Raw genomic sequence first — 72089 nt, forward strand, 5'->3', positions numbered from 1 at the left:
TCTAATTTCAGTCCATAAAATAGTGAGCCTTTGGCTACCCAGTTTTATTGACCAATGAAAGTGTCAACTTTAAATTTTGAGTAGAAGACCTTCAAAAAAGCTAGTTAAAAATGCCAAGAAAATGTTGTGAAAAGTTTCGAACATTTGATCATTTTGGATAATGTAGATAACTTGGTCTCCCATCGAGAAGGATAGGGTAGTTGGAGAGAAGACAAAGATCAAAGATATAGGGGTTGGATACATGAAATAGAATAGGTTCCTCATCTTACGCAGATATTAATGGCAATATTCAACATAGGTTCCTTGGGATTTCAAATAGAAGAAGCATAAGGAGTTCAACTATATGAAACTTTTTGGCTATAAAGAAGGTATAAATCATCAAAAGGGGGAAAATAAGTACACTAAATTGATCTAAAATTCCATTTGGGAAAAACCCAGAAACCATTTTCAAAACTGAGAACTTTGATTTTTTGGTGAATTGAGCTTCCGAGGTGCGCTAGTACATTTTTTCAATGGTGTTTTGGTATATTTTGAAGGGTTCAGAGGTGCATTGGTGCACTTCAAATTTTGAAGGAGTTTCTAGTGATGAGGATATTAGACATACATTTAGAATGAAAGAAGCTTTATTGGAGCTTGATGTAAAACTTAGAGATTATGTAGAAACTTGTATAGAAGTGGACAATTATAGGCAGAAAGTGAAGGACAAATATAATGCCTTAGATTTACTAGATGTAGTGTATGTCATTGAAATAATTGAGAAATTCAAGGGCAAAAACTAGACATAGCTCTGGTATAAAGGGGAACAAAACCCATAAGCTAGGATTTCATTTTTGACACTCGGTGAAATTTTGCATTTTTTTAGGCATTTGAGGTGTGCTGCTGTGCTGGTGCACTAGGTGCACTGCTAGGCCAGCTGTGCTATTGCACTTTTTGGCAACAACATATTGGAAGAATTTTGGATAAGTCTAAGGTGTGCTGCTATGTTGGTGCGCTAGGTATGCTAGTGCACTTTTTGCAACAATGTGTTGGAATTTTTTTGAAGAAGTGAGAGGTGTGTAGGTGCATTGATGCACTTCTTCTGAGGTGCATTTTTCTAGAGGTGCACTGACAGTTAACTGCTAGTTCCAAAATTTGAACTTTCCATGCACCAGAAATGCATTTTAACAATAGTTTAACTCTAACAGATGCCTAGTGAAGGATGAACTTCTATTTTTGACACTTCCAAACATTTATACATCATCTAAAGGATTTCTCTTTCTTATTATTTCATGCTTTCTTTTCTTTATGACATGTGAAGGCTCATGCATCCAATTAATGATACAAAATGGATGGAGTCCTACTTAGCACTAGTTAGATAGTCAATTTGTACATAAATAGATTTGTCTTATTAGTTTAGAAGTATATGTTTGAATCAAGAGATCTCTCACTCTCGACACAAATTGAGGAGACAATTTCTTATAAATTTAGGAATGTAATATGCATTCTAGGCTGCCATTTTTTTGCAATAATATTATGCTTTTGGTGCTTACATTTGGAGTGTAGTGATTCTTGCCTAAGTGTGTCATATTTTTGTGAATGTATGTTCATGGAATTGTGATTGAGCCAAAAGTTTATTGTGTTAGTTTTGGTTGTGCGATCTTTTAATTCTAGTGTTTGCTATGGTTTTACAAATTTTGCTAATGAATTTAGCTCGAGAAGAAATTACTAAATTGTGCCTGCATAACTTTTTGTCTCGCATGAGCACACTTTTTGTGTCCTTGCGATTTGATGAAGAGTGAAAAATAATATAGTTACTAAATTTCCCATCAATGATTGCATCAGTTGAATCGAGCAAGCACTGCTCCTACTTTCATTGGTTACCTACTAATTTATTGAAAAGCTTAACTCACAAATGTGTTGTTTTTGTAGCTTATGTTCATTAGGATTTTAATTTCACGTTATTTTCTTAAACTTATTTTTACCTTATCTTTGTTAGTGATAATCTTGAAAGGTACTCCATATCTACAGATAATATGATTCAAAATAAATAGAGAAACTATCTTGCCTGAGGCAATAGAAAGTGGGACAACTTCTACCCATTTAGTGAAATAATCAGTGGTAGTGATAATAAACTTGTGTCCACATGATGAGTTGGGATGAATCTTCCCAACAAGATCAAAGGCATGACACTAAAACAACTAATGAGAAATAGAAGGAATGAGCTCCTACCTAGAGCATGTATCAGGTTACCATGTTTTTGATACTTTCCACATGACTTTGCAAAAGCTACTACATTAGTCTACTTTGTGGTCTAATAGTACCCTGCCCTAAGAAAATTTAAAGCCATGGAAAGACTATTAGAATGTCTCTCATAGATACCCTCATGGATATCAATTAACACTTGATCAAATTCTTCCTTTTGTAAGCATCTAAGAAGTGTTCCACCTAGACCCTTCCTATACAAATCACTAGAGATAAGGGAATGACAAGAGGCATTTCAAATAAGGTTTCTATGTTTAGATCAATTAAAGGATTTAGTTATAATTCCATCACAAAGGTATGAGTAAATGACACCATAATAGGATGACTTAGGACCAAAAAGGGTACAAATAACATGAATTTCTTAGGAATCATAGATAGGGTGATGTAGCTCTTCCACCAGGAATTAAAATCTTGATTCATGCTGCTCTAATTGAAGAAGTGAAGCAAGTGTAGGCATAGAATCAACTACCTTATTTTTTTCTCAAGGGATTTTCTAAAATGAGACAAATGTGAAGTAGAGTCTCAAGGAATAAACCAATTTCTCATTTTTTGCTAGACAATCATCTAGCCATCTTAAGTCCATTTGTTAAAGCTTCATATTCAACAATGGTGTTTGTACATGGAAATAATAACTTGTCAGATTTAGGAATCTTGTTCCCATGAGGTGAAACAAACAACACACCAAACTACTTTACAAAAGGGACCCATCAAAGAATATCTTCCATGTTATTTCAGTCATATACATCAATTGCTCATCTAGGAAATCAATGTGAATAGGTGCATCATCTTGTAGTGGGAAATCAACCAATAGATATGCTATGTCTTTTCCTTTGATTGTTGTATGCTCAATGTACTCTATGTCAAACTCTGAAAGGATCATCATTTATTTAGCAAGTCTACCTATAAGGGCAACCTTACTTAGTAAGTATTTGAGTGGATCTATTTTTTCTATGAGGTGTATAGTGTGCACAAGCATTAATGTTGCAACGTTTGGAAAGAAAGCACAATTGTGACACAAGCTTTCTCAATACTGGTGTAATTAACCTTATATGAAACAAGAATACAAATAATATAATATAGTGCTCTTTCTTTCCTATGTTCATAAAGTTGAGTCAATAATGTCCCCAAGGTAGATTTTGTTGCCGAAATGTATAGGATAAGTGGTTTCCTTGGGATAGGAGGCATTAAAATAGGAGGATTTGCCAAATATTTTTTGATCTAATCCATGCTCTTTTGGCATTCATCATTCCATATACATTTGACTCATCATGTAAGTTCTTATTGAAAGGTTGAGCTCTATCTGCCAACTGTGAAATAAACCTCCTTATAGATTGAAGATGTCCTTGAAGACTCCTATTTTGACTAATTCTTTTAGGAGGTGGAATATCCATAATTTCTTGTACTTTTTTAGGGTCCACCTCTATTCCCTTTGCTAAAATAATAAATCCTAGTAATTTTCTAGAGGTGACCCCAAATACATACTTATTAGGATTTAACCTTAGTTGAAATTGTTCCATACGATCTAGAATGACTTCTAAATCATCTAAATGTGTATTTCTTTTCTTAGACTTTGCCAAGGTTTCATCCACATAATCTTCCATGTTTATCTACATCATATCACAAAAAATAGTTGTCATTGCTCATTGATAAGTAGCTCTTGCATTTTTTAATCCAAAAGGCATAATGTTCCAACAATAGGTACCCCATTAGTAAATGCAAATTTTTCTTGATCTTTAGGAGCTATTTTAATCTGATTATATCTAGAGAACCCATCCATTAAGGAACAAATATCATAACCCACAATCATATCCACTATCATGTCTGTATTAGGAAGTGGAAAATCATCCCTTGGGCATACTTTATTAACATCTCTAAAATATGTGCAAACTCAAATGCTTTTGTCATGTTTTGAAATTGGTACAATGTTTGATATCTATTCAGTATAGCCAATATCTCTTATGAATTTTGCACCAAGGAGTTTCTCTAATTTACCTTGACTAAGAAAGCTATGTGAGGATGCCTTTTTCTCAATTTTTGCTTCACTTTGAGCTATGGATGAATGATGAATAATAAGATTAGTGTCCAAAATTGGCACATATGAATAAGTCCATGCAAAATTATTCTTCTTTTCTTGTAAGAACTTAGTATAGGCTTCTTTTTCTTGTGGTGAAAAAGGCCAAGCCAGATGTACCATTTGCAAAGCTTCATCTATACCCAAATTGACTGCTTGTGTTGGTTCAATAAGCACTAAAGATCTATCTTAAAAATAACTAGGGAGATAATCAATTACCTTAGCCTCAGGCACCTTAGAGAGGTTTTCACCCTTGGATACATCCTTTCTTTTTACTTTTTTTGGTTCTAACATTGCCACATAGTGGTTTTCACTATTAGAACTCCTATTCTTTTTCTTTTCTTTTCTCTTTATTTTGTGAGCAAGGTACTTGATGTCTGGCTCTATCATACTAGCAGCTAGTTCACTAGTGGAAGAGATTACAAGTTTAATGGAATTCAAATAATAGGCTATTTCATATTCATTTTAAATGTTAAGAGCTCAAGTTCTTGATTGTGTTGTGACCAATCAATTAGGTCAAGATGAACAAGGGGTAAATCAATGATAGGTTCAAGGTTGTGACTATGAATGATATCTCTAGTGATTGAAGATTCAGAGTCCATCAAGTAACTTCCCAAACTACCAAAATTAGGATTCATCCTGACAAGTGAATAATCATCCACTAAGGCAACATGCAAGTTCAAATATTCTAGTCCTACGCAGGGCTTGTTGACTAACTTGGGTTGAGAACTATATATATGAACAACATCAACATCCATATCAATTGTGGAAGGTTTTGATAGAGAGTCCCATTCATACTCATGTGAATCTATTTTTGAATCTTGACTAGGATTCTTATAGCATGAAGGATTTGGATGTCTAGACATGGATGCCTCAATGTCATTAAGGTCCACGCTCTCATGTTCTAAAGTTGCAACTATCTCATGAGATACTAGACTATCTGAATCTCCCCAAAGGAGATCAGTAGAGATCTTCACACATATTTTGTTGATTTTTCAAATTAGATTTACATTCAGTCTCTTCTTCACTATCTAACTCATCAAGGATAGGAGCAACATTCTTACTATGATCTACATACCCTAGGCCAACCGACTTCTTAGACTTGCATCCAGAAAGACAGGAATTTGGCTCTAGCATCCAATTTGTTACTAAGAGGATCATGTCCAATATAGCCCATTTTCTTGACAAGAGTGTACCCTCTTCCATAAGAATTAGGAGAAGGAGTGAAATTCTCATTGTGCATATACTTCTCTTCTCTATAAATTCAATCTCTAACAACCACATCTTATTTATCATTTTGAATAGGTATTGGCAACTATACAAATGTGTCAAATAATTTCATAGCTAAAGAGGAAGATTTCATCTCTCATAAAGGTTTACCATATGACCTAGGTGAAACTGGTAATGTTGTAAGGGAGTTAAGTTGATATCTCCCCATGCCAAGGCCTATGGACTTAAAATTTTCTTTGCAATCAGCTAAAAGTGCATTAAAATCATCTACTTTTATATTGAGGGGAACATGAGTACTTGTTGAAATCAAGTTAATAGACAAAGTGTTATCCCTAGGAATACAAATCTCTATTCTATTGTAAGGAAACTTAACACACTAATGATAGGTAGATGACACTGGTTGCATATCATGAATCTATGGTCTACCAAGTAAAATGTTGTATGCAAGGGGTCCAACATCAACTATTTGGAATAAAACATCTTTTTCAATAGGGCCAATCCTAATAGGAAGGACGTCCAACCCCTTTGAAATTCTCTCTACCTCATCAAAGGCTTTGATAGTAATCTTTCTTTTGGTATCAATAACATGTTTAGAATAACCTAATGTATTTAAAAGACCCAAAGAACAAATATTAACCCTAGCACCCCCATCTATAAAAACATGCCTAACATGGGTCCTATGGCTCATGACTTCAATATGAAGGGCAAGATTATGCTCATCTTCCTCCAAAAAAGAAAGTAACGAGGGATAGTAATATGATTAACCATGTTATGGAATTAATCGACATCTAAATTATTGGGAATATTCACCATGTGCAAAGCATCCTCAAGGAATTGCTTGTGTCTCAGATACAACTCTAAAAGCTCAAATATTGAAATTTGAGTGGGGGTTTTTTGTAATTGATCAACAATATTATAATTTGACTTAGGATTAATCATTGGTTTTGAAGGAACATAATTGGATTGCACTTGTTTGGGCTTACTTGGTTGGTTTGAACTAGGTCCTTTGATGACAAGGCAACCTTGACTTCACATAACATCATTGAGACTTTGAGAAGACACTTGCTTAGGTTTAACTGACTAGTTTGAGTTAGGTCCTCTAATTAAAAGGGGACCTTAACATGAATTTCTAGAGTGAGAAGCCCTTAGCACCAAAATAGGTTTTTCACTAGGGATAATAGAGCTGAAATTTAAATCACAACGATTGGGATCTTTATCTTCCATCATGCTGACACTTTCTTCTACAACCTCAAGCATACTGACAACATTTTTTGCATTTTCATAAGTGTAATTAATTACAGCCTTGCCATTTTTAGGTTGGGAAGCTTCCCATTTCTCATACCTGGGAAAAGGCTCTTTGAATGTTGTGTGATTAGTATTGGTATTTAATCCATCTATTTCAAGTTTTCCATTCTCAATAAGATCTTGAACAATATGCTTAAATATCCTATGAATTTCAATATTATATCCAATGCCATTGTGAAGATTGCAATAGGCCTTCTCATCCCACCACCATGGCTTAACTTTAGGTATGTAGAACTTTGTGGCATCATAAAGGTGCAGAAGATTATGAACAAGAGCTTAGTGAATATCTCTTCATATGACTCACCCGATTGTGTAATTCTTGATATCTTGGCTTCTTACTTTTTTGATTAGTACTAGCCAAATGGAAAACAACTTGATCTTTAGGCTTAGAGGAATCCACAACTCCTATAAAAAATATAGACGGAGTAATTGAGAGGGAGGGGTGGGGATGAACCAGTTGCCAGGAAAAAAAATCCATAGATCCCTTACATGTCTTATAGAATTAGTTACTACTATCACTTGGTAGCCATATAGAAAAATGTTGTAACTTGGTAGATGTATGCTAATTTATTAATCATTTACAAAGATTTAACATGTATGCATAAAAGAAATAACATCAACACAAGAGACATCGTATTTAACATGGAAACCCAATATGAGAAAAACCACCAAGTAACTAGCTACCAATTTTCACTCTTTTGAAGTGAGCCCTGTTAGGAGCCAACCCTATTAAAGGTTACAAAACACACTGTAAGGTGTGACCCTATTAGAGGATTTAAACACCCTGCTAAGAGTAGCCTTTCTAGAGGACTTTAGAAAAATTCAATAGAACTATCCACCTTGTTAGAGGATTTACAAAAATGGCTATTAAACCAACTCTGTTAAGAGATTTAAGAATCACTACTACAATGATGAAAAAGTAACAATGAAGTGACTTGAATGAGATGCAACTAAACTTTGCTATTATAGATCTCTATTCTACTTCACTAGATCCTCTCTGATTGAATACACCTTTGCTGTTCCTTAAGGATATCTGATCCTTCTTCTAAATTTTCTCATACCTTCCTCTTCACACAATTAACTCACTTGCATGCTCGCTCACTAAAATTTAGATTTCACAACTTCACCTTTTATTTATACAATACAAATTTTCCAGTTAGCTCATTTACAAGTTACAATTACCAATAATCATTACATCAATCAACTAAAAACTTTACATGAAACAATTAAACTTTATTTCCCAAAACAATAAAATCCTTCATTGGTCAATCCTGCTTGATAAACACTACTCTAGAAATGATTTCTAGTGTTAACCAAGTAAAGCTTGGTAAAAACTGAGAATTTTGCAAAATCCTTTAGAGACGTAATAAATTCAATAGACACTAACTTTCCTTTGCTGACCTTGTGACCTTAGTAGAAACTAACTTCTGTCACAAAATCCTTCAATGCCCAAGTGAGCTTGGTAGAAACTATCTTCATAGTGTAACTTCTAGAAACACTCGGTAGACTTTGTAATTTGCTTTGCTGACCTTCTGAGCTCGGTAGACTCTATCTTTTTCTTTGATTACCAACTAAGCTTAGTAGACTCTATCTGGTAACTGATATGACATTTGTGTAACATCAAAGACAACACACAATTGAACAATTGTATCCAAGAATCTCCCTCTTTGGTGTTGATGGCAACACAACATGTCATAGAAGAATGAAATTTGAGAACAAGTCTTTTTTTGATAGAATATTTCTCCCTCTTAGATTTTATTGTACAAACTTCTCAAATATAGTAATCTCCCTCTATGAAGGAATTACATAGCTTCGTTTCAAATATCAAACTCTCCAAAAACAAATTCAAATTTCAGAAAGATATTACAATATGCTATCCCTCTTTCACAACACATGCCAAGGACAACACAAAACAAATGAGTAGTAATGTACCTTAAGTACTAATTCATACGCAATGTTCTCATTATTATGTTGCATCAATTGATAGATCTTCAACTTGATACCTGTGGATGCATCACTAAAACTTTATTTTAGTGAGCCTTAGATAGGGGAATGACCCCTAACTTACCTTTGAGATACAAGAATGGATCCTTAAGTAAAGGCTTTGTGAATATGTCACCAATTTGTTCTTTTGTATGGACATATTCTAATCTGATCTCCTTATCTTGCACCAATTCTCTGACAAAGTGATACTTTATTGCAATGTGCTTGGTTTTTGAATGCATCACTAGATTTTTAGATATGTTAATTGCACTTTTTTTGTCACAAAACATAACAGTAGGTTCTTTGATTTCCACCTTCATGCCTTCCAATAATTGTTTGAACCAAATAATATTAGAACAATTTACTACTATTGCAACATACTCTGCTTCTATTATAGATTGGGATATGCAATTTTTTTTTTTACTTGTCCAAGAAACCAACCTCTTTCCAAGAAAGAAAGCTCCTCCACTTGTACTCTTCCTATCATCAATGTTTCCTACCCAATCTGCATCAATAAACACTTTCAAATCCAGATTACCTCCAAATTTATATCATAATCCATAATCTTTAATGTCTTTCAAGTATCTCATGATCCTTTTGATTGCCATCATGTGATTTTCTCTTGGTTTTGCTGAAAATATTGCTACAATACCAACTACAAGAGCAATACCTAGCCTTGTATGAACTACATACTGCAACTTTCCAATCATTGATCTATATAATGTCTGATCTACCTCCTTTGATTCATCATCCTCGGTAATCTTTAGACTAGTGCACATAGGAGTTCCAACTGGTTTACAATCTTCCATTTCAAACTTTTTTAGTATCTCCTTGATGTATTTAGACTGAGTGATGTAGAAACATTCTCACTTTGCTAAATTTGAAGAACAACAAAAAATTTAATCTTACCAAACATTGACATCTCAAATTCCTTGTTCATTTGCTCTGAAAATTCTTTGCAAAGATTATCATTTCCTGTAAACAAAGTGTCATGCAGAAATATTTCTACCAAAACAATCTTGTTGTCTAGTCCTTCCTTGATATACAAGCTACTATTATCATTAGTACTCTGAAAACCAATCTAAAAAAGATAGTTATGCAATCTCTCATACCATGCTCTAGGGGCTTGTTTCAAACCATACAATGCTTTGTGTAATTTGTAGACCATGTCCTTCTTATCTAGATCAACAAAACATTTAGGCTATTCAATGTAGACTTCTTCATCTAGTATACCATTGAGAAATGTAGATTTGACATCCATTTGATATACCTTAAATCCTTTGTATATAGCATATGCAAGTAAAGTACTATAACATTCCAATCTTACAATAGGAGCTAATGCAGGAGCATCTTGGATTTACTTGGTGACTACTTTGAAGTTCATGGGATGAGGCTCAGTAGTTTCTTTGGAGGGTGTTTGGAATGGTACTCAGTCAAAGAAGGACTAGAGCTCAGAATGGTCTAGGGAGCTCGGCATGGTCTATGGAGCTTGGCATGGTCTAGGGAGCTCAGCATGGTCTATGCAGCTCGGCATGGTCTTGGGAGATCGACATGGTCTATGGAGCTTGGCATGGTCTAGGGAGCTCAACTTGGTCTATGCAGCTTGGCATGGTCTTGGGAGCTTGACATGGTCCTTGGTTGCTCGACATGGTCTTGGGAACTTGGCATGGCTATGGAGCTCGACATGGTCTTTGGTTGCTAGGCATGGTCTGAGAATTTGGCATCTATTTCAAGCTATATAACTAATTTTTCACAAGGAGTTAAAAGATGAAACTTTTAGATATTGAAGAGGGCCTAGAATTCTACCTACAGTTTAAAACTTTATTTCTAATTCATTTGGAGCTAGGAGATATCACAATTTAACTAGGACATCAATTTTGGGAATTTAATTGTTGTAGGAGGCCGACTTTGGTATTTAATTTATGTATTCGCATTTAATTTGTGTTTTGAGCTAACTTGAGGTTTAGATTGGTATAAGTAGGGGTTGTGGGGAAGTTTTTAGTCATTATTCATTCACTAAAAAGAGTAGTGGGTGTGGGAAGTAGCTAAAGAGCGAGTTTTCCTAAGTCTGTAAATAGAGTACCGAATGTGAGGCAGTTTACAATAGGATTATGATGGACTTGTGAATGTGTGGATAGAGCACTGAATGTGAGGTAGTTTACACTTGGATCTTGGATGAAGTTGGAGCAAAGCTAGTATCTGTGGATTGGAAAATAAGGAGATAGCGTGGTGGGCTTGCGAGCACAAGTTGTGATCTCCCTTGTGGGTTTCTACCAAAGTGTGGATCTAGAATAGCTAGGGTTTGGGATTGAATCTTGAGGGATCTTGTAGAACTATTACTTGCTTTGTATTTGGCCATAATTAGGAAGGCCTTATAACTTGACACATTACATGTAATTAGTTATATTTTATGAATATATTATTGTGATTTGGTATCAGATCTTATGTTAATTCTTCTTATTATTGTGTTTCCGCTACATGGTTTTATAGTAGGGGGCTAGGACATCTCCTTTGGGGATGCTCTTGCCTTGCACTACATCAGGTGGTATCAGAGAAAAGGTTGTTCTTGAGTGTGTAGATAGATTGCCGAAGCTGAGGCAGTTTACACTAGAACCTTGGGAGGACATGCAAATTGATTGATGGATAGCACCAAGTTCTTCTATATTTTCTCTATCTCTTCATTCATAGCCTTAATCAAACTTTCATTTTCTAATGTATCTTTGACATTTCTATGTTCAAAATCAGCAAGTAAACAAGTACCTTTTAGCTTACTTCTTATCATAGTACCTTTAGATTTGTCTCCAATGATCTAATTTGGAGTATGATGTCTCCTGACATACTTGGCTAATAAAGGTTCCTTGCCTTTTCAAGGAATTACATTATCATCCTCTTGCGCTTCAACTTCAAGTTCTAGCTATTCTAGTTGAACTGGCTATTGCTTGGGTCCTTTAGACTCGGTAGACATTGGCTCAATAGCATCTAAATGTGACTCAAATTTGGTTTGAACTTCTTGCAACTTGGTTACTAAAGACTTGGGAGTAGAAGATTCCTGATTGATAGATGTATTTGGCACTATATTAGGCTCAATGAAAACACATCTCCTATAATCTTATGGTTCTATTTTGCCTTCTTCTTTAGTTTTTTCTACAAACTCATCAACTTTCACATGTGCACTTTATACGACTTTGTGAGTAGACAAATTCAACCATCTATATGCTTTACTCTTGCAAGAATTTCCCAAAAATATTCCTTCATCACCCTTCACATCAAATTTACCTTTTCTAGATTCTTTCAAAATGTAACATTTTCTTCCAAATACTTTTAGGTGACTTACATTGTGTTTATAGCCATACCATAACTCATAAGGGGTTTTGAATGAGTCCTTCTTCAGTTGTACTCAGTTCAAGGTATGAAATGTAGTGCTGATAGCTTCCTTCCAATATTTGATAGCAATTTTCTTTTCAATAATTAAAGTTCTTGCATAGTCCATGATAGATCTATTCCTCCTTTCAGCTATTCCATTTTTCTCAAGAGTTCCATGGGCCAATACCTATCTTTTGATTCCCCTTTTAATGCAAAAGTTATTGAACTCATGGGAAATGAACTCACCACCTCTATCTGACCTCAAACATTTCAGTCTTTTCCTTGTTTTATTCTCTACTTTGGCCAAATACCATTTGAACTTCTCAAATTCTTTTGATTTCTCTCTCAAGTACATGACAATCATCATTCTAGAGTAATCATCAACAAAAAAAATGAAGAATTTTTCTCTAGTATAGCTTTCAATCCCAATAGGTCCAACACTTCTTTAGACTGATAGTTCTTACTATTGAAGCTAGTCTTTCCCATCTTACCAATCTAATAATTCTTGCATATACCAACCTCAAGTTTCTTTATACTAGGAATGCCTCTTACTTTCCTGAACTTGCTTATCTTCACTAGATTATCAAAGTTCACATGACATAATCTTCTGTGCCATAACCAACTTTCTTCAACTTGAGCAATAAAACATGAACATTCACTAAGTTCAAGATAGAACAAGTTACATTTTGTTTGTATGCGTGATCCAATCAACTTTCTTTTGTCATCTAGTAGTCTTGCTTTTCCATGCATGAATTCCACTTTGAATCCAATATTGAGTAGCTATGCCACACTCAAAAAATTCTGTTTTAGACCTTCAACCAAATATGTTTTATCACATACAAGTTCTTTGGTTAGTGAGATTATTCTTCTTCCTTTTATGCAACAAGGTTTGTTATTTCCAAACCTCACACTACCACCATCATAGTCTTCAAAATGTTCAAAATTTGTTTTATCACTAGTCATATGATGAGAGAAACCACTATCTATGATCCATGTATCATTTTTGCTCACATGAGAGATAAGTGCCATTCTATCTTCCTCATCATTATCAGATTAATCTTTTACAACAATATAAACAATTTCATCTTCACCATCATCAGAGTCATTAGAATCCTTAGCCGTGAAACATGTTTTCTTACCTTTGTCCTTGAATGATTTGAAGTCTTTCTTGCCATTGCACTTATGACCTTTCTTATCATCCTTATTTTTCTTGTTTGGGTACCTAGCAAAAATATGTCTGATTTTCTCACATGAAAAATAGATTAGAGGAACCTTACCTTTGTATTTTCCTCTACCTATAGAATATTTCCTTGCTAGTAGAGCTTCAACCACCTCAAGATCACTATCAAAACTTTGTTATGATTCTTCTTCACTTTCTAATTGAGATTCCTTTATCATCTTGCCTTTCTCTTTAAGTGAAAGCTTGGCTTCAAATGTTAATTCATTGTTCTTGGAAGCTGAAACATAGTTGTCATAGTTATCTAGCTCAAATGTAGTCAATCTTCCTACTATTACTTCTAAATTTATCTTATGATTTGCTTCACATCTTCTTTCCTGAATTTCAGAAACTCTAATTGCATAAATGGCAAGTAATGTTCTAAGAACTTTACTTACAACTATTTCTTCCTCAATGTCTCCTCCAAAAGCCTTGATTGCATTGACAACTACTTTGACTCTTTCAACATATTTGGAAATGTTTTCATCCTCTCTTATACTCATATGATCAAATTTTCCTCTTAGACTTTTGACTTTTTCTCTTCTCACATTATCATCACCTCCATAGATATCTTTTAGTTTGTTCCACATTTCAAAGATAGTTTTGTAGTCCTTGAGATCATCAAAATCTTCATAGCTTAGGGCAGATGCAATGTCTATCATCAAGGTGTTATGAGTCTTCTTCTCTACAATGTCATTAGTAGATAATGTGCTAGAAGGAGTTACATATGCTTCATCAAGATATTTCAATCCTATATCTCCAATGGAAACCAGATGGAGTCTCATGAGACCTTGCCATGCTAAAAAGTTATCCTTGTTAAGCCTTGGAATTTCTCTCTTTTAAGACATCCTGATCCTTAGCTTAGATCCTTGAAATTCTTCCTACAAGCACCAAAATCTATGATACCAATTGTTTGAAATATAGATGGAGTAACTCGGGGTTGGGGGGTGGGGGGTGAATTAGTTACCACAAAAATAAATCCACAGATCCCTTAGATGTCTTATAAACTTAGTTACTACTGTCACTAGGTAGCCACATAGAAAATTTTTGTAACTCAGTATATGTATGTTAATTTATACATCATTCACAAAGATTTAACATGCATGCATAAAAGAACTAACATCAACACAAGGGACACCAAATTTAACATGGAAACCCAATATGGGAAAAACCACCAAGTAACTAGCTACCAATTTTCATTCCTCTGAAGTGAGCCCTATTAGGAGCCAACCCTATTAAAGGTTACAGAGAAAACTATTAGGTGTGATCCTATTAGAGGATTTAAACACCCTACTAAGAGTGGCCTTTCTAGAGGACTTTAGAACAATTCAGTAGAACTATCCACCTTGTTAGAGGATTTGCAAAAATGGTTGTTAAACCAAATCTATTAAGAGATTTAGGAATCACTACTACAATGATGAAAATGTAACAATGAAGTGATCTGAATGAGATGCAATTAAACTTCTCTATTATAGATCTCTATTCTACTTCACTACATGCTCTCTAATCGAATACACCTTTGTTGCTCCTTAAGGATATCTAATCCTTCTTCCAAATTTGTTCACACCTTCTTCTTCACACAATTAACTCACTTGCATGCTCACTCATTATAATTTAGATTTCACAACTTCACCTTTTATTTATACCATACAAATTGTCCAGTCGGCTCATTTACAAGTTATAATTACAAATAATCATTACATCAATTAGCGACAAAATTTACATGAAACAATTAAACTTTATTTTCCAAAATAATAAAATCCTTCATTGGCCAACCCTGCTCAGTAAACACTTCTCTAGAAATGTTTTTTAGTGTTAACCAAGTGAAGCTTGGTAAATGCTAAGAATTATACAAAATCCTTTAGAGATAGATTAAACTCAGTAGACACTGACTTTCCATTGCTGACCTTGTGAGCTTGGTAGAAGCTAACTTCTATCACAAAATCCTTCAATGCCTGAGTGAGCTAGGTAGGAACAATCTTCATAGTGTAACTTCTAGAAAAGCTCAGTAGACTTTGTAATTTGATTTGCTGACCTTCTAAGCTCAGTAGAATCTGTCTTTTGCTTTGCTTACTAGTTGAGCTTGGTAGACTCTATCTGATAACTAATATGACATTTGTATAACATCAAAGAAAACACATAATTGAACAATTGTATCCAAGAGCTCCCTTATCAAATACTTGATTTTTCTTATTCTAATATGTGTTCTTTCCTTTTCCTTGTTATTATTGTTGCTATTCTAATCACTATTTTTGTTTCTATTCTTAGTCAAAATACCTTGCTCTTTCAAAATATCCTCAATTCTAAATGCAGTTTCAATCATGGCATCAAAAGACTCAAAGACCATCTTCTTAACTTCATACTTCATCTTAGGAACCATGTTACTAATGAGGATTTCAATCTTTTATTTATCATGGATAGTCCTAGAATAATAAGAGCACTGTCATCTCCATCTTTGTAAGAAAGTGACAAAGGATTCTCCTTGATTTTTCTTTGTGTGACATAAATCCATTAATGAGATAGATCATGAAAGATTGTAAGCAAAGTGTTAAAAATATCTCTAAATTAACTCAAGGAATGTCTTAACAGGGGGAGTGATATTGGTGAACCGTTCCATTGCCTAACCCCTAAGATTCATTGGAAATAATCTCATAAGGTATGAGTCTTCATGATGAAATTCAAAACTCATGGTGTAAAATTGACGCACGTGACCATTTGGATCCCCATTTCCATCATACTTGTCATATTGGGGGATCCCAATTTTCTGAGGAAACTCCTTCATGTCAACAGTCTTATCAAAAGGATTTGGACAAACTAAATCAAGGGAAAATTAACTCTTGGGTGCTTCCATTTGCTCCATTTTCTTTTTCATTTTCTCAAATTCTTCTTCCAGAGAAGGTGCATGCTTTTAAATCTTTTTGTCTATATCAAAGTTGTAAGGGACCTCAGAACCTTTGTTGGCTAAATGTTGAAAGCACTCATCTTTTTTTTGTTCCATATATGTGTAGGACCAGAAAATGGGTTAGAAGCATAACATACTATGAGAAAATCACAAAACTCAATAATCATACGTTAACACCCACTAGTCTACCATAAAAGCCAAACTAATCAAAAGAAAGCAAACATAATCAAAAACTCCCTTTTGCGTTTGTAGCTCCCATGTTCTTCTTTCTTCTCCAAATGATTGTAGCTCCAATTTGCCTATAGTGCATACAAGATTGAAGCAAAAGCCTATGATAGGGATAAAGCCATGAGAATACTTGAAGTGTGATTTTAGTGTGAGAGCAAGAATGCAACATGCAAATAAGTAGAGACTCAAAGACTCAAAGATTTGGAATTTCAAAACTTAAGCATTTAGATTCAAGGCCCCAAAATGAGAGAAAGAGTGTTCATTTTATAATTTTCATGGAGGGTGAGAGCATTGGATTTGTCACCCATAGATATGTAATGTGGAAAGAGATTCTTATGACACATATGACAGAATATGCCAATTGTGAGATTCAATGACACATGCAAGTCAAGCTTGGCTAAATGTGGAAGAGAATCTATGACGCATCATAAGACACCTCAACCCACTTAAAGCCAAGAATCTATGACAAAGAAGCCAAATAGAGACATGCATAAGAGGTAAGAATATTTGATTATGACAAATCTCAGCCAAGTGTCAAAGGAGAATCCATGAGGTGTCACATCCAAGTGTCATGAGGATGCAATATTTTATAGAATATTTGAATTAAAAATCCTTTTATTCCACAAAATAAGAATTAGTAGAAAATGGCATTAATGATGGAAAATGGAACTTAGGAAATTGTAAATTTCCATGGTTTGCAAATAATGAATCAATTAATTAATAAAATTAATTAGTTGAGGATTATAATTAGGAAGAATAATTAGAAAGAATAGGATTAAATTATGGGTTATTTAATCCTATAGAGAAAATTAGCAGATGATTGGCCAAATTGATTAAATGAAAGCGACCACACCCTTTGATGAAAGTGTGATGATGATATAGATTGAATAAGATGATGACCAATAGATCAAAGCCATGATTAGATTGACTGATTGAAGTTGATAACATGCCAAGGACACATGAATTGGTTGATATGTAATATTTAACCAACATTGTAAATGCTACAGGATTGAAATTGATTGATAAGGTTTGATCATAATAACATCGACGGACATTGTCAATGTTATTAAAATGGTTGATGATTCCATGATTTGATATTGAAAGCCTCAAAAATGTCAAATATTGAATGAAATGAATGATAGTTTGACCTAGCACTGAGAGCCACGACAGTACTAAGGTCAGATTGATAAGATTGATAGGTTGATAGGTTTCCAAGACACTGAAAGCCACACCAATGCCTAGGAGCGGATAAATGATGATTGATTTGGGATGTTTGATATGTTTTGGGTTGATTAGGACTAATTTCAAGTGATTTTAGGTTGATTTGGGGTGATTCCAAGTTGATTTGGGGTGATTTCGAGTTGATTTGATATGATTTCGAGTTGATATGAAATTGATGTGAAAGGGGATACAAATGACGAAATATGGTCAATCTGGCCAAAAGATCAAAGTTAGTAGAATGAGAAAATGGGAAAAATTAGTATGAATAAGTGATGAAGCCGTAGATGTGAACCATTTTTGAGTGTCTACATTTTTCCCCTCTTTGATACAATGTGATTTAGAGTGTTGTATCAAAGAATAACTGATGAGAAAGCTACAACATGCCCCAGTAGGGATGATATATATGGGTGCCCCCTTGAGAAATTGACTAAGATAAGAATATGATAATTCAATTTATCAACAAAAAGAAGACAAAACCATAGCAACTGACGGAATGAAAATCAGAGCTAAAATGTGAAAGTTATGAGGCCTAGAGTGCAAAACAGGGTCAATCAGGAGCCCAAGAGTGATTGCATGGGTTACCACTTAAGAAAAACACAAAATGATGAAAATGATATCTCATTTTGTCCACAATGAAGATATGAATCCAACAGAACTAATGGATTGCAAATCCAAGTTAAAACGCAAAAGTTATGGGCTCCAGAATGCAACATAGGGGCTTCGGGAGCAGTTCTAGGTATCCTAGGTCCCCAAATGCGCCCAAAACTCAACCAAGTGTGTCATTGACGCACTTGGTAAGCCCAAGTGTGCCATGAAAGTACCAAGTGCGTCAATGATGCACTTGGGAAACCCAAGTGGTCTCAAAAAGTGCCAAATGTGCCCGAGAAGGCTCCGGGGGCCAAAATCAACATGACAGGGGGGCAACTAGGAGCCCAAGAGTAATTGCAAGGATTAACACTCCATATAGTGACCAAAAAATGAAAATTATAGCTCATTTTTTTAAAAAGGAAGATATGAGTCCAACGGAACTGACAGTTCATAAATCAGAATTGAAATGCAAAAGTTATGGCCTCCGGAGTGCAACATAGGGGCTCCGGGAGTAGTTCTAGGTATCCTAGGTCCCCAACTACGCCCAAAACTCAACCAAGTGCATAATTGACGCACTTGGAAAGACCAAGTGTGCCATGATAGTACCAAGTGCATCAATGATTCACTTGGGAACCCCAAGTGGTCCTAGAAAGTGTAAAATGTGCCTGAGAAGGCTTTGGGGCCCATAAATAGCCTGATTGGACTCAGAATGCCCCGAAACTGTGCGTGTATGCCCAAAATGATGGAAAGATGGTAGAGCATGAGGGAAATAATCACAAAAATGGTTGTATTTGGTCAAAGATGATGAGACAAATGTCAGACTGAGGTTGAACCAAGTTGAAAGCCATAGAAAGTTGATTGACAATGTCGGATGATGCAAGAATGCATGAATGTGAGATGAAGATGATTTGGTGAATTAGAAGACATGATTATGGTGATAGAGCATGAGATGAAGAAGAAAGATGAGATGAGGAGATGTTAGTATGATGGAAAGAATTTTTCTTCTAGAAAGTGCACTATATGTCAAATAGAGCTTTATTTTGATATTGCAAATGGAGTGCAACGCATCATGGCATAAAGGGCCAGAGCGCAAATGCAAGCCTTTTGCGTAAAAAAGCACGATGCAAATAGAGAATGACCTTGTCCATCCTAAGGCATATGTACATGCCCTAGACTCTCAAAGGTACATTGTAACAAATAGAAATGGAAAAAAATGACCATGAATCATCCCGACCAGTCTCATAGATTAGTTTTATATCATCGAGTGGCATAGGAACATGATCAAAGAAAAACAAAGCAAAAAATAAATCACTCACTAAAAAGCATGAGCCAACAGCTATCCTTGTCCATTATTACTTGCTTTTTAGTGTGTTAGGTGTTTAAATGGTGTTCAATAGGTTGATAATGTGATAGCACTGTTTGTGGATTTAGTTGATAAGTTCATATTGACTAGTTGGATTGATTGTTGGTTCACATTGGTCAGATAGTGTGATTGTCTTGAAAGTGTAGTGCTTTGAGTTTCAATCTGCAAAGTGTAAGTGTGAACGCAAAAGGGATGGTTATCCACAGTGAATATGTACAAGGTTTATTGCAAATTTTTGAGGAGTTTTGCAATTTTTAGGGTTTTTGGGGATATTTGATTTTTAGTAATTTTTTCAGGATCATATTTGAATGTTTAGAATTTTTTCAAGACATTATGTGATTTTTAGTGATTTTTTCAGGATCATATTTGAATTTTTAGGATTTTTTTCAGGACATTATGTGATTTTTAGTGATTTTTTCAGGATCATATTTGAATTTTTAGGATTTTTTTTTTCAGGACATTATGTGATTTTTAGTGATTTTTTAAAGACATTTTATGATTTTTAGGGATTTTTTCAGGATCATATAAGCATATACAAGTGTTAGCTCCAATTCGTTATGCGATAGATCCAATGGATAAAAAGCACTTAGGGGTATGCCCCTAGTTCAAATTCAAACTTATGCACTATGTAGGTAATATGCCCCCAGACAAGACATAGACTATGTACAAAGGCCAATGACAGAGTGTGTACAGACTGGTAATGCTTGGTAAGATAACAAAGGACATTAACTAGTTCATGAGCCATGATAAGGAACCAAGGATGTCTTGCAATATGAAGGATATGATCAAGGAATGATAGAGGGGGAAAAGACCAGATGGAATCCTGATAGATGGAGGAGCAATAACTGATTACACATGGCACCTATTTGCCAGGTTTTCACCATGGTACTTGCCCAAAGCGCCTGTTTGCCAGGTTTTTACTTTTGGACATAATTTTTCTCTTGACTCAAATTTTCGTACCAAGATGCCTATTTGCCAGGTTTTCATCAAGCCATCCCTTTTTTCATGACTTTTTTCACTTTTTTCTTTGCTTTTTTCATGACTTTTTACTATTTTTTTGATATTTTTTCAAGACTTTTAGATGAAATCAAGAATGTCACTAACAAATGCTGAGAAGATATTTGTTGTTGGTGCTGCTAGCTGATGAGCTCTAGATCCATGACTAACCATAACTACATAGGAGTCATTCCGAGTTTATAGCTAAAATCAAACCACTAGAAAGGCCTCAAGATATACCATCATGTACCGTATGTAAGACAATGTTTGTCTCTTGCAAATCAAGGCATCTAAGGATAATTGGGTCAATAGAAATGTCATGTGGGATGTCACTGATGATGACATATGCAAAGGCTTGTTGGATAAAGGACTGATTTTGGTTATAGGACAAATTAGGTAGCTGGATTGGGGGATAAACAAAGGGATATAAGGGAGGGTTGGGAGGGTTGAGACCAATGACCTTCCGCATGAATGCTGATTGAGAGAGCTCCAAAAGACTTTGTGGCATGTTGAACATTGGAACATTGATATTCATGGTATGATATTTTTCATTTTGTATCATTGGGAGCTGCTTAGCTTTTGATTTTTTATGCTCTAATGGTTCCTTTCAATTTTCACCAAGAGACCTATGCTTGTTATTTCTTTCTCTTTTTTCTTTGTAACTAGAAGGTGGAGTTGGCTCCCCAAAATATGCCAATCTGTTCTCTTTAGGAGAAACTGCTTCTTTATGATCTTTAGTCATAATGCCTTCAAAGTTTATTATGAGAGTGTCATCATCGTCGAATTGATCAAAAATAGGTGGTCCACATTGGTCCCAATCCAAAGGTTCAGGATAACTTGAGGAGATGTCATCATCAGTGGTGAATGGGCTTTGGTTGAAGGTAGATATATGGGTAACTGATTCAACTAGGTCATTGGGGTTATGCTCAAAGGCTAGCGGATTGTTGGTTTCAAGTGGGATATCATCAGATGCCTTTTCATCATTCGAAACATCCATAGTCTTACATGTAGGTACCGTGGTACTAGGAGGACCTATTAGTAATGGTTTAAATCCAAGCCCCAAACTAGGAGGTTGTCCTTTTGTAGTGATAGGTTCAATGATTCCTTGTTTTTGAGATCCAAGACCACTATAGCCATCATAGCCTTGTTTCTGCATGATGGTAAAACCAAGTCCGTACTTGCTAGGAGATATCAAAGTGGGTTCTCATTCTGCTTTTGCTTTCTCAATACATATGGATGTATTCTCATTTATAGAAGTATCATTCTTTGTACTAATGGGAGAAAGTGGTGACTCCCTAATGTGAGAGACTTGAGACATAAAGTACTCTCCACACCCATTGTCTTTGATCTTCATCTTTTCCTTGGCTTTACTAAGTAGTATATCAACATCCACATACTTAGAGGAATTTGTGGGTTGTGCTTCATTGTTTGTTTGGGATTTGGAATGCACTAGCATCTCTTAGATTAGCACAAAACTAGAACGGATCTAGATCGCCAGGGATGGTAACCTCCATGTTATTATAGGAAAACTTCAAACATTGATGATATGTAGAAGGGACTGCTTTCATAGCATGAAGCCAAGGGCATCCTAGTATCATGTTGCAATTCATTTCTATATCTAGGACATGCAACAATGTATTTTCAATAGTTGGACCAACTCTAACAGGTAGTGTGATGATGCCCCTAGAGAAGTATTCACCATCATCATAAGCTTTTATTGTGATTCTTTGAGATGGATCCACATCATCTTCAGAATAACCCAAATTGTTGACAACCTTAAGAGTATAGATGTTTAGTCCTGCTTCTCCATCTATTAAGACACGTCTAACTTTGGCATTATGGATGAAGACTTTGAGATAAAGGGGATCATTATGGTTAGGTTTGTCCTTAGGAATATCCTGAGGGGAAAAAGTGATATGATGTGATGCAGATAGGTTCCCAACCATGGCTTGGAATTGGGCAACATCCATGTTATCTGGGACTATTGACTCTTTAAGGGCTTGCCCCAAGATCTTTTGGTGTTGGGGGGATGCACGCAGTAGGTCCAAAATGGATATTTGTGCAAGGGTTTTTCCAAGTTGTTCAACAAGGCTATAATCAAATGAAGTAGGAGTAGTAGGTCTACTTACGGTCTAGTAGAAGCAGTAGGTCTAGATGGGGCTCCAGGTAGGGTGATCTTGCTATGGCATGTAGTGATAGCACAACAAGGGTCTTCAGCCTTCAATGTGAATGTGGATAAGTGGAAGTCAGACTAATTAAAGCAATTGACAGTGTAGTCATAGTCGGTGTGTGTGTAATTCAAATTACCTTGTGAGTTTGAGTTTGAACTTGAGGGTTTCTCTTTGTCATGATTACCCAAAGGATCTTTGAAAATAGTGTGATCAGAGTTGGATGCTAATACTGATGGATCAACTCTAATGACACCATCATCAATAAGGTCTTGTATTGCATGTTTCAATTGGAAGCACGATAAAGTCTTGCATCCTTTGGTGCGATGGTAATCACAATACTTTTTTCCATCCCACCAATCTGCTTTAGTTAATGGTTCATCTTTGATTGGGGGTAACTATAGGAAGTTATTACTCAGTAACTATTGTAATGCAGTCTCAAGTAGTGTTCCCAATGGTGTGAATTTCCTATCTTTGGTTCTAGGATGTCTTTTGTCTTGTGTGCAAGTCTCAGTTTTCTATTGTTGAGGTGTTGTTTGACTAGGAGTTTGTGAATTTGTGGGGTTTGTACCTTTCAAAGTCAATTGAGGTTGTGTTGTGCTAATTTTTCGAGCATCCACAATGCCATCATTACTCACGTTCTTTTTTTTGGAGAAAATTTTTGGCTTGTCATTAGATGAGTTGGTATTGGTATTGTCCTTGTTTGTCTTGAGGATTCCCTTACAGATAAGAGCATCTTCAATACTAGCCCCTTTTTTCATCAGTTTAGAAATGGTGCTTGGGCTCTTGATTTTAAGTTCATACATTAAGTCGGGGACTAAGTTTTCAATGCACAAGTTTACTTGTTGTTCTTTAGGAATGTCTTGTGCGCATTGACTAACTAAGCTTCTCCAATGAAGTAAGAATGTGATGAATGGCTCTCCTGCCTTTTGTTTAGTTGAGCACAAATTAGAAAGTGTCAACTCATTTGTAATGTTAAAGGCAAAGTGGGAGATAAACTTGTCTGCTAGTTCTGACCAAGATTTGATATTACTAGGAAGTTTGGAGTACCATTCAAGTGCAGGCCCACCTAGGGAATGAGGGAACAATCTCATAATGTAAGTGGGCTCATCATTGTGTTTGGTACATGAACCACAAAATTCTCAGATGTGATCAATAGGGTTTCCTTTTCCTCGATATTTTTCAAACCTTGGAGCCTCAAAGTGTCTTGGGAATGGAGGCATATAAAGGCTTTTATCGAATGGGTTAGGACATTGGTCCCTTTCTGTATATAGAGCCTATTTCTTTTGGACTCCCAATGCCTCAACTTGTTTGGACAGTTGTTTGAATTGTTGTAATAGTTCTTTATTGGGGTTTTGCATGATGGTCTTTCCTTCAAGTCTTTTGTGTCTGTGAGTAGACCATTTGCTGTGGCGAGAACTATGTCTACTTGGTTCTAACATTTCTGTGTCTGATGAGTCTAATGAAGTGTCACTAGGTGGTGGAGGTATGTTGGCACCTCGAAGACAGAAAGGTCCTTGTTGTTGGGGAACTTGTTGTGGTATTTGATGTGGCACTTGTTGTGGGATTGACCGTGATTATTGTACCATGTATTGTTGTTGTACCATGTTTTGTGGTTGTTTTTGGGATACCTCTATGGGTTCTATGTGAGACCATGTGCATGCTTGTTTTTCTAGAGGTATTTTTTGAGGTTGTTGTGGCACATGTTGTTGTTGTAACAAATGTTTCTGGTATGCAATTTTTTGCTCAAGGCATCTTTGGTATTCCAACAGTTGCTTGAGTTGCTCTTGTTATTTAGCAAACATCATTTTTTGTTGTTGGAATTGCTGCTGAAATTGTTGTTGATAAATTGTGTGTAAGTCAAGTGGGTCCACATGGGATTGTGTGTTAGGAATGTTGGATGTTTGCCCCACTTGTGGTTGTTGTCGTTGTGTTTGATGTTGTTGTTGATATGGGGGATGTGTGTCAAGCGGATGTAGACTTGGTTGTGCCTTGGAGGTGTTGAGTCCTTGTACCATTGTAGGTTGTTGTTGTCATGGGGGTTGACTAAGTCCTTGAGAATTGAACTTCATGTTTGTATTGTTGTTTTGGTACCTTTGTGTTTTAGATGTTCCTGCTTGCGACATCATATTGACTTGACTATGAGATACATTTCTATTGGGAATGGGTGTAATGGAACAATAAGACTTTTCCTTTGTGTTTCCATAGGGATGGTTGCACTTGATTTTTCACATGTTGTACTTATGAGAGGTTCTATATTGTTTGATGTTGTAGCATTGGGTAAAGTTAGGAGCAAAGGTGTACTTTGTTGATTTGCCTCCAAAGAAGGTATGTCTGGCATCCCTAGAGCATGGGTCCTTTTAGGTGCATCTTGTTGTTGCATCATGTGACTAAAATCAAGTCTTAATGTCCTTTTGGGGTGTTTAGGGATTGGTGGTATTTCATCAAACAAGGGGTTAAGATTGATGTGTTCAAATGCACTTTGGAGGATCTCAATTGTTGGTTCTTGATGGGGCCTTATAGCTGCCATTATTGTGTTTGAAAACTCTAAAGGTTGTTTTCCCTTGTCTAAGTCCAAATTTATCATGGGTTGGATAGTTTCAATTGTTGTGTCGGTTTGATTTTTGGACCTAGGACCTTCCAAGTTTGGATTAAATTTGACAATTTCTTGTGCTGCCAAATGTTTGAAGTTCTTGTAAAAACTTTTGTCTTGACATGACCTAGCCATTTCTTCATCAGTGATTCCATAATCAATTTCAGAGTCATCACTTAGGTGTATAATACCTTGTTGTATGTTTGATGTGTTAGGTTGGCTAAATTTAAAGGAATGTGATTGTTCATCTTCAGGTGAGGTTGGTACACTTCCTCCTCTTGGTGGCATTGGCACGAATATAGGTTCAAAGTTAGGACTCAATTGAACCATCCCATGTGTGGGGGAAGTGTTTGGAGGAAATCTCATGGTAGGTGCATTGTTCAAGGTTTTTTGTGCCATAACTTGATTATGAGGATCTTGCGGATACATATTCAAGGGATCCGCTAGTAATGGTTGTGATGCCTCGATTTGGTCTTCGTCAAAGGTTTGTTGGATTTTCTTGCTCTTTCTTTGTCTTGGATGAGGTTTTGGTTGTGCTTGTGCCTCAAAAAACAAAGGTTGATAAAGTTCCTTGGGTCTTTGAGCTGATTGTCTCCTAGTAAGTGCTGGCATGATACCTAAGAGTGCAAATGCAATGGAATTTTTGAGTGTTTTGGGTGATTTTAGAGTGGTGGGTATGCAAGATATGAGTGTTTTTGGGATTTTTAATTGTTTAGGAATGTTATGAAATGTGAGGAAATGATAGATGAATTATGGTTTGATGTGCAAAGTGCAAATGTCCTAGGGATGTTATGCAAATGTAAATGCAAGGTGATGTTTTGAGGTTTGACTAGAGGGAATGAAAATGACTCTAAAGTATGCAAAATGACAACTAGGGTTATGTTTTGGACTTGTTAAGGGTACTAAAGGTTGATTTATGCAGGGTATATCATGTAAAGGATGATTTTCTAGGGTTCTCAATGACATTTGGGACATGCAAAATGAGGGTAAATGCTCAAGAAGGTAATTTGGTTGATGGACAATTTGATAGGGTTTGGTAGTGAAAATGATGTTAAGGATTTTGATCAATGCAATATGAAGGCGATATACCACTAGGGTAGGTCAAAATAATGTTTGGGGATGCTAGGGATATGATTATGCTATGACAAGGGTATATGGAAAGTTTTGAACTTAGATAAAACCTTTTGAAAGTATTTTGCCTAAGAGTTTAACCTTGTGATAAAGGACTTTGGATCTTGACCAAAAGCTGATAAAAGAAAAAAAGATCAAATTGATAAAAGGTGAAAAGGTCAAATATATCAATACATAGATAAATTTTGACCAAAGAAAATGATAAGAAAAGATAAAAAGACTAGTCAAGATCCATTATCCATCAACACTAGGAGATACTCTAAGACTCATACTTTGTTTAGATTTTTTGACTAAATTCAAAGGTTTTGGGGATTCAAAATGATGTTTTGAGGACTCAAAATGATGGTGATTCTGAGAGGATATGTGATACAAACAATTCCTATGATGCAAAAGGGGATTTTGGGTGCAAGATACGATTTTGGGTCAAGTGCAGAACAAGGAGGTCTAGAGGCTCCCAGATGCAGTTTTGGGGTCCTAAAGTGCAATTCGGAGGCCCAAAATGGTCATGCAGGTAGCCAAGTGCACCCTAATAGTGCCAAGTGAACCCTAAAAGTACCAAATATGTCATTGACATACTTGGAGCCAGTTTGGGCACAGTTGGTAGTTTATGGGCGCAGTTGGTAAGCTAGGAAGAATGTTTGTTGATTTTGGAGAGTATGGTTACCAAACTGACATGCCAGGAAGCTAGGATGCTAGGGTTGATGTTAGGATGGGTTGGGAGATGAAAAATGAAGTTTATGACATATGGAATGATGTCTTAAGTGAAGTTGATGATGATTAGGTGCTGTAGAATGTAGGTCCGGGCAAGCTAGTGCAAGGGGAGCTAACCATGCACCTATGGACACTGTTGAAGCCGCAAAATGTTATCTGGAATCCAAAACTAGATCTTAGGACCAACAAGTGCACCCAGAAAATGAAAACTATGTCAATGATGTAGTTGGAGCCTAGTTGGGCACAATTGGTAGTTTCTGGGTGTAGTTGGTAAGCTGGGCTGAAACTGAGGCAATTCTGGAAGCTATGGTTTCAGGATTGATGTCACAGAGAGGTAAACGGTAGAGGACAGTGTTAGGGCCAATATGGATGCTCAAAATGATGGTTAGGACACCTAGAATGATGGATAAAGTGGTCAATATGATGAATAGGTATGCAAGGATGCAAGCTGATGAGTGCAAAGTGCTGATTTTGAGATGGGAATGCAAAAAACTAAGGAAAGTAAAACTGAACCTAAATGTATGCAATATGAAAAGTAATAGATACTAAATGGGGACTAAAAGGTGCAATATGAAGTCTATATGATGTAAGAATGAATCTTGGACTAGGGTGAATGCAAGTGAAATTTGTGCAAGTATGAGATCTACGTTTTGCCAAGCACGTTTAGGAGCACAAGTCAGCATGTTTTCCATGGTTCGAGTGTGTTGAATCAATGTTTGCAAAGTTTGATAAAGGTTGAAATATTTTGGTAATGTGTGAAGTTTTGAAAAGTTCAAATGATATCCAAGGTGTAAATTTAAAAGTTTGGCTTTTATCTTGATTATGTTTTACACACATGCAAGACACATTAAGACAAGAATAGCTATTGTAAAAGTTCACAAACACACCACAACCTAGGCTTTTAGGACTGCATCCACTGAATTCCTACTTGAACCAAAGTTCAGCCACACTTATCCAGAGTGGAAAACCTAGGATCTTGGCACCATAGGCTCCCCCTTACAATGTACTCACTTCTTGGGGCTACCAAGATCTGCTTCCCAAGGTGCATGACTTCACAGGCACAGGTGACCCCTTGAGCTAGTGGATAGAAAGGATTTTGGCCACTAAAACATGGTTTTTAGTAAAGGCATTCTGTTCGGCAAGTTAATGATAAACTTCTACAGAAGGTCTCCCAGCCTCGAGAACTGGGGTTTGATGCACCACAAGGGTACTGGAGGAGAGCTATCATGCAACAATATCGTCGACACAACTTTCACCGTAATCAAATTTTATATAGCGACTGGAACATTGACCTAGCTTTGGCCCATTACTACTCTAAGGTCATCCCCTGGCATACCAAATATCGAGTATCTTGGTCCAAGGCAGGCCTCCTATAGAAGTTACATGGATTTCTCTTACACCCAAGATCCACGAATGGCGAGGGGAGAGGATACGTCCAATGCAACTCCTAGGGATCTAACATTGTAGACATGCCAGGCAGAAAAGAAAAAGGTTCTTTTTAAGCACCAAAAAAAATGTTATCTAATCTAGGAAATCCACACACATAGTTTTGAAAGACACACAAAGTCTTCGACAACGTATTGCAAAGCACACATCAGTAGTTTGTTATGATCATATCTTCATCCAATGATCACCACACACTACAAATAGACCATTAGTAACACAAAATCACCTAATCTATGTCCTAGAGAGTGATAGGAACTTGAAATGTAGATTTTGATTGGTGCATGTGCTTACTGTGAACCTAGGTGTGCTCCGATAGTGCAAATTGCTTCCCAGAAGGTGAAAATGGCTCTAAACATCCCCAAGTGTGCCCAAACAGTATACACTATGTTAATGACATAGTTGGGGCCTAGTTGGGTGCGGTTGGTAGTTTTAGGGTGCAGTTGGGAAGTCAGGTGCAGGGTGTGGGGAAATGGTGCCCAGACAAGACCTAGAAACTAAAATTTTCAAAGCTACACTCCCAAGTGTGCCTAAATAGTGCAGACTATGTCAATGATGTAGTTGGGGTCCAGATAGGTGTAGTTGGTAAGTTAGAAACAACAGAATGAGATATTGGTGGTTTTTGAGCTCCTAAAACTGCTCCTAGGGGTTCCAAGTGTGCCCTGATAGAGCAGAGTGTACCCTAGGACAACAAGCTAACAAAATGTATGAAACAAAAACATATAAGCATTTTACTGGACCCCCTAATTAATCTAGGTGTGAAAAGGAAGATCAGATAGTTGTTATACCCTTCCAAGTGAGCTCCTTCCTCGCACCTACAAGCACAAAACAAGAAAACCCAAGTTAGATATGCATGTTCACGTCGGGTTCCCCAAATGTAGGACCAGAAAATGGGTTAGAAGCATAACATATTATGAGAAAATCACAAAACTCAATAATCATACATTAACACCCACTAGTGTACCATGAAAGAAAAACTAATCAAAAGAAAGAAAACATAATCAAAAACTCCCTTTTCCATTTGTAGCTCCCATGTTCTTCTTTCTTCTCCAAATGATTGTAGCTCCAATTTGCCTATAGTGCATACAAGATTGAAGCAAAAGCCTATGATAGGGATAAAGCCATGAGAATACTTGAAGTGTGATTTTAGTGTGAGAGCAAGAATGCAACATACAAAGAAGTAGAGACTCAAAGACTCAAAGATTTGGATTTTCAAAACTTAAGCATTTAGATTCAAGGCCCCAAAATGAGAGGAAGAGTGTTCATTTTATAATTTTCATGGAGGGTGAGAGCATTGGATTTGTCACCCATAGATATGCGATGTGGCAAGAGATTCTTATGACACATATGACAGAATATGCCAATTGTGAGATTCTATGACACATGCAAGTCAAGCTTGGCTAAATGTGGAAGAGAATCTATGACACGTCATAAGACACCTCAACCCACTTAAAGCCAAGAATCTATGACAAAGAAGCCAAATAGAGACATGTGTAAGAGGTAAGAATATTTGATTATGAAAAATCTCAGCCAAGTGTCAAAGGAGAATCCACGAGGTGTCACATCCAAGTGTCATGAGGATGCAATATTTTATGGAATATTTGAATTAAAAATCCTTTTATTCCACAAAATAAGAATTAGTAGAAAATGACATTAATGATGGAAAATGGAACTTAGGAAATTGTAAATTTCCATTGTTTGCAAATAATGAATCAATTAATTAATAAAATTAATTAATTGAGGATTATAATTAGGAAGAATAATTAGAAAGAATAGGATTAAATTATGGGTTATTTAATCCTATAGAGAAAATTAGCAGATGATTGGCCAAATTGATTAAATGAATGCGACCACACCCTTTGATGAAAGTGTGATGATGATATAGATCAAATAAGATGATGACCAATAGATCAAAGCCATGATTAGATTGATTGATTGAAGTTGATAACATGCCAAGGACACATGAATTGGTTGATATGTAACATTTAACCGACATTGTAAATGCTACAGGATTGAAATTGATTGATAAGGTTTGATCATAATATTATTGATGGACATTGTCAATGTTATTAAAATGGTTGATGATGCCATGATCTGATATTGAAAGCCTCAAAAATGTCAAAGATTGAATGACATGAATCATAGTTTGACCTAGCACTGAGAGCCACAACAGTACTAAGGTCAGATTGATAAGATTGATAGGTTGATAGGCTTCCAAGACACTGAAAGCCACAACAATGCCTAGGAGTGGATAAATGATGATTGATTTGGGATGTTTGATATGTTTTGGGTTGATTACGACTGATTTTGAGTGATTTTGGGTGATTCTAAGTTGATTTCGGGTGATTCTGAGTTGATTTGATATGATTCTGAGTTGATATGAAATTGATGTGAAAGGGGATACAAATGACAAAATATGGTCAATCTACCCAAAAGATCAAAGTTAGTAGAATGAGAAAATGAGACAAATTAGTATGAAGAAGTGATGAAGTTGTAGATGCGAACCATTTTTTAGCATCTACATTTTTCTCCTCTTTGATACAATGTGATTTAGAGCGTTGTATCAAAGAATAACTGATGACAAAGCTACAACATGCCCCAGTAGGGATGATATATATGGGTAAAAATGTAGGACCAGAAAATGTGTTAAATGCATAACATACTATGAGAAAATCACAAACTCAATCAACATATATTAGCACCCACTAGTCTACCATGAAAGCCAAACTAATCAAAAGAAAGAAAACATAATTAAAAACTCCCTTTTCCGTTTGTAGTTCCCATGTTCTTCTTTCTTCTCCAAATGATTGTAGCTCCAATTTGACTATAGTGCACACAAGATTGAAGAAAAGAGCCTATGATAGGGATAAAGCCATGAGAATACTTGAAGTGTGATTTAATGTGAGAGCATGAATGCAAAATGTAAAGAAGTAGAGACTCAGAGACTCAAAGATTTGGATTTTCAAAACTTAAGCATTTAGATAGACGGCCCCAAAATGAGAGAAATAGTGTTCATTTTATAATTTTCATGGAGGGTGAGAGCATTGGATTTTTCACCCATAGATATGCGATGTGGCAAGAGATTCTTATGACACATATGACAGAATATGCCAATTGTGAGATTCTATGACACATGCAAGTCAAGCTTGGCTAAATGTGGAAGAGAATATATGACGCGTCATAAGACACCTCAACCCACTTGAAGCCAAGAATCTATGACAAAGAAGCCAAATAGAGACATGCGTAAGAGGTAAGAATATTTGATTATGACAAATCTCAGCCAAGTGTCAAAGGAGAATCCATGAGGTGTCACATCCAAGTGTCATGAGGATGCAATATTTTATGGAATATTTGAATTAAAAATCTTTTTATTCCACAAAATAAGAATTAGTAGAAAATAGCATTAATGATGGAAAATGGAACTTAAGAAATTGTAAATTTCCATTGTTTGCAAATAATGAATCAATTAATTAATAAAATTAATTAATTGAGGATTATAATTAGGAAGAATAATTAGAAAGAATAGGATTAAATTATGGGTTATTTAATCCTATAGAGAAAATTAGCAGATGATCGGCCAAATTGATTAAATGAATGCGACTGCACCCTTTGATGAAAGTGTGATGATGATATAGATCAAATAAGATGATGACCAATAGATCAAGGCTATGATTAGATTGATTGATTGAAGTTTATAACATGCCAAGGACACATGAATTGGTTGATATGTAACATTTCATTGACATTGTAAATGCTACAGGATTGAAATTGATTGATAAGGTTTGATCATAATAACATCGACATACATTATCAATGTTATTAAAATGGTTGATGATGCCATGATCTAATATTGAAAGCCTCAACAATGTCAAAGATTGAATGACATGAATGATAGTTTAACCTAGCACTAAGAGCCACGACAATACTAAGGTCAGATTGATAAGATTGATAGGTTGATAGGTTTCCAAGACACTGAAAACCACAACAATGCCTAGGAGCGGATAAATGATGATTGATTTGGGATATTTTATATGTTTTGGGTTGATTAGGATTGATTTCGAGTGATTCTGAGTTGATTTGGGGTGATTCTAAGTTGATTTGGGGTGATTCTGAGTTGATTTGCTATGATTCCAAGTTGATATGAATTTGATGTGAAAGGGGATACAAATGATGAAATATGGTCAATTTGGCCAAAAGATCAAAGTTAGTAGAATGAAAAAATGGGACAAATTAGTATGAAGAAGTGATGAAGTCATAGATGCGAACCATTTTTGAGCATCTACAATATGATTCTACATATTGTTGAAAGTGTGGATCTTGTTGCATAACAATGAAATCATAAGAATGGTGGTCAAAATTTGAGCTACCACCTCTATATTATGAACCATGATGACCTTTTTGTGAAGGTTGTCTTGAAACTCTAGGAGCTGTTGGTCTCCTATAATCATCACGCCTTGAAGCTCTCCTTCCTCTAGGACTAGGGGATGGTGAAGGTGTTCCCCAATGTTTTCCATTTCATGGACTCTCGGAGGGAGTGAGTGGAGGAGACTTGTTTCCACCACTAATGTGTACATTGTCAAGTTTTTGAGCCATGAGAAGATCTTGTGCTTCTTGATAGGATTTTCTTTCAATCTCAATCATAACTTGCCTTTCTTCCTCTAGGAATTTAAATTGTTGTTCTTTCTTAGCCTGTAGAACGGCTTTCTTCTCACACTCTAAGTGTTTTAAGTCTATCACTCACATAACACAAAGGTGTCATGAGTGATGTACATGGTCTTGACTATCTAAACTAGTTACCAATAAATATTGCATTCACATTAGTACTAGAAGGCTCACTAATTTGATCATCATGTTGGGATTCCTCTCCTTGATAGGCATAATGTTTATTTTTCTTAGCCCCTTGATATGCATCCAAATACCTATCCTCAATAAGGGGTGAGGTTGGTCTACTTCCACAAGTGGGATCACTGCTCAAAAGGTCGACATAATACTCATTACTTTGATTCTTCTTGTGTGGAGCTCTTGTAAAACTCATATCCATATTCAAATGAGGTGATGCTAAGGGTGTACTCAACTCAATAAGATCATCACTAAGGTCAAACAAAGCTTCTAGAATACTCTCAAGAAATTGAACAAACACAGGTTCTTTTCCCTTATGTCTTCAACAAGTTTGAACTAAAGGTAATTGCTCAAAAATAACTTGAGGTTTCTTTCTTGATCTACTTGATATTTTGTTGTAACTAGCATGAAAGAAAAAGTACTAGTTGATAGGATAATCCTAAAAATGTTGGTACCAAACTAGGCTAGTAAAAGCACACACTTGTCCAAGAAAGAGATGATAAGATAAAATATTGCAATAGGCATAAACCAATACCACCACAGAGGTGCCCACAACTTTGGGTGAATACCCTAGCACATATGGACCAGGAGGATGATATACCAAAATTTTAATTAATCAAAATTGAATTTGATGAAAGTGGATGGACAAGAGATTACTAAGACTCTCCAAGTGCAATATCAAAGAATCCAAGGTATATCTTTCTTAACAAGGATGGTCTCTAACTCACCAACTCCAAACAAGGTATCTTGTGAAATCAATAATTACTAATTCAAGAGGTTAAAGCACAATAACCCAAGGTGAAAATAAGCTTCTAACAATGGGGTAAGTAGCCTAATCTGAACTAGATCAACCTAGGGAGGTTATAAATAATAGGACTACAAAGTAGTTTGATCATAAACTCTCAACTTAGAAACTTAGATTTTGTTTATTTTAAATGTTCAGCTAGGTGTATCAATAGATTTTTAATCATGAACTAGGAAAACAAGACAAAAATCATGTATTTCAAGAAAATGTCTTCAAATAATGACCAAGGGACAAAGAAACCTTGCACATGAACAAGAATAGTGTTGTAGTATCAATCTAATCCCTAGAACTAGTACTGTGTATGTTCTCAAAATGTTTTCCAATCACGCTCATAGTCTTCGAAAAAACAAATTGGTAGCACTATGGTTCTTAGAAATGTTCAACTCTACAAATTTTGCAATTTAGAGTAGGAAAAATCCAATCCTAGCACACCAGGGTTTTGAAATATTCTGAGAATTTAATCAATTAGACATACTAAGGAGATTTGACAGCCCAAGAAAAGAGTACACCTATAAGAATTTTCCCCACAAGGACATTTATATAGTGGTTGCTACTACCATGTCAAAAATGGCTATTACTACTTGAGGTTCCATCGACATGGTTGACCTAATAAAGGGAATGTATACTATAGATTAACCCTCTGTAATCAAGGAAGACTCACACAGTTTAACCACATGGGGATTTGGTTTGGATTCAAGGGTTCCAAGTTTCTGATGTGCATAAAAGGGAACATAGCATACTCCTCTAGCCTCTTCACCTTAGCCAAACATAGCAAAAAAGATTCTTTGTCACATAATTTGAAATCACCTCATCACCTTTTTGGAAAATCCAACAACAAAAACCACCAATCTCAAAAGAGAAAGTACTAATGGATGATGAGGACAAATCCAAGTAGAATAGTGAGATAATAACAAATATCCTTCCCTACCTACAAGGGGATCTGCCATCAAGAGTAGCTTCATGTGTAAAGCAAGCGAATGAAGCTCAACCTCTCAAGATCTCCCAAATTGTGTTCATAGGGCCTAATTACTATATGAAACATAGTTGTGTGAAAAAAAATGTAGATCCAATTTTAGAGAACCAAATGAAGTGTGAACTTATGAAAGCGTGTAAAAGCACTCAAGAAAAATGCATAAGAAGGTTCATTTTACTTCCAAATCAAAATGTTATAGAGATCCAAAAAAATACCTAGTAATTCTTGTAATGTGTCTTTTCTCTATTGTACCTTTCATTTACGCTTGCACCTTGCTCACAACAAACAAAGAAACAAGCAAAACAAGCAAACACAAGATATGCAATATATATCCAACTTATGAAAAACTAGGGTTAGATCTAAAAATTTGATTTTTAAGAGTGATAATAATCAAAAAATAACCCAAATGAAAGCTCACATCGTTCATTGATCCATTGTAAAAATTAAATGCAAGCTGTTCATTAAATGTTTTTTTTTTATTGATTTTTGACCTAATCATCAAGATTGGACCTATATGATATGAATTCAGATCCAAAACCCTAAATGCAAAAAAGTGACCCCTATAAAAAATTATAGAGCTTTACAAAAATGTTGTAATTTTGAAAATATCTTTTCATTTGTGCCCTAGGGAGCCATTTTGTCAAAATTGACTAGTTTTTGCAAATTGAATTATTGAGACCTAATATGATCTGTAAAATCAAACTAAAAAGAATCAACCCTATTTAAAATTTAGAGACCTTTCTAAAAAATGCAAATTTGTCGAAAAGAATACTAATTTGCACCCTAAAATGATTTTTCATGAAAAATCAAGAAAAAATTATAAAAAATTGAAAATACTTTAAAAAATCTAAAAATTGAATTAAAGCTTCTTTGATGTGTTGCCAACTTGAAAAAAAAAATTAGACAAAAACACAAAGCCATTTGGGAGATATGATCAAATCTTTAAGATCTAGGGTTTTTTGTCTCCAAACAAATCCGTACAAAGGGTTTTGATCTAAAAATGTACAAAAATACCAAGCAAAGGTGGGTTGCCACATGTTGGCTATCAAAAATGTGTACTAAAAATGTGAGCACACTTCTACGAGTCATTATATCCAAGATTTCTAAAGAATGAGATCTCGAATGGTAGCTAATTGCTCTCTATTCATGGAGTGCAAGGGTTTGTAATGGAGGCTCTTAGTTTGACCTAGTTTGTGTTCATGCAAGTACACCATAAAATGAGAGATTCAAAAATCTAATATGCATGCAAATGGAAATGAAAACTAATCTATATGATAACAATGCAAAACAATGCAAGATCTAATCTATGAAAGTAAGATTTAATCTATCAATGCAAGATCTAATCTATGAAAGAAAGACCTAATATGCCAATGCAAGATCTAAGATAATATGAATATGCATGGATGAGATATGATAATGGAAGCCATGGATGCATGAGAGAAGAGGACACAAAGATAGAGGTTCTCCACAAAAAACTTTAATATTCAAACTCCAAAAATCACTCTCCAAACTTGTAGCATAACAATACCATAGAGTGCGTATAAAATTCGGAGAAGGCTCTCCCTTATAAAGAAGATTGGATGATCAAGATTAAGAGGCAAATAGATTTGATCAAGGGTGGAGAAAAAATGATCCGTGTGAAATAAAGATCCACTAATGAGAAAATAGAAAAGGAATTAAATGGAATCCCACTTAAAAATATGTGCATTTAAGTGTAGAGGAATTTTTAATTTTTAATTATTTTATTTAATCTTTAAGTGGAGATTTATTTAATTAAAAGGGATCAAGTTTTTTTAATTAAATAGGAAATATTAAATTAAATTAAAAGAGGCATTTTTCTCTTAATTAATTAAATGCTAATAAATTATTTAATTAAAAGAGATTTTTTTTAATTAAATGGGGACTTATTTTATTTAATTAAAAGGGATATTTTCTTTTAATTAAATAAGACTTCGGATAAAATAATCAACCTTAGAAAATATTGAAATAATCAAATTTGATCGAGGAAATTGTTTTGAATTGCATTAATAAAATATTGCAAAGTATTGATTCATGAAATTGATAAATTGAATAATGGGGGCCCACAATCTTATCACATGCAACATTTAATCACTTAATTTGAATTGCAAGCTTAGCAACAAGGTGTACTAGACCATTAAAATAGAAAGATTGGGATCTTTCTTTAATAGAGTCTTAGGATAACCTAGCTCCTTGTGCATTATTTCCATATGTGGGGTGAGGGTAGCCTGAATACTTGTTAGTTTGGCTCTAATGTTAGCCTCATCTATTGTTAACACAACTAACCGACTCTGTCTTTGAAGCAATGTTCTAAAATTCTTCTTACTCTGAGCTAGATTTGTAGTTAGGCTTGCACTTGATGCATATATCTTTCTTTCCAGGCTTAGATTGCATAGTTTGATGTACAATGAGGATATATTCTCAAGTACCTTCTTCACATCCTTAACCTTGGTTGCTAATGCAACTTGTTGTAGTGCTATCTCACTACATATTTTCTCATTTACTTTTCCTTTAAACTTATTTCTAGAGCATTCCAAAAGTTTTGCATTTGTATCAAGGTCTTCATTACTGACCTTCTCCACTATATCTATCAGTTGTTCTATTAGTGGCTTGGTCTTTTGAGGAGTTGGCATGCTAAGTTTATTTAAAAAGATGTCCTTGATATCTTGATCTGCTTGCTTCTACCTATGTTCTCTCCTAAGAAATTCTTGATGCTTTTCCCTTTCTAAGGCTGCTTATAAAATGCCTATTTTCTTTAATGTCATAGTATCATAGTCATACTTTGGAATAAAATTTTCTTCATCAAGGATTATGTATCCATAATGTATTACCTTGTCAACCTTTGATGAGATTGGGCTTGGCACTAAGATCTACAATAGAGTAGCATCTCTGCTCAACCTATGAAGAGTTTGCATAGAAAGAGTGCCAGATGCTGGTAAGGCTACCAGTTCTTGGATGGCCACTTGTTCCTTCACATTTGCTTCTATCTCTTCAAGCTTGCCCTTATCTATTACTATGACTTGGTTGGCACCTTGTGCTTGTGCTATAGGTATAGATGAATCTATCTATCCTGTTTCCTTCTATTACCACATAGTTTTGCTTGCAAAATAGATTGATCTAAAATATTCTTTAAATCTTTTGCAGTAAGCAGATTGATGTTCTAAGCTAATGGATTAGAAACATCCTTAACAATTATAGTTTTAGTGGTTTTGGTTGTGTCATGAGGAGGACTGACACTATACAATTGTGTGTCATGCACTCTCTATTCTTCTTGTTGCTGCTCTGCTATTGTTTTGTCATCATCTTTCTTTTCTATCTCTCCTCCAATTCTATTATCTTTGTCATCCTCTTCCTTACCATCATCTTTTTCATCATCTTCATTATCATCTTTACCCTCTAAAGGGTCAACTTATCCTTTCTTGATAGTGGTTAATCCATAAATAAGTTTCCATATTTGGGTTAATTTCTTAACCACATCTTCAATATTCTTTTGTATAATCCTAAAGGCTCTGTATTTATGTGTGAACCTAACTACATGTTTCTTGAAAACCTTTTCAATTTGTCCCTTTGTCAATTTTGGCATTTCATGGGCTATAGTTGTCTCCCTAATTTATGTTTCCAAATTCCTAGACAATAATGCCATTTTTGCTCAACTAAATCATATAGACTCTTTGGTATTGAGTTGAAAAATTCTAGTGTTGTATTCTTGAACTTTTACATCATGGCATATAATGCCTCTTCCACTTGGTTTTTCTCTTCTTTACTCAATTTATCAAAATAAATATGTCTAAAACCTAATAAATCAACATTTTTCTTGACATTCTTGCACAAGTTCTCAAAATCAGAGAGATGACTATGACTTACAAACTTGAATTGACTATTATTATTTCCATCTTCTCTTCATCAGAATCTATTTAAGCCACATACTTCTTTCTCTATCTTTTCTTCACCTTTCCACCTTGCTTTGTTTGCTTTGGCTTTTTCTTGGCCTTTTGGGTTATTTTACATGTGGTGACCCTTTTAGTAGGTATAGTAGGCTTTGACTAACTTGGTTTCACAATTTTCTTTGCCCTTGCCATGAGTTGCACCTTTTCCTTCCTCTTCTGTGACTTGAGAGGAATAGGTGCTTCCTCAACTTATTCTCCCTTGGCACCTTCAATCTCTTCCTCTTTTCTATCTTCTCCCATGCCTTGAGTTAAAGTTAGAGGTTCTTGAGGTTGTGTTTTTTCTTCCTCTTCATCCTCTTCTTCTTCTTCCTCTTCCTCCTCAATAACTTCTCCAAATTTTTCTTTTAACTTATTCACCAGCTTGTCATTTTTCTTTATTGTGGAGGCAATCTTCAATTCCATGGCAATAATTGACTTCACCATCTCATAATTTCCAAAAAATTTAGTACTGTTATCTACTTCTTCTACAAGTAGAACTATTATTGATATGGAGGTTTCATCTACATTTACCTCATAACCTAAGGGTCTCAACCATATTAACCTTGGTGTGACAGCTTGCACAAATGTGTAGTCACCATCAACAAGAAAACATTCATCATTATAATGATTCTCAACTAAGGGATCTTGTATTCTGAGTCTCTACTTCATTGAATATTTGAAATCTTCAAAATAACTAGTTATTATATATTCAAATTTTTCTCCTAGTTGCATAATGTAATCACCTATATGTACTACAATTGATCTGTTAGTCTTCCATCCTAATTTTTCAAATGAGGGAAAAGTGTTATGTACATAAAAGAATATACAAACTAGTATAGACCCAAAATTTCATTGTAAATTCCTACTTTTCATTATTTCTCCAAGGTTCTCCATAAGTTGTTGTAACTGAAGTTTTGCTAGATCATACGTGTGATCTTTCTTAACAATCTTATAACCAACATCCACAACTATGCAGGGTACACTATTCAATCTACTGGATTGATGGAATTTATGTGAGATTACCCTTATATAAAAATTGATAAGAGGATTTATGATTGTATCTACAGTCATACCTCTCTTATTCCAGACTGCTCCAGTATTTTTCTCAATCACTTCCTTGGAATCATTTTCGAGTGTCTTGGGCCAATCTAGTGTTGGATAGTTAGTAACCTTATGAATTATTCTCTTAGTTATTTTTATTGGACCTCCTTCTATCAATAAGGAACCATCATGAATTTGGCTCAACACAATTCTTATCCACTCAGATTTAAATATATTAAAAAAATCTAAGGCTTGTGTTAAACCCTTTTTCTCAACAATCTTGTATTCTTCCTTAAAAAAACTATTTTCACACAATTTTTTGTATGCACCTCTTATTTCCATGTCTGCAATGCTTCCTATCTTGAAATTGTAGCATTTCCTCACATCTTGCACCATTATCACATTTGGCAGGATCACCGATAATGCGCTCGAAGGGTCTTGTTTATAGGTGATGTCAAGAATGGCTTTAAATACAATTTTCTTAACTTCATTATTGACTAGTTGAACATTTAAAACTTCATTCCCTTCAAAAATTTTTGAACTTGATGCTATTGTGATAAGCTAGGGTTTGTGAAAATTTAAATTGCGTAGCTTGGCTCTTGATAGATACCTTAGAAATCTAACAAACTGGTGATGAATCTCTAAACAAATCTTTTGCAATCACTTCTAAAATTTTTTAGGTCACTTCTAGCTCTTCTTGCTCTTTCTCAATTTTGAAATGATGAAAAAATGAGCCCATATCGATCATATACCCTTTGAAAACCTTGCATTTAATGCTAAGTGCTTACACAACTATAAGCTTGGCAATAACCAATTTTGGATTCATTCAGCATCCATTGACAAGCTTGGCATAAATTATCTAATCTGACAACTTGACATCAACTAGGTTTTCACTTGGAACATATAGGAAATGTTTTCATACCCGGAAACAACATGAAAATCTTGAAGATTTGACTTGAATTTCTAATAACATCTTGCATCTTCATTCATGATAATGTATTCTTTTTAGTACTATCTCCTTTTGGAACTGTGCATGATTTAACTTTTAAATATTAGTGTCACATACATCTTGATTTCCTAGTTTGATGATGTGTGATCACCTAACCCATTGGGTGAAGTGATCCCTTCTCCTTTGATGTGCTGCAAACATCTTTCTTTTTCCATATCTTGTTCATCTCATCTCTGATGTGTTCAACATCTACCTTGCCTTTACCTTTGTCAAATTCATAACTTGGTGCCTTTGACCTAGTTGGATGATATTTACTAATGTTACTAGTCTTTAAACAACTAAAGCATGTAGTTTGACTTAACCATCTTTTGTAATTGCCACTGAAGTGTGTCTTAATACAATTCTGAGGAAGATGTCCATATTCTTGACAATAATGACAACTATATCTTGTGTTATAATCCTAATTGTAAGAGTTCCCATTATTTCTTACCTTTGTTGGCTTGTTTGATGACCCCATGGATTTGGATCTATATTCAAAAGCTCTATGTCCATACTTCTGACAATTGTAGCAAAGTCCTTCAAATCTCTGTGTATTAATGATCTTGGTTTTGCATTCATGTGCCTGATGAGCTTGCTTGTTGCACTTATGACAATGAGTGATGATGTTAGTCCTGACATTCTAATTTATAGTTCTACTCCTACACACATTAGCAGTATGTCCTTTCTTTCCACAATTATGACAAGTAGCTTTGGTGTTCTTACCTTTGATGTTCCTTTCTTTTGCAACTTTGGATGATTCTCCTTCTTTAGTGCTTGTGTACCCCAGTTTTGATGTATCATTGTTTGATTTATGGTATCTCAATAATTGCTCAAAGTATTTGATGGCTTTATTTAGCTTGTTGAAACTTTCAACAAATTCCTTTTCTCTCTTTAAGCCATTCTACAACTTCAATGTAGTTATCTCAATGCCCTTCACATTTAGTTCATAGTTGGCATTTATCATTTGACTTAAGGTATCCAATTGCATGTTGGATATCTTGGTTAGCTTTTTTGACTTATCTTCTAATCTACTGGCTAGAATTCTTTTGTATTCTTCAATCATGGCTTTGTCTTTCATAACTTTTTTTTTTTTTTAAGTCACCTCACATAACAGTATAGCTTGTGATTCTTGATCTATCTTGAGATTTTTGATTTCCTTAGCTTGAACTCTATTATTTTCCATTGGATCTTCAATTCTTGCATCGAATTTATTGGAATCACCATCTGCAAGTAACTTGGTAGTGTCTATCTCTGTGTATAGTGTGTCATTCTCTCTTTAGTTAATTCCTTTAGCTCTTCTCTTTCCTCATTTGATTGATGTAGTATGAGATGTATTTCAATCTCCTAGTTTTCAATAGTCTTTCCCAACTTGTAGACTTCCATTTCAAGATCTTTCCTCAAAGTTGCAAAGCTTATCATTTTAGAGAAAAAAGTTGTGATACCAATTGTTGGAATTACAAGAGGAAAGGTAAACTTATATGGGGGGTGTATCAATGGTTTAACCTTTCCTCTTGTAATTTCAACTTTATTTATTTATTTTGTTTATGCAAGCCAAGTTAATGGATGTTGATTTTTTATTTGTGAGGATATTCAAGCCAACTTGACATTGTATACCATACATATGAAAGGTCGTGATGTGGATTGAATAGTGTGTAAGTAGTCAAAGAAGATAATACACAAATTGAGAAGGATGTCTGATTAAGGGCATAATATACAAGGAGATGCAAATAATATTTTGATTAGGAAGGATCTAGAGGATAAGCTAGAATAGTGATCTAAAGTTTCAATCTAGTTTCTTCATAAATTAGGTCAATCATTATTACTCTCTATTAATTGTAGCAATGAAGAAATATGTTAATAGAGTTGACTTAATACTCATTTCATAAATCCTCTAACTAGGTGGCATTTCTAGATTGAAGTGTCTTAAGACCTCTAACGAAGACACTCATAAAAAGGTGATTTAAATCCTTTAATAGAGTCACACCTAATTTTTTATTTTATAACATTTAACATGGTTGGCTCCTAATAGGGATCACTTTAGAAGAGTGAAAAGTTGTAACTAGTTGCATTGGTGGTTTTCACAAATTGGGTTTCCATGTTAAATATTGTTGTCTCACATGTTCATGTTAATTTCTTATTTCTTTATCTTTCTATAACTAAGTTACCAAAGGTTAATGCACATTAATATTTCAAGTTTGCTTTGTTAAATAAGTTATAGTGAATATCTAGTTCTAACCAAGCTATGAGTTATAAGAGAGTTTGTTTTGACATCTAAGGGATTTGGAATTATTTTAGTGGTAACTGATTCACCCATCCCCTCTTCGTTACTCCTCTTGTATTTCCAACAATTTATTCTACAATTCCTCTAATTGCTTTCATAACCTCTTTGATTTAGCCACAATATTATGTAATAATCTCTCCTTCTTTCATTCTCATGTCATAATACTTGCCTCTCAAACATTTTTCTTTATCCATTAACACACTTTTGTCTTCTCCATGAATTTTTACCAACTTACCCCACATTTTATTTTCATTAGTGGAATTCTTTACATCGTCAAATTCAACATAACTTAGGGAAGATGCTAGATATATCATCATTTGATTATGCTTATTCTTCTCCTTTATTTGATCAACTCTCATGGGTGTAGGAACTTTAATGTATTCATTTTAAATTAGTATAGTGCATAATCTCCAACTCAAGATAGATGCAATCTCATCAAGTTTTGCCATGCTCGAAAGTTCTCTTTGTTTGGCTTGGGTACCTCTCTCTTGTACATCTTGATATTTAACGTAAGTCCCTTCAAAATTTCCTTGCAATCACCAAAGCTTTGATACCAATTATTAGAATGATATAATAACTTGGGGGGGGTGAGTCATTTATCCTCAGGTCTAGATGTACCAATTCAACTTTTGATAATTAGATAATTAGATGATTATTATCTAATTATCCAAGGAATTGTTGGAAGCATGAATTTTGATGATACTTCTATGGGGGAGTATTATAGAAACATGATTAGATAATTATCATTATGATATATTACATTCATGATGGTGTTTGTCATTGATGTCAACATGGCAATTTTCTGTGATATCTGATAGAAGAACAATAGTAAAGATCAAGTTGGTACAGATAACTAGTTGATCATTTTTACTAAGTGAGGTTAAAGGAAGATTATAATAAGTGTCTAGTATATGCATCTAACCTCAAAAGCATAAGATATTAAGTCTAGAAGATGTTATGAAATTTTTGGTGGAGATTATTCTGAGATAGATTTTATGGATGCATGTTCTAGTAAACTTGTTATATCTCTTAGCAGATTTTTTATTCTGAGAAGCCAAAGTTAAAGATGTGTAGAAGACATTCTAGAGATGACGTAGAAAAGCTCACTCATCATAATGTTACATGTATAGAAAGTTATTCAAGTTACAAGGAAACATATTAATGTTACCACTAAGTGTAACGTGTTCTTAATGAGGTCCTATAGTAATTAATTGAGAATGTGTAATAGCTGACACAAGGAATTATTTTATTGATTCAGTATAAAGGAAGGACATTTTATTTATCATGTGTGAGATGTAAAAATAATTGCAAGAAGCACAAAGAGTGGAATGCAAAGATAAGAAGAGTAGAATGAATGTGAAGAAAACTTCATTGTCGAAGTTTTATTATGAGATTTGAAGTTTGATACTTGGATCTAAGGTTCATGACCTAGTCTACAATGTCTGCTAGGGATTAATCCAATTGACAAAATAGGGGAAAGAAGTTAAAGTACATTACAGATAATTATTCTGCAAGAAATAGTTGAAAGATTAGTTGGATAGTGAGTTCGGTGATCTTGCCCCAGAAGCTATTTGATTATGGGTCCTTCTATCTTCCATAACTCCTAACTAGGTTAGCACAACTTCTAACAGGGTTGGAATCTCCTCATATGGATTCAAAGTCTCCTAATAGGGAGCCTTATGTATTAAATGTTGTAATAGACTCCTAATAGGGTCCATCTTCTAACAAGGAATATTTATATTAGTACATCATCTTGTGGACATCATTTCCAATGAGGTTTTTCCTTTGATCAAGGGATCTAGTTAACATATCTAGTATAATTATGTATGTGCATCTTTCTATGGTTGTTGTTTACTTTGATTGAATGGTTAAGATTATTTAAGGTTGTTAATTATTGGATAATTGATTCACCCACCCCCTTACCCGTACCTTGCCCACATCAATTATATTGGTGGACTATTATTTCTAACAATTATGGTTAAGATTATTTAAGGTTGTTAATTATTGGATAACTAATTCAACCCCCCCACCTCATCTATATTGGTGGACTATTGTTTCTAACAATTATGGTTAAGATTATTTAAGGTTGTTAATTATTGGATAACTAATTTCCTACCCCTGCTCCATGCCCACCTCAGTTATATTGGCTGAATATTGTTTCTAACAATTGGTACTAGAGCATTAGGTCCTTGAAGATAAAGTTTAATAACTTTGAGAGATCCATGGAAAAAATATTTAGAAAGGATAATATGGAGTTTGATGGAACAAATTATGACAATTGGAAGGAAAAGATGAAGACACATTTACTGTGTATGGGTCTAGGATATTGGATCTTGACAAAATCTGAAAAGACAACCATTGCTGAAAATGATTTGAAATCTTGTACCAAGGTAGAAAGGGAAATTTTCATGTGCAACTTGAGAGCTAGAGAAGAATTATTCTCTATACTTCCTAAAATTGAGTACAACTAGGTAAAATCACTTAATACTTCTTATGATATTTGGAAAGCTTTGGAAAATAGTTTTTATAGCTAGTCCAACTATCTCTACAATTTTCTTTGTTCCTAAGTCCAAGGCAGTAATGTTAGAAGTAGAACCAAGGACACCCCTAAAAATTCTACTTACTGGAAAGGAAATTGATGAAGACATAGATTTGGACAAAGAAATTGTAATTCCTAAGTTGGATGTGGATACTTCTATAGTTGAAGAAATGAGATTGGTTAGCTAGCTTTTGGAAAAAAAGGCAAGGCAGAAGCAGTTAAGAGAGGAAAGAGATAGAGAATAATAAATAATTGAAAGTACAAAAAATATACTAACATAGGCTATAGGTGTTTATGTGGATTCATCTCAACAAATTTTGTTGCAGTTGGAAGAAGCAGTCAATAAGTTCAATAAGGATACTTCTGGTCAAGAGAAGTTAATTAAAAAGGTAGAGAAAAAGTTTGATAATAAGGTGCTTGAGCACATTTCTTAGCACATTGCTATTAACTAGGTCGAGCTATCCTCAATTTTGAGTAATCTTGAACATTCTTTTACCAATGTAACATCTCTTTTTGCTAAGATATGTGATGTTACTGGGGTCACTAAGGAGATCAAAGAGAAAATGAATAAGATTGATGTAGATATTAAGGCCAGTGCTCAAAGGTTGCAGCTTGACCCTAGCTCAAGCTCAACACATCACATTAAGGTGAGATTTTTGTCAGATATGTAGGAAAAATTGCTGAGAGAAGAAGCAAGGACCATGTCAACATTGATAGATATCCAAAACATGATCCTTCCAATCATGGACACAATGCAAAAACATATTGCATATTCAAATTCATTAGTCTAGGATAATAATTTCTCAATTGTAGACCACATGATAAAAATCTCATCAGAAGTTCAAGTAGCTCTCCATACCTATAAAATTTTGCAAGACAACTAGGATAAGACATTAGCTATTATTCTCAAGGTACATTATGAATTTCTCTCACATTTTGGTGTCTCTATTTGAATATATTATATAACTCTTTGGCATTATTTTCAAAAAGGGGGAATACGAGATATTTTATGAAAAGACAAAAGGGGGAGAGAATAGTTTGATATATGTATAGAATAAAAGAGAGAGACTATGTATACATTATTTCTTATGTATGGGGGAGATATGTGCAAATGTATATACAATAGCTTTACAAAGATAAATTTTGAAAAATCAAAATTAGTATGTTAGTATACATAAGTCTTGGCTTATAAGTGTTTTTGTCACTAATGCCAAAGGGAGAGATTATTGGCATTATGTTATATTTTTCATTAGTGACAACACTTATTCAATTATGTATGGTGACTAAGTAATCCAGTGATAACCAGGTTTCACAGTTCACACCGAGCATTCTAGAAGCTACTAAGTGAATATAGATAGTGTACAGTCTAGCAATTATCACTAAGCAGATAGTGGTCACTGAGCTTCACACTGTCTACCAAGTAATTAGTTTCTGTGATGTGAAGCCAATGTCTATCGAGTGATGGGATAAGTAGGGTTTACCAAGTGCTAGCAAGGTAAACATAGAAATCAGTCTCCACCGAGTGACACTATATCTACCAAGTCTCGTATGGTCACTGAGTTTGAAGCTACATTGTTGATTATTATGGACTGAGCTTCTACTTCTACCAATTGCATGATGATGCTAAGTAATGCAGTAGATGTCAAGTATTAGAAGTTCACCAAGTCAGCTTACAGAACCTAAGTTTCTACTCTTTTACCGACTTAGTAATTTTTTTTTTACTTGTGCTTTAGTCGGCCTTGCAATTATAAATATTGGAATGGTATATATGTAATGCATTGTATCATTTGAAATATATGGATGTATGGATATACAATGTTTTGAGAAGAGTGAATACGAGTCAGCAATAGAGAAGAGTATTCAACAAGGTCTACAAGAAGTAGTAAAGTTATATCTATCACAAGAGGTGGTCTGTACTTCAAGGATCTAATCAGCAATTAAGTTTTAAGTTAGATCTACTATTTCATCCTAATAGGTGAATTAGATTCTAAATCCTTTAACAGGGTAGACTTAACAACCTTTCTTCAAATCTCTTAACAGAGTGCATACATCATTGTATGTTTGTAAAACCTCTAACAAGGTGGATCTAGTAGTCCAAATTTCTCTTAATAGAATAGATCATTAGAAGTGGTCAATATAAGCCTTAACAGGCCAACTATATACTGTAGTAGTGAAGTTTTGTGGGTATCATCCCCACCCAAATTTTACTTAATCTTTGGAAGATTTGTGGGTTACCAAATTCTATGTTCATGTGTCATGAATGTTTATCTTTTATTTTTTCATGCATTTAGTATATTATATGAATTAAATGGTGAATGGATTATGTTGATTAAGTGCTAAATTACATTAAGGTTTTTTAGGTTACTAATTCACACCTCCCCTCTTAGTAACCTATCTAGTCTTGATTATTTTCAACAATTGGTATTAGAGCTTTGTGGTTCTCAGGATAAAGTTTAATAACTTGAGCAAAGATCAAGGACAATGGAGATATTTAGACTTCACAAAACTATTGACAATGAGAAGCTAGATTTGGAGATGGCCATAGCTCAACTCAAGGAAGCAAAAGAGCATCTTTCTCAATCCCTAAAAAGAAGGAAGGAACTTGCAAAACAAATGAATGAACACTAGTATTTTGAAGAAAATATTGAAAACTTCTTCCCTTCAAGTAGTTCAGATGAAGCAAATGAGGCAATCAAAGAACTCCTAGAAAAGAATGGCTCTCTACAAGAAGAGGTAAGAAAATTGAAAAGAGAACAAGAAATTTAGTCAATAAGAATGCACGTGAAATTTTGGAACAAAGGAATAAGATTAATGAAGACTTGGAGGCAAGAAAAAATGAAACTCAAAATCAATCCCTTCAACAAGAAAGTCTTATCAATCAGCTCTCCAATGCAAATGAGGAAATCATGAGTTTGAGATCTAAAAATGAAAGGTTAAGAAATGACTTAATCACTGAAAGAAAAATCAATGAAAGAGTGAAAACTAATCTAAACTCTAACAAGTAACTCAATAAAAGGATAATGAAATCCCAAGTAGACATGGATCAATTAAATCAACAAAGTGACCAAAATATTTATAGGCAAATAGGTAAAGGAAGAATTGGATACAAAGAAGAAGGTGAACCTTTCAAACAAGGTGCTCAAAGGAACCAAAGACCTACTTGTAATCATTGTGGTGAGATAGGTCATACATCAAACAAATGTTGGAGCAATGGAAAGGAAAAATTCAATGGGAAATGCTACAATTTCACTCAACATGGTCATAGAACTAATGAATGCAAGGAGAAAGCAAAGTTTGAAGGTAAATGTCACAAATGCAAGAAATAAGGTCACAAGGCATTTGAATGTAGATCTAAACCATTCAATCTAGCTAAACAGGTTGTAAAAACAATATTTGGTTGGGACTACAATACTTGGTGTAGATGTCATTATTGTGGAGAATATGGACACATTGGCATAAATTTTGCAAGGCATCACTTGAGAAAGAAGGATACAACCATAAGATGTTATACATGCACTGAACTTGGTCATATAGCTAAGAATTTCATGAATATAGGAAAGGTTGAAGATGAAAAGAAAGTTAAAGATGATAACATCAAGAAGCAGATGAGACATTAGTGGATTTCCAAATCTACCGAGTAAGGTAATTCAAATGATGGTCATGTCACTCAAGAAGTGGATGACTCCACCATTTCCAATTAGATTCTTAAAGGAATAACTAGAACTGTATCTTCAAGCCATATCTTAAGTAGTTCAATGATAGGAAGAAAAGATCCAAATCTTTATTTTAGATATAGAGGGATCACAAGGAATCAATATCCACAAAGCAAGGTTGGTCATAGACTCTACCTAGCTAGGTCGGGTGTAATAAAGTTTTGTTCGATTGTTGAGTCACAAGCTTCTACCGAGTACAATGAGTGGATGATAGTCTATCACACACTATGTAATTATGGTACCAAGCATTAATGGAAAATTTTCATCAAAAAGGGTAGATGTTGGCTTCATTTTTTACCACAACTTTAGTATACCTAGAGTAGAGTGATTTCCAGTGCATCCATACAATCTTGAGAAAATTTGTAGCAAAGATTTTTCAAATATTTTTTTCTCATTTATCAAGCAACTATGGCATTTGGAAGTACCAGTAGAAAGACAAAAAGAAGTTTTGAAATGTTAATAAAAAGTGTGGAATAGAAAGAACCCACTTTCAAGTTAGTTCCAACAGTTGCAGAGTCACTAGATCCAAATGGATCTCAATCAAAAATTCCTCCAAAGGTACTCCTCATTTATGATATTCACACTCATTTTAAGTGTTTTGTCTATGAAATTGGAACCCTAGAGATGGATAGTGCCCTAGGAGAAATGTGTGTTGATGGATCATTGAAACCTGAGCATAAGCATCTAAAGGTCAAAGGATAAACCCATATCTCGCATATGCGGAAGAATTTGCAAGTGAAGTGAATTAGGTATATTCTAAACCGTGTTTATAATGGCCAATTATGGTTAGAGTATCTTTTATTGATCACGAAGAAAATGATTCATAAGATTATTGTTCTCCCTATGCTCAACAAGGCCAAAACAACTAAAACCCTAGGTTGGGAAGAACTTCAAAAGAAAACCCTAGCTAAGTGGGATGATAGAGGTCTAAAGATTAGCAATATATTAGATGTGGAACTAAGGTTTGGTGTTCACATCATTGCACACAAGATATATATAGCTCTAGTCATTTGAATAGTGTACCATGTGAGGCTGTGGATTTGGCATACAAAGTTGTGGAGAAGAACCTAGAATTGGATTTGTTAGATTTATTATTGAAACAACTAAACAAGAACATGGATAGCATCAAGACATCAAAGAAAAACCCCTATAAATTTGGTTATTTTCTAACTTGTCTCTTCTTTTATGTTCAAATTTTTTTTCCATCAAAAGGTTCAGTTGTATGGAAGAAAGATACTCCCATTTTGTATCAGATTAATGAATTCATTGCAAAAATGGGTGAAAATTTTGAAAGTATAATTGATAATTATTTTGATGTGTTCAAGGAGAAAATGAACAACAGGTTCAGGATTCCTCCTAATCTAGTTGAAGATTATAAAGATGATGTATGCTTCATGGTTGATTGTGATAAAGTTTATATCCATGCAGTTAGACCTAGAGTTGCATGGGTGAAACCTCTTCCATATGAGGTTCACATTGATGAGAGAAAGAACATTATTAAAGCCCTAGTCAATGAGCTAGTAGATCCAAAGCTACCTATTTTTGGAACATATGATGAGGCAAAGGCTAGAATAGAGCTTAAAATCAAGCTATCTTAGGCAATAAGCAAAGGTAAGAGGAAGGTAGCCAAGTTGAAAATTGCAAGTGCTTCTCTCATGCTTACTAAGGGTAAAGGAGAAGATATTGAAGAATCAAAAGAATAAGAGCAAGAATCTAAAAAGGAGGTAGAGCTTGTGAAAAAGAAGGGTAGGGTAATTATTACCAATCCACCCAAAGCCTCTATAGTAGTATTTACAAGAAGATCCAAGAATAAAGGTTGTAGTGAAATTATATTGAGGAAGCCCCTAATTACCTTCTAGGAAAGGTTGAAACAAATGGAAGAAGGTGTAGGCATCACAAAATTCAAGGCATTAAAGTTTGAAACTAGAATAGATGCTGAGAAAATGTAGATTGATGAGCTAGTGCTTAATAAGATGGGAAAATGGAAATATTCCTCTGATCAAATTGCCCATCAGATTTCAAATGAATTATTGGCAAGATTGAAGCCAAGGTGGGAATAAACTATACAGACAACAAAAGATATATGTGAGCAATCTTTGAAAAAATTACTAACTAATCTTATGGATGCAAAGGTTAAGGAAGCAATGATAGACAATGAAGGTAAAATGATGATTAGATTTCATACATATTTGATTTTGATCAAAGACATTGAGCATGTTGTAGAGATGCTACAAACATGTGGAAAAACATCTATCATTTGCACAAACCTAGTGAAAATCTAGTGGAGATCAAGGATGATGATGATGACAATGACAATGATGAAGAAGATAACACAACATGTGTCACTTTTGACGCTAAGGACTATCAAACATTAAAGAATGATGAGGAAGATAAAGAGGAAGAAGCTAATGAGGAAGATAAGGAAGGAGATGAAGAGAATGATCTAATGAGAATAAATACACAAGTTATAATCTCCCTTCCTCACTCTCCACCAAAGACTGCTACATCATCTGAGTTAGAGACAACTTCAGAAAATGTGATCGCAACTTCAATAGACACATCATCTGTTCAATCACTATTTCTCCCTCTTAGCTCCAATTATCAATAATGGAAGTGTCTACCACTTCATCTACCAAGCTACAACCCTCCTCTTCATCAGATCTTGAGTTAGCAACATCAACATCATCCAATTCTATAATTTTGTCAACTTCAAATTTGCATGCGCATGTAAGTACATCACTTGCAAATATTTCTACTACTACTCCTATTGTATGTACTCCACTTAGTGTTCCACCTATTATCATCTCAATTTTAGGTAGCACTTCAATTTTGGATTCAGTTTGCACTCCTCTTAGTTGGTCCTATTCAAGTTTTTATAGCTAGTCCAACTATCTCTACAATTGTCTCTATTCCTAAGTCCAAGGAAGTAATGTGAAAAGTAGAACCAAGGACAGCCCTAAAACTTCTACTTACTGGAAAGGAAATTGATGAAGACATAGATCTAGACAAAGAAATTGAAATTCCTAAGTTGGATATGGATACTGCTATAGTTGAAGAAATGAGATTGGTTAGCCAACTTTTGGAATAGAAGGCAAGGCATAAGCAGTTAAGAGAGGAAAGAGATAGAGAATACCTAATAATTGAAAGTGCAAAGAATATACTAACATAGCTATAGGTGTTGATGTTTATTCATCTCGACACATTTTTCTATAGTTGGAAGAAGTAGTCAATAAGTTCAATGAGGATACTTCTAGTCAAGAGAAGTTAATTGAAAAGGCAGAGAGAAATTTTGGTAATAAGGTGCTTGAGCACATTGATCAACACATTGCTATTAACTAGGTAGAGCTATCCTCACTTTTGAGTAATCTTGAACATTCTTTTACCAATGTAACATCTCTTTTTGCTAAGCTATGTGATGTTACTGGGTTCACTAAGGAGATAAAAGAGAAACTGAATAAGATTTATGTAGATATTAAGGCTAGTGCTCAAAGGCTATAGCTTGACCCCAACTAAAGCTCAAAACATCACATTAAGGTGAGATTTTTTTCAAATATGTAGCCAGCATTGTTGAGAGAAGAAGCAAGGACCAGGTCCACATTGATAGGTATGCAAAACATGATCCTTCCAATCATGGACACAATGCAAAAGCATATTGTATATTCAAAGTCATTTGTCTAGGATAATAATTTCTCAATTGTAGACCACATGATATAGCTCTTAATAGAAGTTCAAGTAGCTCTCCATATTTGCAAAATTTTGTAAGACAACTGGGATAAGACATTAGCTATTATTCTCAAGGTACATTCTGAGTTTCTCTCACATTTTGGTGTCTCTATTTGAATATATTTTATAACTCTTAGACATTATTGTCAAAAAGGGGGAGTAAGAGATATTTTGTGAAGAGACAAAAGGGGGAGAGAATAGCTTGATAAATGTATAGAATAAAAGAGAGAGACTATGTATATATTATGTCTTATGTATTGGGGAGATATATACAAATGTACATACAATAGCGTTACAAAGATAAATTTTGAAAAATCAAAATCAACATGTCAGTATACATAAGTCTTGGCTTATAAATGTTTTTGTAACTAATGCCAAAGGGGGAGATTGTTGGAATTATGTTATATTTGTCATTAGTGACAAAACTTATTTAATTCTGTATGGTTACCGAGAAATCTAGTGATAACCAAGTTTCATAGTTCACACCAAGCATTCCAGAAGCTACCAAGAGAATATTGATAGTCTGTAGTCTAGTAGTTATCACCAAGTAGATAGTGGTCACCAAGATTCACAATGTCTATTGAGTAATCAGTTTCTATGATGTGAAGCCAATGTCTACAAAGTGATGGGATAAGCAGTGTTTACTAAGTGCCAGCAAGGTAAACATAGAAATTAGTCTTCATTGAGTGACACTATATCTACTGAGTCTCTAGTGATCACCAAGTTTGAAGCTACGTTGTGTGATTTGTATGGACTAATCTTCTACTTCTACTAACTACATGATGATGCCGAGTAATGTAGTAGATGTTGAGTAATAGAAGTTCACCAAGTCAGCTTACAAAACCTAGTTTCTACTATTTAGCCAACTTAGTAATATTTTGTTTACTTGTGTTTTAACTGACCTTGTAATTGTAAATCTTGTAATGGTATATATTTAATGCATTGTATCATTTGCAATATATGGATGTATGGATATACAATGTTTTGAGAAGAGTGAATGCAAATCAGCAATATAGTAGAGTATTTAGCTAGGTCTACAAGAAGTAGTAAAGTTATATCTATCACAAGAGGTGATCTGTACTTCAAGGATCTAATCAACAATCAAGTTGTAAGTTAGATCTACTATTTCATCCTAATAGGTGAATCAATTTCTAAATCCTTTAATAGGGTAGACTTATAGTCTTTCTTCAAATCTCTTAATAGAGTACATACTTCATTGTATGTTTGTAAAACCTCTAACAAGGTGGATCTAGCAATCCAAATTGCTCTTAACAAGGAAGATCATCAGAAGTGGTCAATATAAGCCTTAATAGGCCAAATTTATACTATAGTAGTGAAATTTTGTGGGTACCATCCCCACCCCAGTTCTACTTTCTATTTGGAAGGTTTCTAGGTTACCAAATTTCATGTTCATGTGCCATTAATGTTTATCATTTAGTTTTTCATGCATGCAGTAGATTAGATGAATTAAATGGTGAATGGATTATGTTGATTAAGTGCTGAATTAGTTAAAGGTTTTTGAGGTTACTGATTCACCCCTCCTCTCTCAGTAACCTAGCTAGCCTTGATTATTTCCAACAAGTACATGGTTCTTTATACATATCTATTGTTGTGCTTTTCATAGTTTGTTTTGCTCAATAATGCATGTAGTTCTTTATTTATTTTTCTACTATTATATTATTCTCATTTAAAACCCAATTTTATCATTACATTGATGATGCTCTTGTTGGCTTTATTTCAAAAGAAGCTACATTATGTTAACACAATTCTATTTTGTTTCTAGGTTTCACATGCTTTATGTATTACCGAGATTGAGCATTGCTTCATAGAATTTGTGTACACAATTTTATTGTTGATGCAAAAATAGAAACATTCACATAGTTATTAATAGAAGCATTTTCAATCATTCATATGAACTATTTTTTACCATGTCTATAATATGTAGCTATTACTTTTCTTAACTACATATACTGGACTATATATAACATGTGTATGTAGAAACCTCCTTAGGATTATTCGCAGCACCTGTATGATGAATACATGGAATATTTTGAAGAATATATAAATTCAATGGTTATTTTTTTTTCTAGAACTCAGATCTAATGTTTATTAGTCTATGATGTATGCACCATTGCTTCTTTAGATAGTAGCTTTGCTAGTATTGTGCGCCTCTGTAGTTATCTGGAGGGAAATCAACTATCTATATATTGGAGACTTAACAAACTTTTTGATTAGTTTGTATTGCAAACACACTCTAAATATCCTTAATTTTCTTTGTAAGCATCAAAAATCCTTTGTAAAAGGCCTTCTGATTATCTTCCTTTTATTTCCATAAATAACAAAAATTTTGATGCATGCAAAGAATATTAATGGCTCCTAACCATTGAAAAACTTTCCATTTATAAAAATTAAAACTAATTAAAATCATTTATCTCAACATATGGCTACTAAAGTTGTTCATTTGGACAACATGATGAAGATGAGTGGTGAGTATGTTCTTCAAGTTCCTTTCTAATTTTTTTACTATGACTTTGTTCCAATTGCAATACTATAGTTTTACAAACATATTTCCATGGATACTATATGGATCCTCAAACTTGAGTTTATAGAAGTCTTAGAAAGTGCATCTTTTAAGATAAATTTCTCTCATGGATCATATGTTACAGATATCAAATTATATATTAGATTTGTGTGATCTCTATTAGGCAATTTATGATAGGTCTTGCCTGGATTAATCATTATTTCATGCATTTTTTGGAAGTGTTGGCAAAAAGATAATGCGAAAGGACTAACACCATTCTATAGAAAAAGTACATATGTTGTGTTGTTTATTATTTGTTTCTTTTTGTTCATAAGTAAAAATGGATCTTTCATGTAATTGTGCACCTCTTGCACTATTATTTTATTATTGCTTTTTACTACATAGTATTTCATGAAGTTTGATATATTTATAAATATTGAATGTTGTCAACATATTTATTCAATGGATGTAAATAGTAACACTTCCTATGATTATGAGATTCATGCTTGCAAAATTTATGCCCCCTTATCATAGAATCTAAATTTTTAGGCTGTATAGGTCTCCCCATCAAGGAATTAAAATCCTTAAGAAATTAATGCAAAAACTAATAGATTTAGTATCCCATTCATCATGCTTAAGTTGAAAGATTGCAATAGGAAACAAAGCATTCCTATAAAAGTGAATCTATGATTATGCTTCCTAAATTAAGAAATATAATAGAAGTAAAAATGTGGTGGAAAATAGGGCTTCTAGACTAAAAGGGATTAGACAGGGTTAAGGCAAAGGCTTGACACCATAAGAAATGAAGCCAAGTTTGAGCCCAAATGGGTTGGAGAAGCTTACACACATTGATACTTTGTTAGGGCAAGGTTGTAGGAGATCTAAGTGAGATGTAATGCAATATGGAAACACAGTGTCAAATGCAGAAAGAAAAACACAAGTAATTTGAAATCATTGTAAACAATTTGATGTTTACTAGCCTTTATTTATCTTAGTTAGTTGTTAAGTTTTTTGTTTGTTTAGTCTGAGTGAATACTGCAAAATGACGATGCCATGGAAAAAAGGGAGTACAAAATTGCATGGGATGCACAAAAATAGGTAAGGGCCAAAAAACTGAGCTCTTTTGGTTGCATTGCATCTGATGGGTTTGAGGCCTTGAATATGAAGCAAACTATATTCCTTGCATTCCTTGTAATTAAGTTCCAAGATATGGAGGTCTCCAAAAAATATTATGTATATGTTTTTATTCCCAAGAAAGAATTGCTGGATAAAAAGTGGATTGTAGTGGCTAATCGTTGAAAATAAGAATTGTGGTGGATTGGATGATATGGTTTGGAGTCTATACCTATGACAAAGATTTATGTATTACATCTACATTTAAATCTAGTAGAACTAAATGTTTTCTATTCACACAAGGTGCATCTATCTTTTGTTTATATCTTAGAGGAAAAGATTTCCATTTGTTTAGAGTGGCAAGTTACATGTTATTTGATCATGCACGAGTTTTCTAGTGCAAGGTCCAATTTTGAATTACAAGTATTTTTTAAAATTATTTTATTTTTGTTATGTACTCTTTGATAGATTTTCTTCCTTCATTTTTTGGCTATTCTACATTAATCTGATATGGTGTAACAGGTGGTAATATTTTCTGCCTGAAAAGCTTTGAATTGATATAGTATGTGTTGATTGTAGTCCTCTAGATTGTGCTTCTTGCTCTTTGTTTGAATTCTCTTAAATGTTAAACGTGGGTTCTACCATCCCTAAGGAAGAAGCATGATGAGTTTATGCTGAGAGAACTAGTGAAGTATTGGGAAAATCACAAAGTAATGGTTTGGTGGCTTTCTCATTTTTTTAATTACTTGGACCACTACTTCATTGCAAGGCACTCATTGCCAACACTAAATGAAGTTGGTTTAATGTATTTTCATGAACTGGTTAGTATAACTATAAATATCCAGTATTTTTGCTCTGTTCTATATCTTCATATTGTTTTTCACCTATTTATCATAAATAGGGTAGTAGGATTAATATTTATGAGTAGATTAGATATGTTAAATAACATTAGCAATTTTGGAACAATGCTCTCCCTTTCGCAAGTCTACCAAGAAATTAGGAATAATATAAAGGATACAGTGATAAATCTAGTATATTTCTAAAAATGTTGATAATTTGTCAATAGTTGTTTGGACTTTTAAATAATTTTATTGATTTACTAAATATGTTAGTATCCACAAATGTTATCTCAGATTGATAAGGAACATGAAAGAGAACAAATTGATCAAGCTTTGTTGAAAAATGTTCTTGGCATCTTTGTAAAGATTGGGATGGGTAGCATGGAGTTCTATGAAAATATTTTGAAGTACCCATGTTGGAAGACACTACTTCTTACTATTCTCGAAAGGCTTCCTTGTGGATTCTAGAGGATTCTTGTCTAGATTATATGCTCAAGGTCAACACTAAAGGGGGAGTTAGGAAAGGAAACATGATTTGATGATTTTTTTTTATATTATGAAAAAGGCTCTTTATCTAAAAGTTAATGCATATCAATATTGTACTATAGGGTGAGGAATGTTTGAAGTGAGAAAAAGAGAGAGTTTCCCATTATCTACATTCTAGTAGTGAACACAAATTACTAGAAGTAAGTCTTTATAGAGTACACATTATTTCTATGAGAATCCATCAATTCAACCAACCATAAAAATGTTGCTAATAAATAGACATGAAAATCAACATGCTTTTTTTAAAATTTAGATGTTCAAGTTTTGATATTGTACTTTCCAAGGCTTTCAAGAATGTCTAGGGCTCACATCAATAGTTTTATGGAGCCAAAATTCAAAATCAGACGAAAAAGGTTACATTTTTGTGTTCTTTTCTACAAAAAGTACAAAATGAATTACTATCTTAGTATGAGAGTCAACTATTGGAGAAGGAACATTCAGGTTGCCATGCATTGCTAAGAGATGACAAGGTATTATTTTGGTCTATGAGTTTTAATATTGCTACTTGTGTGGGAGTTGCGAGCATGCTTTTTAATATTTTTTTTGCTTACAATCTTCTACTATTTTTGATCTTTTGAGGATGTATAGATTATTTTTTAGGATACCTAAAGGATTGGAACCTATGGCTCAAATTTTCAAGTAGGTATAAATATTAATTGGAAATCCGCTAAACCATTCAATTCCAAATTAATAAGATTTTTTTGGAGATGAAAGAAAATCTCCTTGATTTCATTGTGGTTTGGGTTCTCATTATGCATATTTTTTCTATAGACTATAACTGGTGAGGGAACATCATTAGTTAAGCATGCAGAAGACACATCTAGCAATAAAAGGTAATTTTTAGCTCTATCGATTTTGATGTCATAAGTCCATTATTAGACTAATTTTAATGATTTTATTTTAAATTAGATTTTAAGGTTTTATTGTTTAAGGTCTTGACTAATCTTTATTCCACTTTATATTAGATTCCAAGTGGAAAAGAAGGACATGGTTGGTGCACAGGAGCAGGTAGAGACTTGTCTATATCTTTTATTAACTGTGGCTACTTACAATATGTAGTATATTACATGACATTTATGATTTAAAATTTTATATATTGTAGCAATGGATTTTGTTCATTTAAAAAATTGCATGAGTAAGATAGCTTGGCATGTAGAAGATATGCATATGATTTTAGTCCTTGTTCTTTTGAATAATAGCTTGTTTCTATCCTTTATGGGTACATTTTAGGCATTTGTGAGGAAAGTGATTGAATTGCATGACAAGTACTTGAAATATGTTAATGAATGTTTTCATTGGCATACAACGGCCCAGTAGACCAATGAGCACCATCCCATGACAAGGTGTGCAACTACTAACTTTCCAGTAATGAGGGAATAACTGTGAGGTTGAAGGACAATTGAGATGTTAGTCCACATGCACAGTCCTATTTCAAACATTGCTACAAGGGGGTAAACTTGTTCCAATGGTCATCTTAGATGATGAACTAATTGAATTTTTTTTCAAAATTGTGCATTGGTGAACATGATATTTTTTAGTAGTTTGTTTAATGCAAACACTTGTTTAGGGAGTAGAATTGTTGATTAGGTAGGTCAGAGAAAAGAATATTGAAAAAGTTTAATCATAGTTTTGACAAAGTTCATGTATTTTAAGATTGAACATAATTGTTGGCTGACTGATACACACACACAAACTTGAGAAAATGCTTTCTTTTGATCAAATAAATCTGATCATAAAAGAACTTTAAAGGTATACTGTTCAATTTTTTTTACACCTTAGAATTCACATTAGCACTAACTTGTGTCCATTATGACACTTAAACTTATTCTGAGAATCACCATCCAAAGTATTTCAATATTCTTAGCTTCTTTGAGGCATTCAATAAAATAGTTCACATGCATTACCTATGATTTGACATTTTACATGCATCCTACACCCTCTCATCTTGATGATGGATTAAAGAGAGTTATCTGAAACAATGATGCTAAAAAACACACACAATAAAATCCAAAATAAACTTGCATTACAAATGGATTGTGGAAACATGTTGTGATTGTCTTGGTAGACATGCATGCAAAATTAAAAATATCAGATTTCCACAATCCATTTGTAATGCAAGTTCACTTTAGATTTGATTGTGTGTTTTTTTAGCATCATCATTTTAGATCACTCTTTGGAATCTGTCATCAGGATGAGAGAGTGCAAGATGCATGCAAAAAGTCAAATCATAGGCAAGGTATGTGAACTATTTTATGGAATACCTCAAAAAAATATTGACCAACCATTGATGAAAATTTTGACCAATGCTTGGTCGAAAACTACTAGGTATTGGTCAAAATTTTGACCAATGCCTAGTAGTTTTGGACCATGCATTGGTCAAAAATTTGACAAATGCCTAGTATATATTGCACTAGGACTCTGGGATAGTTTTGACCAATGCATTGGTCAAAATTTCAATCAACCAGTAAGATGGTCAAAATTTTGATGGAAATAAATTTAAGAAATTGGTTGGTTTAAATTTTGACAAACCTGGGTTGAAATTTCAATCGATATTTGTCAAAAAATGGGGTCAAATGTACTAGTGCGAGGAGCACAAGTGCTAGAGGAGAATTTGCTAGCAATAGCAGACCTGATGGGGATAGAAAGATAGAAGGAGTAGCCCTTTTGGTAAGAAGAGAAAAGGATGGTAAGAAATTTTTAAAATGTTGGACTTGTAATGAGTTTGGTCATTATGCATCTAAGTGTCCTAAAAGAGAGAAATTGTATAAAGGAAAGTTCAAACCTAGAAGAGATAGAGAGTGTTTGTATGTAAATGAAGAAGATGATTATGATGAACAAGCAGTAAGTGCTAGTGATGATGAAATAGGATTTGTAGCTATTGAAAAAGAAAGTCCAATGTAGATGGATTTGGTATCATAGGTTGAAAAGAAATATAACTAGATAATTGGTAGTGGTTTTTTACATCACATGATTGGTGATATGAACAAGTTTGTTGACTTCAAAAGTCATCATGGAGTCATTGTCAAAGTTGGAAACAAAAGAGCTTGCCATGTTAAAGGTATTTGATCTATAAATCTTGATGATAAGACTAACACCAAGGATGTATATTTTGTTGATGGCTTGAAACATAATCTTTTGAGTGTTGGACAACTAGTGGATAAAAGTTATCAGTTACAATTCACAGAGAAGACATGCATGATCAGAGACAAAGATAGAAAGGTAATTGGAATAGGAACTAGACCTAGAGGTAATGTATTTTAGTTGAATCCAACTAAAATGACATGTTTGGTTGCTTAGGTAGATGACAGTTGGTCATGGCATAAGAGGTTTTGTCATATAAACTTTGATAGTATTGTGAAAACTAGTAGTATGATTGGAGTTAGATATTTTCCTAAGATTGTTGAGCCTACTAACACAATTTGTAAGGAGCGTGTCTTGACAAAGCATACCAAAACTTCTTTTCCCAACAAGTAGTTTACTACTACAATAAAGTTGGATATTGTACATACATATTTTAGTGGTCCTATGAAGACTAAAGGATTATATGGTGAAAGGTATTTAGTTGATGATTTTTCTAGAATGATGTGGGTTGCGTTTCTTGATGAAAAATTTGAGGCATTTGATAAGTTCAAGATATTCAAGAATCAAGTTGAGAATGAATAAGATATAAAGATTAAATGTTTAAGATCGGATAGAGGAGGAGAATTTACTTCAAATGATTTTAACATCTTTTGTGAAGCTAATGGAATCAAAAGATAGTTATCATCTCATAGAACCCTATAACAAAATGGCATTATTGAGAGAAGAAAAAAGTCAATAAAAAAAGCAACAAGAGCTATGCTAGTTGAGAATGATGTATCCAAGACGTTTTGGAGAGAAACTATGAATACAATAGTCTACACTATGAACAGACTACAAGTCAAGAAAGACACAAAAAAGATGTTGGCATTATGTTTTATTTGTCATTAATGATAGTACTTATTCAATCATGTATGGTTATCAAACTCATCACTCATTCTACAGTTTACACCAAGCATTCAATGGTTACCTAGTAAGTTCATCAGTCAAGCAGTTCACACTAAGCATTCCTGAAGCTATCGAGTGAGTGTGTGGTTCAATAGTGTTTATCAAGCTTACAATGTTCACCAAGTAGGCAATGGTCACCAAGCTTCTTAGTGTCTACCAAATCATCAGTTTGTGTGATGTGAAGTTAGTGGTTACCAAGTGATGGATGAGTAGTGCTTATCGAGTAATAGCAAGGTAACCAAAGGATTCAGTATCTACCGAGTAACACTATATCTATCAAGTCTCTAATGGTTATCAAGTTTCAAGTTATGTTGTGTGACTAGTATGGACAAAGCTTCTACTTCTATTGAGTGCATGATGATGTCAAGTAATGCAGTGGACATTGAGTATTAGAAATTCACCAAGTCAACTTGAAGAACTCGAGTTTTCTACTATTTGGCTAACTTAGTAATATATTTTTTACTTGTGTTTTAGCTGACCTTGTGATTGTAAATATTGGAATGGTATATATGTAATGTATTGTATCATTTGCATTATATGGATGGGAATATCAAGGAATGAATATGTAATGTTTTGAGAAGAGTAAATGCAAATCAGTAGAGTATTCAGCAAGGTCTACAAGGAGTAGTAAAGAAATATCAATCAAAAGAGGTGATCTATACCTCAAGGATCTAATTAGCAATCAAATTCTAAGTTAGATCTGTAGACACCTAAAAACCTTTAGAAAATAAAGTATTTTTATTTTCTGAAAAAATCTCTGATGACATCATCATTTATTAATTAATTAATTAATTAATTAATTAATTAATTAATTAATTAATTAATTAATTAATTAATTAATTAATTAATTAATTAATTAATTAATTAATTAATTTTTATGCCATTAAATCCCTTTATCTTAATTAAAAATATTTAATTAAGGAATCCCTCCCTAAAATGTTTAAATCTTATTTAAACATTATTTCTTTATTTATTAATTATTTAATTAATAAATTGACCAAAAATCTTAAAATAAATAAAAAATTTATTTTTTGCCCAAAACTTGGCCAATTTCCTTATGACCAATAACCTCTTCCAAAATCTTCTAATCCTTCTTTAATTTCAATTAAAGGCTAATCTCATCATTTCCTACCCCTAACCCCAACTCAAAATATTTAATTAAAATTAAATATTAATCCTCATGTTTATTAAAAAAGTTTTAATAAATATCTCCTCAATCCAAACCCTTGAAATAAATAAAACTTTATTTATTTCTTAAAAATCTAATTTATCCTCATCCTAAGAAGTTCTAGACTCTTCTAGAAAGTCTTCATCCTCATCCTAGGAAATTCTAGACTATTCTAGAAAGTCTTTATCCTCATCCAAAGTCTAGACTCTTCTAGAAGATGTCTTTAAACCTAATCCTAATCCCCTCCTAACCTTGTCACATTCCCTAAACATGGGTTAAAAATTACTAACCCAAGCCAAAGTTAACAAATATCTCCTCCTTCACCCACCCTCATTAAATGCCATCCACTTGCCTATCCCTAAGCTAATCCAAAACCATCCTAATCCATCCTCTAATCATTTGCACAAGCCTAAACAAGCTTAAAACTTTCCTAATCAAGTCCAAGTCGAAATTGCTCTCATCACCTTCAAAATATCTCAACCATAAAACTTTATGAAGCCCACTAGGCCATAAATGACTCTTCCAAGCCCTTTTATTGCTCTTACAAGTCATTATGAGGGTCTTTATGAAAATTTTATCCCTTGAGCCTCCTTTGTTGACTCATCTTTCCGCTTTCCTCCATCCTCTCACCATGTGACATGTGTCACTCCTTGATTGGCTATAAGGAAGCACAATCCATGTGCTCTCTTCTCATGCAATCTGAGCCCTCCATGAGCTTTTTCTCATCCTTGCATCTTAGCCCTCAATCCCTCAAGCCTCTTGCCTATAAATTGGATCCTTCCCGTTTGCAAAATAACACAATCCATGAAGTAAAGTCATAATGCCATTTTGAGAAGCCATTTTACATCAAAACCATACACTCACACCCAAATTCCAACTCCATTTGAAACCCTTTTTGAAGCATAAGCTTGAGCATACATCCTATCTATTTAGACAAAGCTACTCAACAAGAGAGCTTCTCATTGAGAGAGCCCATTAATGGCTCATATTCTCAATTGAGAGTTCATCTTAGTCTATCTTGAAGTTTATGAATTTTGTTTAGTTTGTAGAAGCTTTATTTAAATTTGGTTTCTATTAGCATACTAACATTGCTCATATACATTTTGGCACGCCTGGTGGGACCTCGCATGGGTCATCTTCATTAGCTTTCTTAGTCAAGTTTTGTATGTCATTTGCTGATTTTGGCTAATTTTTCTTGTTTTTGTGATTGGTAGGATTGTATAAATTGGTTTTTTAGGTCCACATGAGCATGAATAAGACAAAGGAACTCATAGTATATCTCATAGTGTTTGCAGATTTTTCAAGCTTATAGGTGGACAAAGCACTTGAAATTCTTCTTCCTCTTCTTGTCTATATTCTTCTTATTCCATCTACTTCTTCTTCTTCTTCTTGTGGGAGATCTTGGCCATTTTTTTTTAAGGAAGCAAAATCATACACACTTCTTTTTAGTGCTTAAAATGAACCCCAAAATCATACTTAAATCCATTAAAAAATTAAAAATTTGCAAAAAAGAAAAAATCTTTTAACAAGTGAAACTAAACCAATCTAATCATTTTCATCCTTGCAACATCAAGATTTTAGATGCATTCATGCAAAGTTAGGAACACTTCATTTTTGGGAATTTAAAAAGAACTTCAAGTTTCTATCTCAAAAGGTTCAAAATCAACACTAAGTGCACACTAAAATCTAAATCAAACTCAAAGCATCAACCAAGGATAAAATGAACCTCATTTGAAAATATTTTAAAGTTCTTTTAAAAATCTCATGAAAACTAAGAGTCCTAAAACTTTTGTTATTTTTTCCAAACAAATGTCTTGTTGCAAAATCTTGAATGTTTCTTAGGTTTTTCATGCATCAAAACAATCTAGGAATATCATTTTTGGGCTTAAAACATGCAAACTAGAGCACAAAATCTTGAATGAAAAGCAAAGTCCAAAGAGTCATTTTCACTTTTGAGTCCAAAAAAATCTTGAATGATCTAAGGTTAAAACAAAGCACTTCAAAGTTCTTAAAACAACACACAAAATCTCAATCTTGAATGCTCAAAGGAAAAAACTTGAATGTTTAATCACTTGTCTTTGAATGCATGTTGCTAAACACACTCTTGAATGCCATGGATTAAAATAAAATTTTCCTTGAATGCATGATTAAAACAAAAAATCCAATCTTGAATGCCAAGGATCAATTAACCATTGCAATATCAAACACTTCATTTGGAGCTTCTAAAATTGAACAAAACAAATCTCTTTTCCACATGCAATTTAGGTAAAGTTTGATTTTTGGATATTTAAGAGACTTTGTTAAGTTAAATACAAATTTGCAAAAATCAATTTGAGTAGTTCCTTGGACTCACCTCTTTTCTAATCACCCATCAATTCAACCATTGGTTGCAATCTCAGCACCATTTATGGGGATGGGTCTACTTGAAAAAGGTGTTAAATGTTCCACAATCTAACTCACTCACTTGGTCTTTGAACGTTTGCTTTAACTTTATCAAAAAATTTAAATGACCAAAACTCTAGATTAAATCGATCACACTTCAAGTTTGGGCACTAAAATTGAACAACTATTAACGTGGAGGGCCTCTGGGCGCGCACTTGGCAATTGAGTTTCACAGATCTTTGTTTTGGGCTTAAAATAAACTCACACTCAATCTTGAATGCCTAAAAATCAATGAACATCGCATGGTTTTGACACATTTTCAATGGCGCTCGCATTTCTTATGTTGATGATCTCTCGACTTTCATTATGCTAATGACACTGTCAAATTGAAATGAACATTGTATGCCATAATCACAAGTGTCTTCAATCATAGCTTACAAAATTTAAATCATCAATTGGAATGAACACGTGTCTTTTAAAGCCCAAGATCATGTATGTGGTCTTGTTTTACACTTTTTAGGAGGCCTGCTTGGGGATTTCATCACCCCTTGGGATGACCTCAACTCCAGCATTCTGGTGGAGTATAAAGATCGGGAGGTGAATCCAAAGACACCTCTCTTGGGATCAAAATTTTGTCACTCGGGCTAAGCCTCAAAGAAATTTATACCCTTGAGAAGTGAAAGAGGAGAAGTGGGTTATCGCTCCTCTCGGCTGTGTGACATCTTTTTGGTTTCATCTACGGATTTGGGCCTCACGTACCTTGTGTATATCGAGGACTCCCTAGCTAAACCAAATTTCATCCTTGTAGAAAGCTTCCTAGGATGTTGGTGTGTTTGACATGCTTGCTCCAAAATTTTGTCTGCTTGTTTGTTCATAGCTTTTGAATAAATGTTTGCCAATTTTGGTCAAAATCCCAAAAAAGCAGAAATCTCCCAGCTCAAGGCATACTTAGTGTAGTCACTGCCTTATCAGAAAATCATCCAAGCTCCCCCGCTGCAACCAAATCTATCTAGTTCCTTGCCTTAGAACAATCCCAAATCCAATGTCCATCCAAATCATCCCCCCAGCCAGCTAGCAACCCAATCCAAAATCACCCAAGCCTTTAAAGAGTTGTTGTCACTTTGCTATATTTTGCTATCCAATGAATCCTACCAATCAACCAATCTCACCAAGGTTATCCCTTTGACAGAGCATTTTCTAGGGTAATCCAGCTTTGTCACTTGTATCCCTCGTCACCTTGAGCTAAAGGTTGGGATCCACAAGTGGTCAATCTCGTGTCATGCCATAGGATCACTAGTCTATCCTTAAGTTGACACAATCACCACGAATCCTACACATAGGAAAGAAAAACTCTCTCTTTTTGATAGCATACCCTTGAAGTCTTCCACCCACAAGAAAGCCAAAAATCTCCAGCCAATCCTCCCTAGGTTTGTCATACAGCTTTGACTCTCTCTAGGAAATCTTTCATCAGCCAATCCAAAATCTGTGCTTAATCCAAATCCAACCATGAGCTTCCGTGTTCATCCATATGCAAGACCCCATCCCCATCAAACTCATCATCAAAGCATGAAGTACCAATCCTATCATGATGTGTTTGGTCGCATTGTCCTTTCTCTTGCCACTTCCTATTCCAATCATGATGAAAATCTTGTTGACTATGATGGGTATATTGAAAGCCTTAGAAACATTCCCCCAAGCATCCTACAAAATCCAAGAGTTATTCCAAACTATCTAGTCATGCCATCTGATATTCCAGCTTCCCCTCCATCACCCCATCAACCAAGCTTCCAATCTTCCACCCCCATCACACTAGCTATTCCTGTCAATCCAGCTCCACCTTCGACACACGAGTCTCCAAGGAATCTCCTAGAGGAAATACAAGAAAAGTTGCCTCCAACAGTCGATAAGCCATGTCATCTAATCCAACCATGTGAAGTAGTCAGTGATGAAGCTTCCCCATCTATAATATCACCTCCATCTCCCATAGCTATCATCCCCATACCATCCATCAAATTGCTTAAAATCCTTCCACTTCCCGCAAGCATCAAAATCCCACCACCTATCAAATCCCTTCAAATCCTATCCACATCGCCTCCAAGCATTTCCCAAATCTCTCGTAATGACACTTATGCATCCATCTTCTACTCACCCATATCCACTACTGAATCTCCCATCTATCCATCCACTGCCTTTGAAGAATCCATCCCTTCACCTCCTATCGCACCATCCACTCCAAACCAATCCTATCAAGATCCTGCCCAAAAGCATGTTGACATCCCCCAAAGCATAAATGAAGATATCATCGTACCATGTCTTCCATCCATAGTGCAGTCACCATCTCTTCCATCTCCCAAACCTCAAGCCATATCTCCTCCACTACAAGATATCTTGTCATCCCACCAGCTACATCAAGATCCTATCCTTCCATCTCCCCCGCTCCATGCTTTCATCTTACCACCTATCCAAGCTATTCCACCATCTATAATCTACCCTCTTGGTTCACTTACACTCATCAACGGTGGCGCTCTCTCAGCAGAAGAATTAAGAACAGTATCTACCCATTGCAATACACCTAATAAATCACTTCTACCATTTTCTGCAAGCAAAAAGTTTCCTCAGCTTGTTCAAATGCTCAATCGATGGCATTATCAAGGTCAAGGTTTAGGACCACAAGAGCAAGGAATCAGAGAGCCTATTATTGCACAAAAAAATCTAGGATTTCATGGTCTTGGATATGTATCCAAAGGCTCACTGTCTAAAGGTGTTGGTACAACACACCCCCAAACCAAGCCTATCTCCAAGCCCACCATGCCAGCCTCCCATCAGTCCTTCAAGAAATCTTATGTCATCCCCCCTCCACCATCTTTGCAACTCAAAAAAACCTACCATATCCCCCCTTCATCTGCTAAATCCATTTTGGGTCCCTATGTCCCAAAATCTACCATCCTCCATCCTCCTATCAACCATCATAAAAATCCTATTCCATCCATTTCTATGCAAGATCAACAAAGGCACATATCAGGGCACATCATCCATCATCATCCCCCTACATGCTCTTTCATATCCTCTCCATCTCACAAAGCTTCTCCTAACCATCTTCCCAAAGCTTACCATAGCAATGTGAGTGCCAACTTCAAAATGCATAAAGCTAAAAATCCAAATCCTAGGCAATCATATGTCTATTCTAAAAGACATACTCCAAAAAGGCAAAATCCAATCAAAGAATGCAAAACAATGCAAAAGCCTATGAAAAGAAAATCCAAAACCATGTGGATCCCCAAGAAAAAAGTTGAAACCCAATGCATAATGGCATCCACCATTGCTAATCCCCCATCTAGTGACTCATGTCCCCCATCTCCTAACTCCATCTTGGGTGCCTATATCCCCAAGCACGCTTCCACAAATCCTCCATCACGCCCGCATCTACCATCTATCCCCCATATGCTCTTTTCACACCCGCTCCAACATGTGCCAATGTTTCTCTTGCAAGCATCCCCATCTCATGCTCCTTTCCAACATTTTCATCCCTCCATCTCCTACCATCAATCCCATCTAATCTGATCTATTGCATAAATCACACATCCGGTGTACCAATAGCTAGCAACAAAATTGAACATTCCAATAGCCAGTGAAAAATCCCAAAAAAGCTAAAATAGCTGAAGAAAGCAAAAATTATTCCAGCTAAGTCCAAAGTCAAAAAGTCAAAAAAGAAAAGAAAAATAAAGCGTCCACTGGTGAAAACTTGGCAATTCAAGTGCCTTGGACAAGTACCATGATGAAAACTTGGCAAACAAGTGTCATGCATAATCTCGCCATCCCCAGCTTAGCCTATCACCCTCATGCTTTTGGTCATCTCTTGACATCCAACTCCATCTTCCAATCTATCCACCTATCCTCCACCCTCCATCTTCCATCTCACACCATCCACTAATCTTATGCAGCTTCAGCCAATCATCTCAGCTATCATCCATCTCCCTAGCCCCTTCAACTTTTTCCATCCTAGCTTCAATCCTATCACATCCATCATAAGACCTCCTTCTGCATGTTATCTTCTGATTGGGGGCACTATATTCTTTGGAGATCTTGTCTGGTCCATCCTCCCTTGTCATTGGTATCTAGCTCTAGGCTATCCTCATGCAAACCCAATGTCATCTCTTTATATCCATCATAATCCTAGCTATCTACCATCCTATCCAGCCATCTCATCCTGTTCCTCTAGCTATCCTTGGTCACAAAATCTCTCATCATCATTGGATGCATCCTGCCAAATCCATATCTTTCGCTATCACCCCACCCTTAGCTTTCGCATATTTCTTGCACAACATCAAAACATCCCGCTATCCTATCATCCTGAGCTTTTGCCTGCTTGTAACTATCTTGATTAGCCCACTTGTAAATATCTTGGTCCGTTCAGCTTGTACATCCTCTTTAGCTTAGTACCATTGTATCTATCCAACGTTCGTCTCAGTTCGTCCTTGATCAACATCTTGCACCCATCACACATCTTGGTTAGCTATTCCAATGCATCCTTTAGCTAGATTTCCTATCACCAAAGTGTTATCTTTCTTAGTTCAGCTTGCTAAATGCATCACTCATCCAAATCCACCAGCTTCGGTGCTCTCTGATAGGTCCTTGCAGGATATAGCTTTCCTCATGTCTGATCTTGGTCCGTTAGTACCTTGTCCTACCCATCTCATTGGCAAATGGCTCTCTTTTGGATTTTCACTTTCTTTTGATTTGGGATCTTCCCTTTTGGGTCTTGAAGTATCTTTTCCAAGAAATCTCCTTGTTCCCTCCTCAAGGTTGCCACGATCTTCCATATCATGGTATCCTGTGAATGGGGCAATCAGAGCGTAAGGTCTTGATCATGTCTTTTTCTTGTTTTCTTTTTTGCTTGTGGGTTACCCAGTGTTGTTTCCACACTGCTTCCTCTAGGATTCATGTGTGATACTAGGGCAATCCTTGTGTGTTTCTTTTGAGTCAGTTTGTCAGTCCTCTGGACAGTTGGTGAAAAGGCTTTGATGTTCTTGGTAACCTTGGCAATTAACCAATAGTCCTATAGCAAATCTAGTGCTCAACTACATGGTGGTACTTCTCTTTGAAGTATCCCCCCGCTCAAAAAGCTTCAATGGTTTTCTTTCATCTCCATTATCCCCCATCCATATCCAGCATCCGTCTCTCCTACCCCAGCTTATGCATCAGTATCTCTTTGAATCACTCATCACTCTTAGCTTTAGAGATCCACAATCCTAGTCTTAGGGATCCACCAATCCAAATCAATCCACCAAGCCTCATCTTTTGAGATCCACAATCCTAGTCCTAGGGATCTCCGAAACCCATCTTCCACCAATCTGACTCTTTGAAATCCTGTTGCATCAGCTTTTTAATCCCCTCATCCATCTCCCTATCCTAGATTCCTTTTTATAGCGCTCTGCTCCTTCATCCTCCACCTTCCCTAAAGTCTTAAGCTTGCTTCCTCTTATGCATCTGATTCTCCTTTATCATTCTCCCGTAGTGAGAGTTTGAGCTAACCAAACCTCTTCTATTAAGAAAATCTGAGTCTTCTTGCTCATCTCGGATTCTTGTACTTTTCAAGAAGTCATCGATCCTCGCTTTCTCTCCCCGCCGCCTTCTTGAGGGGGCATCTCATAGTCCATTCTCTCCTCTTCTGCTCTAGCCTTGGGCATCTTATTTTCTTATCTTTGATGCCATGCCACTTGTGGCATCACATCAAATAGGGGCAAAATGTAGACACCTAAAAACCTTTAGAAAATAAAGTATTTTTATTTTCTGAAAAAATCTCTGATGACATCATCATTAATTAATTAATTAATTAATTAATTTTTATGCCATTAAATCCCTTTATCTTAATTAAAAATATTTATATAAGGAATC

General features: G+C 34.8%; 1 pseudogene; it reads left to right on the top strand.

Annotated features, from left to right (window-relative positions):
• Positions 1 to 611: 611 nt before the first annotated feature.
• LOC149558306 (cullin-1-like) lies at positions 612 to 59677 on the top strand (annotated as a pseudogene).
• Positions 59678 to 72089: the final 12412 nt, after the last annotated feature.

The sequence above is a fragment of the Cupressus sempervirens genome, chromosome 5 (genome assembly GCF_028749045.1).
Source record: "Cupressus sempervirens isolate cs-2001-9-10 chromosome 5, ASM2874904v1, whole genome shotgun sequence".
Lineage (NCBI taxonomy): Eukaryota > Viridiplantae > Streptophyta > Pinopsida > Cupressales > Cupressaceae > Cupressus > Cupressus sempervirens.